Genomic DNA, 69,005 nt, shown 5'->3' with positions numbered 1-69,005 from the left:
TATATATATATATATATCACCAATCACCTCCCAGACTCTCCCCTGCCAGCGAGCTGTCCCTCATTTGTGTAATTAGTCTGTGTGTATATCTTGTCTTTGTTCCTTGTAGTCCTTGCGAGTTTGTTGTCTTTTGTTACCTGTTGTGTTTAGCTGTGTTACCTGTTTTACCCTGTGTTTCATGTGGAAATCTCCTGCCTTGTCGCCGGCCAGGTTTGGTTTTTGTTTTGCCTTTTGCCTGTCGGCCTGTTTTGTTTTTTTCCCTTTTTGTTCCTCTGCATTACTTCAGCTATTAAAGTTCTACTGTTATCAAGTTCTGTCTCTGCCGGTCTTGCATTTGGGTCCTATTCTCTGCTCCCTAGATCTAGATAGATGACACTTTATACCTTAAACGTGACTGACACATCATGCAACTGTACAAGAACACTGCATCCATCCCAGTCATTTGGCACGTGCCAGTGAGGAGGACGTCCCGCAGATGGCATGTGGACTCAGCATGATCAGGGACCCTGAGACAGGTAAGCTATTCTGGGTGAGCTGCCTCGTACAAACCCTGTGAAACAGAGCAGCTGGACACTCTGGCAGGAGGAGTGAGAAATAATCTTCAAAGGCAATACAACACTACCACAAACAACCTATTTTTATTAGACTTATAGCCTTCAAACGCAGTGGGCTGCAAGAAAGAATTTTTCTTTTTTTTTTTCACATGTATAACTTCTAAAGTATGTGATGGAACTAGAAGTTAACCAAACTACAAGACAACAACAGACATTAAAGTAACTGTGAAACAGGTGTGCAATTTCACGGAGTGTGTGTGTGTGTGGTTATTGTTTTGGTTATTAACCCCTGTTCATTCCTTTTATATTGAAATTCCCACTTTCCACACGTTTGGGAATGCCATAGTTCTCCTTGCATCAGACGTAGATTAACTCTTAACAAATAGCTTTAAGAGGGACTTTCCTCACATCATATTAGATAGATACTTTTATTTGTCCCCATGGGGAAATTGGTTTGCAGCAAAATCACAAGGCATTTCATCACAAAGTCACCAGTAGACATACTTGAACATACCCACAACATAACATAATAGTTAAAAATAGACAAACAAAGTCATCAATAGACATACTCATACATATACCCATACACATACCAGGAGGAGGGGGATGGGCCAGACCAGCTGGACATCTTTTGTGACCAGGAAGGAGTGGCCAAAATGCATGGGGGATAAGGTGCTGGTGCATTACCTGTTTAGAAATTTTAAGGCTAAAATTTCAGAAAATATTAAGGCTGGCCTTCTCCATTAGGTGTATTATACTTAATTTGTGCAGTGGTATTCACCGCTGTCCATTGCCATTGTCAACAACAGCTTATAAATCATTTGTTATAACACATCTAAGAGTGTTTTATCTTACACAAATTCTGGTGTCACGATGAAGTGATTGACATCTTGACTTAGGGGCTGGCTTAATGTGAGTGTTGCAATTGGATTGGCTAGGTGAAACCTCCTATAAAAGGGAGAGCATTATTACAACCAGTGCACCTTGTTTTTGCGCCGCTGAGTCATGATGAAGGTCATTCTTCTTCTTGCACTTTGTGTGACCCTGTTCTGCCAGGGATACAGCAGTAAGACATTTTGACTCTGGTTCTATTGCAGACAAATTGTGCCTTTTCTCTTTTTATATTTCTTAATTTTTTTTTCTTGTCTTTTGCTCTATTTCCCCTGCTCTATTTTCATATTGATTTCATATTGATTTCATGTTGATTTCATTACCTTTACAGACGAATATTCAGACCTGTAAAGACGGAATATCCGTCTTTACAGGTTTCTGTACAACCATGTAATACAGTTAGGAATAGGATATTCCATATATCCCTGTATGACTCTGTACCAATCTGTCCTGTTGGATCCCAGACACTCTGGACTCCTGTCAGGGTCGCTGTGGTTATGGCACAGACAGTAATTTCTCCTGTCAGTGTAATCCGTCCTGTGAGCGCTTCAAAGACTGCTGTTCAGACTACGCCGACTTATGCAAAGGTGAGTGACTACAGAAGGCTGTTTTTTATGAAAACTTAACAGAAGCACATTGTCCATTATGCACTATCACTTTGTAGATATGGGAAAGTTGTTAAATTTATGGGTGTGTAGTGTGCCTCAAATGACAAGTGTCTTTCTTTTCCTCCAGGAGGATCCACATCTTGTAAGGGCCGATGTGGTGAGAAATACAACTCTCAGAACAAATGCCACTGCAACTCCAAGTGCTCCCAGCACGACAACTGCTGCAGCGACTACGCAGACCTCTGTAAGACTAACCATGTGTCGCCCAGCTGACCCCCAGTCACACACCTCACCACCTGTTAATCAGCCAGCTTCTATCTGTTTGAGTTGCTCGTTCCCGTTCTGGATGGCTGCTCCACCTACGACACCTGGTGACATTCACATGGTGGATAGTGAATGTAAAAACAGCAGTCAAACAATGAGCAATGTGATGCTACACTGCAAAAGCTCAAATTCTCAATCCATAATTTATGAGAATAATAATAATAATCAGAAATTATTTATTATAACCTTTTGTCTAGCATTCAATTGTTTAACTGGCTGTATAATACACTGCCCGGTCCAGTGAATGCCTGTCTCTGCATGGTGTCCACAGCTGTGTGGGCTCGTGCCTTGTGGGTCAAATCTCCTTTCGGCATGTAGCCAGTGGGTGTCACTGTTGTGCTGCGTAATGTATTTTTAAAGCCTGCAGGCTAATACTATTATTGGTTTTCTGTAGCACCATAGCTATTGCGCTTAGCCACATTGCACCTGCCCCCTCAGTGTCTTACCAGCTCTGCTCTAGAGAGAAGCACAACAATAACTGCTATATCAAATTTTAACAAATGTGGTACTCTCTGTGTGCGTGTGTGTGTGTGTGTGTGATAATGTGTCTGTCTCTCTCTACAGGTGGTGGGGGTGGCGGCGGCGGCAGTGGTGGTGGTGGTAGTGTGATCAGTGATGCTGAGATCAAGGCCATCTCTGAGACTCTTTATGCTCTGGACTCAAACAAGGCTTCAGCCTCTGAGCTGGTCATCGACCCTCAGGCTCTCGTGCCCGACTCTCAGACGAGTTCCCAGACAGATCTCTCCTCTCGCCCGTGAGAACACAACCTTTATTGGCACAGCACCCTTTTATTAGTTCTTCTTCTTCTTGTTCTTTAATTCTGATTACAACTGTGCATGTTACATACCTCTCTGGCCTTTTGGTGTTTGTGTTTTCACAGCTTGTTCCGCTACCTGGACGAGGAGGCTCTGTTTTCCAAGCCCACCTACGCTGCTTTCCTGGCTGTACTGGACAACTACCAGAGGATGACTGGCCAGGCGGAGGACTTCAGCCCCCAGCAGCTGGCTGAGCAGGAGGCCTTCCTCAGGGAGACCATGTCCAACACTGAGCTGGGCAGAGAGCTCTTCTCCTTCCTCTACACTAAGGGTAACAAGGTCCACTTATAACAGTCCACTGCTTCAGCGCAACTCACAATAACATACGTTATCTGACATTAGTGTTTGTACTCGCTGGTATGATGGATTCTCAGGCCGCTATGCATCAGAGGAAGAGTTCATTCACGACCTGAAGATGATGTGGTTTGGTCTCTACTCCCGCAACAACAACAAGATGGACTCCAGTGGCTTTGAGCACATCTTTGCAGGTTTGAGAGACTAGATGTCTTTGAAACACAATATATATGTTGCAAATATTTTTTTTCTTCGTGTTTATGAAGATAACATATTCTATAATAGGAGAGGTGAAGGGTGGAAAGGTGTCTGGTTTCCATAACTGGATCCAGTTCTATCTTCTCGAGAAAAATGGCCTGCTGGAGTACTACAGCCACAGCTTTAATGGGCCGGTAAGCATCCACAATAAGAGCTCAACATGTTGGTTTATGTTGTGACATGTGCACTACTGCCTTCATTAACTTTCTCTTTCTTTCTTTCTTTCTTTCTTTCTTTCTTTCTTTCTTTCTTTCTTTCTTTCTTTCTTTCTTTCACTCACCTGCTCTCAGTGGACTACCTATCCTGATGTTCTGGGGATGCAGTTCAAGTGGGATGGCTACTTCAAGCAGGTCGGCTCTGCTATCATTGGCTGCAGTCCTGAATTTGATTTAGCCATGTACAGCCTCTGCTACATCACTCGCCCTGGAAAACAGTAAGTGTATATATAAAATGGACCTGGTGTACTCTTCCCTGTGCATCTTTTTTTGATTTTGATTTTTTGATGTCCTTGATTCTCAGGTGTCATCTCAGCCTGGGAGGAAAAGCGCTGGTAATCCAGACTTACACCTGGGATAAAACTTTCTATGGTGATGGGAAGAAGTTCATTGGCTCGGCTTTCCCCGCCACTCCCAGGAACTGAAGCAGCCATCTGCTAAACAATAAGCTACTAACAGAACAGAGCTTTCATTACACTGATGATATAAATGCATTTCAATAATGTTATCAATATAAGCACTTATTTTGGTGATAGGTAAAAAGAATTATGCTGAAATTTAAGCAAAATGTATAAGTTAAAAAGTTATAAGTATGGGATGATATAAATATAAGGCACCTGTTTATTTTCATTATTGTAATAAAGCAATCCAGTGTGTGATCTGACAAAATTATTTATCTTCTACTATTGTTTCCATTCAGAAACAGATTACAGAAGTTGTCCGTTCTATGTCAGAAAGCACATGCATACTAGTTGTATAAATAAAACTCAAAACCAGACTTGATTAAGCTGCAGTAAAATCGTACTGAGCAGAGCATGAGAATGCGGTGCGCTCCCAGGGGCTCGATCAAACTGTGCCTAATGGGGCAAAAAATGGGCGTTTACACACCCAGAGAGGGTACAAGACTGACACCCAACCATCAGCAGTAAGAGCATGTGTGCATTTGACACAATCGCTTATTGTCTTTTAAAACAACAAAACAAAAACAAAAAGCAGTCTTTTGCAGTATAAACTATAGAAACAAAAAGACATTAACAGATCCTGTTCTGCTTGACCTACTCCAAACAGTAGCCACTAGCTAAACCTGTTCCTATCAGCTGTCTGTAAAGCTGTGTGTGTACCTCCCCAGTTGGGGTTAAGTGTGTGTGTGCCCATGTGAGTGCGCATGAATGTGTGTGTGTGTGTGTGTGTGTGTGAGTGAGTGCGTGTGTGCATCCGTGTGTGTGTGTGTGTGTCCAGCTGGGATGGGGGTTGAGTTTACTCTTTCACTCATCTAGGGTGACTAACAGGATAAATTCTGGGTCTGCCGAGAGAACAGGGGGACACACTTGCACCCCTGTTTAAAGAAAGTATTACAGGAGATGGATCTGCCACTGATCCCATTGTCCACCAGTCTGTGTGCATTTATGCAAAACGAAAACATAAGACCAGTCACTTCATAGCGAAGCCGAGGCCTTTCAGTGATTCATCTGATTTGGGCCTCACGTACTGACTAAGTCTCCCAACAAAATGACAATAAAGTTAGCCCAGGGAAGAATTTCTCCATTGCAATTTTGTCAGACCATATTACATTTTCTGAGCTAGTGACTCTGGAAATTAGAAGAGTAAATCTTCTCTCCTTTCACACTCCCCTCTTTTTAAAACCCAAATGGAATCAAATTAAATCACAGTGGGGCAAATGAAAGAAAAAGATTCAATTGTTTCTTTTGTCACTCACACAACTTCATAATCGAATTATAGCTGGCCACCCGCCAGCGTGTCCTCGCATCTCCCCCAAATGGGCTTCTCCTGGCAGATCTTGCGAGCCACCTGACTTTTGTTTTGTAATTATATTATCCCGCTCTCCCTTTAGCGTGTTGTGGCTAATGGCTGTGCGGGCTAGCCCAGCTGCACATGCAGAAACAAAGCTGCTTATGGGGCCAGACAATGGACCCGTGGAAAAGGGACGCCTGAAGGCGGTCAGCCAATGAACACGCACAACAGGGGGCCAACAGAGGGTTTAGGGAAGGGTTAAGGGGGTTTAGGGGTTGAGGCAGAGGGGGGTGTCTACTTTACCCCATGGAGGGGTCCATCAATGAGATGGTTAGTAGGAGGACACATGGTCAACATCACCCCTGTCTCCCCAGGGTCGGGGCTGGGCTGGAGGGAGGTTCAAGTTTGGCTTAGATGCCGGCCATTTCTAAAGTTGATGGGGGACCATGAAACACAGAGCAACGTTCATTCTCTGTCGTTCAGTTTTGGTTTTTGTATGCTTTCTGCACAATCTGATGAATCTATTGTCATTGCTGTTAGGGACAGAATATATTTTGAAGAAGATACAGAGAATATGCAGAGTGATAGATACAGTACAGGTTTACTGAGGTGAGGTGACTGTTATATTATTGTTTCAGTGAAGGTAAAAGTATATCCAAGGCTGCTGATATTGTAGGAAGAAAAAACTAACACTGCACATGCAATCTATCCACTTCCCCCAAACATGAACACACATGCACACACACGCCCACGCACACGCACACACGCACACACACACACACACACACACACACACACACACACACACACTCCTCGTGCTGTGGTATTGGCATCTCTCCGAGGACTTCCAGTATGACAGATGGACAAAGCCCTGTTTCCCCCACTGTCACATACAGAAGCGCTGGGGATTGAGGAAAAGGTCATGTTTGTGTGTGGATTCATCTGTTCCTCGTTTTTCATTCTAATAACTAAACTCATCTAACAAACATCCAAACATACCTACATAAGGTGAGGGGGCATCTACTTAGGTGTCACTGTCTGAGCAATGTGAAGATGTTGAGTCAGGTGAGTAGCCAGGAGGGAATAGACGAGCATCTGAGCCACACACATTTGCAATGGGACATGCTTAACGGACGACCATCTGCAACAGGACATTATAGAGTGTGGGCAACACTAAGGGACCTGGGGACATTATGGCATAGATACTATACCCTTCAGCATCACTTGTGGAACATGAAGATTATACTGTCTAATTGGGTCAAACTGAAAAGGCTGAAATATGAGGAGCAAAAAAGAGACGTTTAAAATGCCATCATCCTTCCTGCTGTCATGATAAAAGTGGTATTTGGCAACTTGGGATGCATACCCCCAAAACAAAATATTATAAAAAATAATTTAGTCTGAGAATTGTTGTATCATATACTCCAGAGTATGCCAGAATATGCGATGAGGACACAAGGCCTCAGCTAGCATATTCCCCTGCTATTTCCACTCTGGGGATGCGAGGCCAGGCTCTGCTATTCCCATTTCGGGCTGCAGGTGTGGAATAGGAAAGGCAGAGACCCAGGGGGAGGAGCAGGGGATATGGCAGTCGGCTGGGGAGTGAGCGGGAACGAGAAGCGCATCCTTTGGGTGCGCAGGTTACCCTGCATCCTAACATACAATCCTACCTCAACCCTTTCAATGAGAGCACATAGTATTCTGTTCCTCATGGAGTGATGCATCTTCTTTGTCTCTCTTTCTGTTCCTCACTCAGTGGTGAAGATCGTCAAAGAACATGATATCCCCTATTTCTATGCCTACAAAGCTCCAAGTCACCCACCCATTTGTCATTGTACATCGGTGTGGTTCCAGAAGTAAGTAATCATCATTTTGTCAAAACTTTGAGGTTGTGCATCATAATCAACTTCAGGTTATTCACTGTTAAAGATATACAAAGTAATTGGAACTCAGATTTTGGTAACTCAGATTTTCTACATCGTAATGTTAAGACAAATGTAATGTAATGTTAGACTTTGCCTAATCACCAAGCTGAATGAAGTTTCTTATTTCATAAAATTTGGTTCCACTATGCACACTCAGTAAATAAAAGTTAAGCTGTCCTGTCACAGTCTCTAATACAATGCCATGTCTTTTGCCAGGTAAACTGATAAGGACAGAGGTTTAGTTTACTGAAGAGCATAATGTGTGCTTCATCAGACATGAATACGCTGCAGATACACTTGGTCACTTCACGGTTATAGTTTCCTTAAAGAAGACCAACACTATAATGAGTGAGCATTCCTACAGTGACACTTTCTTCAACAGCTTTGAAACTTTTAAGCTTCTGCAAAGTCTTTCAGATATTACCTTTTTGCCTTTGGTCACTTAGATTTTGAAATCCTTCTGTTCCATTGACACACAATTTGTGTCAACACTGAAGATAGATAGTGATCGCCACAAGATAATTGATAATTGTGTTATAAAATAGTTAAGTTCCCTGCTCCGGAGCTGAAACCAAGGTGTAAAGTTATGCTTTGTTTGAAGGGCTGCTGGAGCCATGTGTGGTATCTTCTCTGCAACAGATGCTTAATCCTAAAGAACTTCTAAGGAATGAATTTGAACAGAATTAAGTCAAGGGATGAATATACATTTATACCACCATGTATATTGTTAAGAGGTGTGTGTGTATATGTGTGTGTGTGTGTGTGTGTGTGTGTGTGCGTGTGTGTGTATGTATGTGGCTCCTTTAGAAGTACAACTTTCAGGACAGACTGGATTCTGAAAGGGAAGCAAAAACTGGCAAGAGACATCATTAGTGATTATAAAGACAGCCAACAAAGGGAATTACAGATGCTCCGGAACAAGCTGCTTATGCTCTAAAACTCTTATGACAACTACTGAAAAGTATGAATGTTATACCACAGTGAAAGATAGGGTCCCACTAGAACATTCAAGAATGTGTTATGGTGTTTTAAGTTTATGATTTATGTAGGCTTAAGTACCTATCCTGCAGAATGGAGGGGGGATGACGGTCCATTTTTTTAAATGAGCCCCCAAGACCTAGCAGGCTACTACTCGTCCTGAAACTGTATTTCCTCATGTGACCAGCCCTCCTGTACCTTCTGGTTAGGGTTGTCTCTTGGGTGATTTCAACTCGGTGAAATGAGCGCATGTCCAAAAGCCTATCTGCGCAGCGCGCAGGGATAGATGGCTGGAAGAGGGAATGGCGCAAACACCTGCTCACATGCAACTTCAAGCTGTCACATACAGTTAAGCTCACCCGACTGAGCGCGTCTCCCCACCGCTCAATGCAAAAGTGCGGATTTGGCGGCCGCCCTCGCAAAGCAACAAAGGCCGAGGCCTCTCCTGCTTGTCTGGCGTATTTCAGTCCGAAGTGAGCTTATGCACATCTCCCTGAGCCCGTGCACACCCAAACCCTTCCACCCCCCTCTCTCTCACTCACACACAGACACACACACACACACACACACACACACACACACACACACACACACACACACACACGCCGAGTGCAGCTCCAGGGCTCGGGCCACGGGCCGGCCACGCGCAAGCTCATCCACGTAATATGAATTGGATGCAAGTGGGAGGAGGAGCTATCTGTAGGTTAAAACCAAGAGCCCCTACCGAGTGACCCGCAGAGAGACTATCTGGGACACGCCGACAGTTCTGCACAGGCAGCACAGAGACAGCACGCAAGTTCCTAATTGGTTGATGGACAGAAAAAAATTGTAATCCGTTGAAAAAAAAAAGAAAAGAAAAATATCATCTGCCAAACTACCATCAACTCATAGGAGGTCTTGGGACATCAATACGGGTATGTATCCAGACGGGTTTGACAAATGCCTCCAGTAGTTTAAGTAATTTTAAGTCAGTAGCATAGATTATTGTTCGGACTCATTTTTGTCATTTTTTCTCTGGCCTTATCTGTAGAAAGGGCCAGACCCTCGAGTGCTAAAATAGTGCGGAATATTAATTATTATTCTTTCAAGTTGGCTCCGCGGGCTGCCAAACACAACTCTCACATTTTCTCTTCATAGTAGGTCATAATTTACCGAGTTGTATCGCCAATGAAAAAAACAATTTCTTACATCAATCAGGCTTACTACAGTTATTCAGTTCAATTCAATTCAATTTGCTTTATTGACATGACAGTGTAAAAACAAATAATATTGCCAAAGCATGTAACTATAAATTAATCATCAATTAACCAACATTCCATTTCATTTTTTTATTAGCCTATTCATTATTCGTTTTTTGATCATCAAAGCTGCAGTGGACCTGGATTTTGGAATAGCCCTCCGACAGCTTTATTTTGTTCTCAAAACACTTACATACAGGGAGTCGACATGCAATGAATATACCTAATGAGAAATGTGGAAAATAGGCTTATCTTAATATGCTTCAGTTGACATTTAGCAAATAGCTTCGCAGACACGCAATTGGTGGAGAGACATAATATTTCTGCATTTTGAAATGTCAGGCCTCTATTCCAATTCAATCTGAGTTCTCTGTCACTGATCTGGGGATGTCGATCCTTGAGTTAATCCCATGGTCGCCGCTTCATCCACGAAGCAAATCCTGCAATGCCCCAGATTGAAGTCGCATCCTGTCACTGTGACTTTATCTCGCCGGCATTACTAGTTCAGAAGTTCCCCGGGATTAGTCGTCTACTCACCCTGTGTGGCGGAGTGGGGCGCGAGGGACAAAAGAAACAATAATACAGGATGTATTTTTGAAAAATCCAAAACCCATCACTTATTACTGATGGACTGTGCAAGTTTTCTCCCTGCCTGGATGTTCCCCGTTGCTTCGACACCTGTGGCGCCAGCGCAGACCGCTGGGAGCTGTCCGGTGCTGAAAACGTTGGTCCGTTTTACAGACTTCTACAAACACTCACAGTTTACAACATAGCTAGGCGATTATTGTAATGAAAACTAAGATTCACAAGCTCCGGGCTACATCCTACATAATTTGCAATCAGTAGTATTTCTCTCAAGATCAAGATCAGGAAAGAGAAACCGATTCACTGATCTGAACTCAGCTACCTGAATAAAGCTCATACCAACACACTTGAACTTGGTATTACCTTGACAGGTGGGAGTTTAATACACAAGGTCGGTCCTCCATCTCAGGGAAGGGACAGGCAACCTTGTGCTATGGAGGGCAGAAAGTCCGCAGGTTTTCATTCCAACCAAACACTACACCAGGTGACCTCACTGATTAGTTCCTCCTCTCTGAATGAAGGTGTACTAATAAATAAATAGTCTTTGTTTAGAATGAAAACCTGCATACTCTTGACCTTCCATGATACACAGTTGCCAATCCCTGGATTAAGGAATAAGAATGCAGTGTATAGGTTCTCCTCACCAAGACTGGGTTTCTTGGCAATGGGGGATTCCACCATATTGTCAAACCAAGTTGGCCTATACATATGGTGTCAGTCACTATAAAAAAAAATCCATAAATTAAGACAGAAAGGGTAGAATTTCAATAAAATGCATTGTCTCTATTGATTTTTCCTGTGTCACACCATGTCCATGTCCTTCGTGAAATCAAATATTACATGCATTGTTGCTTATGCAGACATTTGAAAACCTACCAGGAACTGTACCACAGTGTAAATGTTTGACAGAGATAACCCCTTGTTTACAGAGTGCTATGATGGCCAAGCCATGCGTGAGACAAGGGGAGGGGGAAGAGGTCGTCAGCCCCCCGGAGTGGATGGATGGTGACATGAGCTCACCTGATGGGGACACACCGCTCTCGTCACACCGCTACAGAAGTGGAATGAGCCGTCAGGGCAGGGAGATGGGGAGCGAGGATATGGAGGAAGACGAGGAGGATGAAGAGGAAGGACAGGAGGATGAAAACGGGCCCAAGCGACGAGGGCCTAAGAGAAAGCGGATGACCAAGGCCCGGCAGGAGCGTTTCCGTGCGAGGCGTGTGAAGGCTAACGCCAGGGAGCGCTCACGCATGCACGGTCTAAATGATGCACTGGAAAACCTGCGCAGCATCATGCCCTGCCACTCCAAAACCCAGAAACTGTCCAAGATTGAGACGCTGCGGCTGGCCCGCAACTACATCTGTGCTCTGTCTGAGGCCCTGGAGGGGGGCCAGTCCACCGAGAGCAGGGCTTTCATGGAGACCCTGTGCAAGGGCCTTTCCCAGCCCACCAGCAACCTGGTGGCCGGCTGCCTGCAGCTGGGCCCGACCCCTGTAGTGGGAGTGCGGCCAGAGGACAGACACGGGGTTAGGGGGCCTCCTGCCGCACTGGGCATGGGGGTCGGCACCTTGAGCTACTCGTCCCCGGGCCTGCCGAGTCCCCCGTACGGAACTTTGGACTCGGCTCACCTGCTGCACTTGAGGGCAATGAAAGGCGGAGTGTATGAGAATCACTCCCCGAATGAGTACAACGGCGGTGGTGTGGGAACCCCTCCGTACGACGGCCCCCCCACTCCGCCTCTCAGCATCAGCAGTAACCTGGTACCGAAGCAGGAGCCGTCGCCCCACTACTTGCCCCCACACCACTACTCTCCCTCCACTATGGACCAGACAGCAACACAGGGCCAGGTCCTGTATCAGACGGCCGGCTATGACATTCACTTAGAGGTGCCGTACGACTCCTACCATCCGCCCCACATGCCCCCCCGACAGATAACCTCGGTCTATAGAGACTAGGGAGGATCAGGAGGGGAGACTCTGCTTTAGCCATCAATATAACCTGACTGGCCATCTCTGCTCTCTGGTCCTGCATTAACACTGACTGACTTTGATGTCCGATTCTTGGCCTGAAAGACTGAAGGATCAATCTATCTCAGTGGACAGCCTGCTAGTGGAAGCTGTAGAATAAAAATGGTTTGTTTACATGTGTGTGTGGTGCACAGGCACTGTTTACAGTAGACTAGCACTGAACATTGTTAAGATCAGAAAATACTTGACTTAGAACACTACTTTTTTTTTTTTTTTTTTTTTCGAAAACTGATTACCAAATAATTTTAAGCCCTTGCAGGTCCTAATGGGAAATCTTGGTTTGGCCATTATGACCACATAGGCAGTCTTGACAGATGCCATGTCCTATTACTATAAGCACTTCTAATTTAGCTTTGGTAACATTAAACAGATATTACACATAAATTCAAGTACTTTTATTTATTCTCTAATCTAATATATATGGACTTTTGTCTGTTATGATGTGCTGGTGCGTGTCTGGTTTTCCTTTTGTATAAATTTGTGGTCTAGGCCTTCTCTGTTTACGACTTAGATTTATAGTCTATCTCTTATCTTTCTTTTGTGTCTAGTTTTCTCTGTTGTCTGTTCTTTCATGTTTTGCACTTAAAAACATTCTGATGTAGATTTGCTAGCATGACGTAGCTGCTCTTTGGGTAGTGAGATCTGCAGAGAGGAAATGTTGAACTATAGACGAAGAAATGCAAAATCAGTGTGGAGTCTAAGTAAGGGAAGCGTCAAGGTAAAGAATCAGACATGACATTCTCAGGTGAAGCTTGTGAAAATGGATGTTCTATCCAACAGAAATTAAAATATTTTCAAAAAATATTGCATTGGATACCATATAATTTTGTATTTTCCCTTTTTTTGTTTAGGAAAATGGATGTCATTAAAAGTTTCAAAACCCAATCCAATGGATTCTGTGTTTTTTTTTGTGTCTTTCTACTATAAAATGAGGAAAACTCTGTCCGTCCGTCCGTCTGTCTGTCTGTCTGTCTGTCTGTCTGTCTGCATCCATTTTGCTCCTCAATGGGTTGGCCAATCAATCTGAAACTGCATATGGGCATTGAGGATTGGCATAGGCCGGGACTGACCAGGTTGATTTTTCCATTTTCCCAAATTTACGTTGTTTATGCATTTTTGGCAATTCTGCACGTAGTGGTGTGCGCATCCCCGCGTATGGACTAGTATGTACATATTAAAGGGGTTATGGATGGATGGATGGATAGATAGATAGATAGATAGATAGATAGATATCTCTTGACAAGGGTCAATAGACTAAAATGTGCCTTGATAAAATAGGTACAGAGACTTGGGATGTATGAGACTTTATTCTTTATCTTTCACCTCATAGACTCAGTGGCATAGAGAACAGCCTAGTGTCCTGTTCCCCATTTACTCACCACTTCATCTCTCATTTTTCTCTCTGGATCTCATGGTTTAGCTGCACTAATCCTTTGGCCGTCTCTTAATGAAAGGGTGGATGTGCAAGGCAGGATTGCAGGATAAAGATTTATGATTAACATGGCTGCATGGCCACAGGGTTCACAGACTTTCTTCACTGACACTGGGATGGCATAATCCTGTCCTGACAGTCACTCAGACTGCAACTTAACACTCACCCACATGTGTAAAAAACACATGTACACACCTTTACGCCCCTCACATATACACGCACACATGCAGGCACGTCCATAGGCACAGATGTATGCACAATACCTCCACCGGGATTTATGGTGGTTGGAGTGGGGGGTTAAAAAAGCGGAGAATGGGCTGTGGGAGTGGGGTGTGTTGGGTCTGACCTTTATGGCCCCTCTGTTCATTTGAAGAGAGGCTGAAATGGAGAAATGGAGAGTCAGGAAAGAGTGTGATAGATGGAGCAGCAAGAAACAGAGACACATCAACAGACAGAAGATGGAACAGGAAACACAAATGGGATAAAACGTAACAATTGAATGAGTAAAAAAAAGAATCAATTTGAAAATATATGCAGGGAAAAAAGAAACTATGGAGAAGACAATGAGGAAGGTAACAGAGCTCTGGTCAAACAGTAGAGCATTATTTGGGTTGGTCCGTGCTGGTCTGAGTGAAGGCCACCCACTGAGAGGTCAGTTAGCGGGGGTCACGAGGTCACTTAGGGTCACGGGTCATTGGTGGGAATGGTCTGAACGAATCTTGGTGGCTAGTTGCTTCATCACCTTAGTTGGGCAACTTGTCCTTCCCGTGTGTTTCTACACAATGTTTACGTCAACTTTCCGTCTATAATAGCGAACGTTAGATAAGTATTAGGCAATGTTAGAGGTTAAATTCTGGATGAAATGTTCATAATCCTGATAAACATGCTGATGGACATCCCACGCTTGACTTGCCTTAGCTGGGGAGAAATATATTGCTTTGTTTTCACAAGGATTAGTATAAGCCTGTGTGTGTGTGTTGTGTGTGGTGTGTGTGTGTGTGTGTGTGTGCGTGTGTGTGTGTGTGTGTGTCTGTGTGTGTGTGTGTGTGCATGGTATCTTTGCAGGGTGGTTTGTCGTTCATAACTCATTTATTTCCTTGATACACAATTCGACATTTGTCCTGCTAACATTAGATAGACCCTTGACCTCTCTGGCTGTGACGCTGATCTGGATGTGGGCAAATAATGGCGACAGTAAGTGAGGGCATGGTGGCAGCAGATGGGGCGCATATAAAATATTTAAGGGGTTTTTGTTTATAATTATGTGGGTGTGAAAGTTTGGCTGAGGGCAGCTGTCTACCACCTGAGGATTATCAGAATATCAACAATACATACAGTCCAAAATACATGAAAGGGTGTGTATGTGTGTGCACGCGTGCGTTTTGTGTTTGTGCATGTATGTGTGTCTGTGAATGTGCCCACATGCATGCATGGCTATGTTATTAGGGATAAAACAGTATTAAGCAGCTGATCAGAGCTCAGTGTCTGAATCGTTGCATTAACTCACTAATCCTGAGGGAAGAGAGGCAGTGGAGGCTGCAGCTCTTCATCTCCTCAGCTACACAACATCATGCAGTTATTGTGCTTACTCAGCGACACAAAGCATCACACACTGCTCAGCACATACACAGGCACCTGGAATATATTTGCAACACTTTGTTTCAAATTAGCTTGAGGAAATAAGCAATACACTGTATAAAAGGTTATGAGGAGTGGAACAATATCAGAAACAAAATGCATTTTTGTTAGAAAATCCAATAGAGAGGAGAGTAGAATTACACTGCCACCCAGTGGCGAGAGTTTTGCTAAAATAAAACCTTATATCTGGATGAGAAATTAGCATTTGGCCACTAGGTGGCAACATTAGTCAGTCTGCTGAAATTGTGCACTGTGACTGAAGCCATCTGCAGATACTGTGGTGGAGCTGTTCATAATATATGGATTTAGGTTCAGTCATCTAAATAAGTTATGCTGAAAAACCTTATAGCCCACTGCACTGTTGGTGCACAAATAACACATAATGACTGTCAATAATGTCACACAGATTACAATATGCTGGTACCTGATACTGAACCAAACAGAAGGTACTGGTTCTGAACTGGATAAAACAGATTACATGGAGTGAGATCTTGTCTGTTAAACACTGCATGCCAGCAGAGTGAGAGTAGAGTGGGAATAGAGTTAACCTATTTACATGTAAACTGGTTGATTTGGTTCAGAATAATCAGGCTAATGAAGGTACCTGGGGACTCGGCTCTATCAGAAATCTGCATGCAGTCCTATCTAGCTAGCTAGCTATCATCAAAATCTCTAATTATTTACCGTGGAAGGACTTAAAGGAAAAGATTAATCAAGGAAATCTGCCTGATTAAATCTTCAAAGGCAACACTGAAGTGCGATGGCTAATAGGAAAGAGGGAAGTGGCTGGTGCTTCTGCCCTTGAGGTGGAAAAATGAAGAGCAAACATGTACAGTGCCCGCCAGGATTATTGGTGAAGATAAGCCAGAAAGACTACAGTAAAAACAACACAGCTGGCACCCTTGGAAATTAAAGTCCTCCTTGGATTTAAATTTATTGTTTGATACATTTTACTTTGATTCATTATGACTGCTTCAGATATTTCTTATAATGAGTTAAGTGAATCTGATGTAGATGGGTCGTACTTCAAGCATTTATACTGAATCTGAAATCTACTCTCAGCAAACTTTAATTAGTTTCACAACCAAAGGCAAAAAGCTTATCACACATAGAACTTTTTTTTTTTGATGAATTACCTTTGAAAAATAAAACATAATTTTCCACATTTTAGCTCATGTCTTGTGTGGCTTTATTTGATGGTACAATATTTCAATTGATATTTATCAAGGACGCTGAAATTTTTGGAGAGGACAGCAGGGTGTCATACTGAGCCTGGAGACCATCCTTCAGCCAGAGAACCAGCAGCAAATGTCCGCCCGGCTGCAGTATCCATGAATCCCTACCAGCTATAAGAGCGTTATTCTGCAGCTGAGCCTGACCTCTGACCTCCCTATGAAGGGGGCGAGTGGAAAGAGAAGTTCCCTGTGTGGATCAATAATATATCACTTTATTTATGGACAGTTCATTTCCAGAAACCAATAACTGCCAATTTAGCAAAACATTATGTGAGCAGCCTCTATAAGTTATTAATTTGCAGGTCAGAAGAGTTGGTCCATCAAGCAAACTGTTTGCACACACACGACTCACTCACACACACACACACACACACACACACACACACACACACACACACACACACACACACACGACTCACTCACACACACACACACACACACACACACACACACACACACACACACACAAACAAACAAACACTTACGAATATTTATGCACTCATAATTTTTTTATAATCTTTTTTGGTTGATTATTGTTTTGTTTCATTCTGTTTAATTTTGAATTCAATACATTTTTTTGTAATTCTCTCTTTGTACAGCAGTATTACTTGTGTCTTTTGTGTTTTATCCCATTGTTTCTATTTGTATTTTTTATGTCGTTGTTTTATGTTTTTTATGTGAGGTTTTGCTTTAAGCCTGTCTGGGTTTTCTATCTCACCTGCACAATTTGCCTTTTCCTAGCTCTAAGTGCCCTTTTTCTATTTGATGTCTTTTTAATGTGCGAATAAACTAAACTAAACTTAAATGGGACATATATAGATCAGAGAGAGACGGGAATGAGATGTCCTCCATTACGTTGGCATACTTAATGGCAAGTGTTCTTGTAAAAATTTTATTACAGAGAGAGGGAGAGGGAGAGAAAGTGAGACGGAAGAGAGAGGGAGAATGAGATAGATAGAGAGAGAGAGACAGAGAGAGAGAGAGAGAGAGAGAGAATAGTTTAGGGAGAGAGGGATGGAGAGAGGGGGAGGGGGAGGAATGAGGGAGTGTGCAGCGCTGTAACTCTATCTCAATGGTGAAATGTGCTTACTGCTCCAGTTTGCTGCCCTTCCTCACTGTCCCTTAACCTAACCCCCATGTGGCATGTTGCCAAAAAGTGTTGGTGCATGCGTGTGTGTGTGTGTGTGTGTGTGTGTGTGTGTGTGTGTGTGTGTGTGTGTGTGAGTGCGCAAAGAAAATCAAAGCAAATGTGTCAGCCTTGAATTAAGCTGGGATATGAATGTACACAGGCATCTCTTCCCCAGAACTGACACCCTGGGACGCTGCCAAGCCTGACGGGACAGTGACATTACTGCTTTTACTGCTAGCATTAAACACTTAGATATTAAAACACCCTATCTGGTTTCTGCAGATATTACAAGAGCCCTGACACACTAATAACCTAATACCATTATACTGTTAATATACTTTTGATAGGCTGTACTTGACCACACATTTGTTCTGTATAAGTGTCTTGTAATGTACAACAAGGCAAAGGAGAGACGACTTCTTCAAAGACCTTTTAGCATATCAGAATTAGACTGACATTTACTCGACATTGCGCCATGCGTCAATCTCACCTCACTCCTCCCCTCCTCCTCGTCCACCCAGCGCTCTCCTATCTCTCTTAAATGACACTTGCAAGCACATTTATGATATCCGATCTAAATTTACACCTTAACTGGCAAGTAGTGAGGAATCGACATAGAAAACAGGAGTCCTGCAGTATCATGTTTGTATTTGTATCAGCATTCGTTAATGTGTCTTCATCTAAAAAACACCCACTGATCTCATTCAATTTCATCATCGCAGCTTTTCCAGCTATCAGTTCTGGCGCTTCACTAAATGACAAGTTAAACGGAATAATGAATGACCTATCTAACAGCTGATAAGACAGAGAGTGTTTGAGTCTAGCAATGGATCAGGTTTTTCAAGATGGCCACCTACTGTACCAGTATAATTTGACCTGATGTTTGATGCTTTTCCCTGTGGGATGGGTTTGAAAAAAGTAATGGCACCTGGTCCTTGCGCACCTGGTCAAGTGGATGAAAGGAGGTTGGAATACATGGGTGGGAAAATGATACAGTGATGGAGTATGGGAGTTTTTCCTCAGATATAGTATTTGAGCTGGCTGTGTGAATAAGGCACACTTTGTCTATGATTTATTAGAGCCATAGGCTGTTCATCGTATCCTGCACATCCAAGACAGAAGCCTATTGGGAAAAGCCGTTAGTGTGTGAACTTATTTCCAAATCAAACAAACCCACACACGACATATCTGCTTGTCAGACATCTGTTTCATCTGCAAACCATATTTCCCTTTGCCCCCCACATGTCAACTTTTTCTTCCTCTCCTCGATGTCTCTCAAGATTCAATGACTTGCTACACCCCCCCCCCCCCCTCCTCCCCTCAACACACACCCCATTCCTTGTTTCCTTTGATCGACCATCCGTCACTCAGTCCCCACTCTGTCCTTCCCCTCCCTTTCCTTACACACTCTCTCCCTGTCTCCCCCCTCCTTCCACAGTTGTCCTCACATATTAGGTTCCCTGTCTTAAGAAGCAGAATTAGCCTCTGGAATCTCGTGCACTTGTTACCTTCTCTCCCAGGAGGTGGAAAAGCGTGGAGGAGTGAGGGAAAACGGAGGGAAATTGAGAGAAACAGAGCGAAAGAGAGGAATTTTGAACAGAGCAAGGTGAAGAAGAGGCCGAGAACCAGATCCAGAGAGAGAGGCTGTGAGGAAGAAAGAGAGAAAGAGAAGAGAGAGAAGCTGAACATCAAGGCATCTGCTGTTTGATCTCAGCTACACTGTGGGCATGTGGCTGCCTGCACTTTCCCTCTCTCTCCGCTCTCCAGCTGACTGGTGCGGGATCTATGCTTAAGCAGCTGAGCGATAGGGAATCTCTCCGCAGTAACGTGAGCTACTTTTATTCACTGCTATCGCTCCGTCAAAGGGGACGGCACCTCTGTGTTTTTTTATGCCGGCTGACACACTGACCCCTGGAATCTCTACTGGACTGAGGCTCTGGATCAGTTCGAGCCTCTAGAAGAAGACGGGCCGCCAATGTGGGGCTCAGGTAAGAACATAATTAACTAATGAGAAATGTATTACCGCCCACAGCTCTGAGCACTCTTCTTTTGATCTAGTATAGAGTGAACAGAGAGGTGGATAAGCCATGATCTTCTCATTATCACAATGTTCAGTGCAGAAATAAAGCGAGCCAGAGACAGTTTTACATCAGGCTTTGAAGGTTTCACTCCTTGACGAATCTCTGGGCGGTCTCCAGTGGACACCAGCACTCAGTGTGAAACACGACTTTGCACTTAGACCCGGCCTGACCTCTGACCTTCCACATACATCACCACCATGATCCAGGGAGGGAAGAAGGGAGGGAGGGAGAGCGAGGGATGAGAGAGAAAGAGTGTGAGCTCTGTCTTAAACAGAGGGCTACGCTACCTAACATTCTCAACCAACCTCCAACAACACAACGTAATAGAGGGATTATGCAGATGCAAAAGGAGAGATGTGTAATAAAGTGAAGAGGAGAGAAGAATGAGGAAGTGTGGAGGACTGTAATAATGGCAAAAATGACACCTTTTTATTATTATTTATATTTATATTTATATTTATATTTATATTCATTAAATTGAGCTTCACACTTTGGATCAAAACATGCTAAACCTTCATCAGGGCATATGTTCAAATGTGTGTGCACTTATAAGTGATAGAATATAGTATAATATATATATATATATTATATTATATATATAATATAATATAAATAGACTAACAATGTAAGTACAGTTATCTCACTTCTGACATTTGTAAAGGAATCCATGAAAATCAGATGGCTTGTGAGGTCATTAGTACTTTTTATAAAATATATATATATTTGAATCCCTCTCTTTTCTCCCCTATAACCATGATTTATTTGGATTACTACTAATCCTGCTAACAATTTTCTGGTGGCTTTGAAATCGATTTTGTAATGAAATTCAGTTGTTTTGATGCAGATTGTTATTTAGCCCACACAGTACAAATAGACAACTGGTGGTTATTTGCAAATATGCAACAACTTTTTATCACCCAGACTGAGGGAAAATGGTTTTAACGACTGATGTCAGGGATGCAGACTGATCTAACAGCTTGTACCCACTGTGGACAGTAAGCCTACACATACAATATATATGTTTCTGCAGCTGCAATTAATAGGATGTCTCAAAGAGTTGTTGTTATGTACCAGACCGTGACCACGAGGCCCATCCTACACTATGTTGATACGGAGTCGGATGATTTTCTATTTCTCCGCTGTATGGAGACAGATATGTTTAGTCCGGTGTGTATTTATTTACAGTGCGAGCCGGTCATTCCAGGTCTCCATTTTAGAGACACCTATTTTAATCTCTTCTCTGACTATAACCCTAAGTACGAAGTAAACAGCCATCCACAGGCAAACGGGGCTCTGCTCTGGGCCGGGACTGCCTTCCCTCTGCCACCAGGGGGGAAACACACTCTGCTTGTCACTTTCCATCAGAGAGATTAACAACCCAGTACAGTTGGCTGCTTCTCCGTCAGCGGTGTTTGGAAGTCAACTTCAGCCAACTTCAGCTCTGGACAACAAGTGTCTGACCGCAAAGTACAGATCCAAAATAAAAAAAGAGTAGATTATATGTTGTAATCAGTAATTGGAGTTTCTAAAGAAGTGTTCTCTGCTGGAATTTTACAGCACGCTTTGATTGTATGAGGTTTGTTTTAAGTATGTTTTTATATGTATGACAGAGAGGTGGGTGAGAGGGGTTGAGGGTGAAGTTGAGCTGTGCTTTCATCAGTCTATCTGCCCACTTCAACCTGTAAGTGGCTGATTAAAGACATGCTTTAGGCTGTTTCATTGGTGTTACACATCAAATGAAGACTTCATTAAACGTTGGCAGGGCTCCTCAGGACTCACTGTTAACGATCACGGCTAAAATTAGAGTTTAACAAGCCTGTCGACACAGTTATGGCCTCCTGGGGCAATTGAAGAGAAGGATAGGGTGGTAGGGGTCACACAGACACACACACTGGTATTATTACACATGTTCCTTATATTACACATTGATTCCCTAACCCCTGATCCTAACCTTAAACACTAAATATATGAGTATTAGGAATAATCCTAACTGTAAAAGGTAACTGTAAAATGGTACAAATAGAGCCAATAGAGCCTAAAAGAGCTCTTTGATTAACTTAATGTTGTGTGACATGAGGAATGTAGGAACTTCACAAAAACAATTTTCTCTGAGAACCAGCAAAATATTCCCATCAGTCCAAATTTTGAAGTTCTATCACCCCCCCTCTCCCCCAAACACACACAAACACACCCACACACACACACACACACAGAATGGTGTGACACCTGAGTGCAGCGGTCCGGTTTCAATGTCCGATAGCGACATCCATTAAAGTCATGCTGCATCTGCCCCTCCGCCCACAGACAGCCCCATTAGCACCTGGCCCATTGGCCACAACAATATCCCACCTGCATTATTCAGCCTGACTCTACTAATGAGGAAACCTTATATTGCACACACAAACCCTATCCTAGACACACACAAACTCAGACACACGCATAGGCACACACACAGACACACACACACACTATTTATTTTGTGCAATGGTGACGGTCAATTACATGAAGTGGATCTGAGTCAGAAATGCATCTCTCCATATTGACTCTCAGTGGGAAAGTCAGAGGTCATGTTATAGTACTGCTGTTCTTGGGGGAAACAGACTTTGACAAATTCTCAAATATACATTCATACTGCGTTCCTCATGGAATACATTATTCTGTTAAATGTTGATAGAAAGGTGTGTGCAGTGAGTCTGGTTTTTGAGCTCATTCAGCACTCTCTGCCTCTGCCTGTCATACTGCTGTCAGCATCCTCCTTTATCCGGCTGTTTCACCTCATCTTCCGCATTTCCTCACCTCACACTTTCATCCCTAGTCAGTTTGCGTTTACCTCAGTCTCTCCTCCCCTCCCTCCAATGCTTCATCGAGTCTCTCAACCTGTCAGTCTCCATCCCGTCTCTGCGCCTGCTTTCTTTTTGTTCTGTTCTCACAGTTCTGTAGAGTGGCAGCTACACACTCGGTCTGCATTTTCAAAATATACTACTGCTCTGTGTGTAGAGACCAAACATCCCATAATAACATTGGTAGGGAAGGGAACCCAGAGCAAATACAGAGCCTCATATGGGCTGAAGATATTGTGATGACAGAGACTGAGGCAACCAAGATGTGTTTCAGACCCCCTAGGTGTGAAGCATAAGGCAAAGAATAGAGAGACACGAGAAGAAAGAGAGAAAGAACTGCCAAAAGTTAATAGCATAGAAGAGAGAAAAGACAGGAGGGGAAAGGGAGACAGAGAGAAGGGGAGAGCAGAATCGACAGCAGCATTATCACTCTCTAACGTCTGCCTCCTGATTCAAACACCCCAAGAAAACGCTCAGCACCGGCTGCTCTCATTGGCTGAGCCTCCCACCAATCAGGGCACAGGAATGTAAGGTGCCTTTAGGTTATACCCAACCCCAAAAAATGAGAGAGAGAGAGAGAGAGAGAGAGAGAGAGAGAGAGTGAGAGAGAGAGAGAGAGGGAGGGAGGGAGAGAGAGAGAGAGAGAGAGAGAGAGGCTGGCAGTGTCTGATAGGCATGCTGTGGTGCAGAGGTTTCTCCAGTGAGGAAAGGCTCCGTCTGAACAGTATTCTCTGGCGTTCCCTCTACTGGAGTGAATATATAACAGTGAATAAATTACGGGCTTCCTTGCAGTAGATAGAGCGCACGTTGTGTTGCAGTCAGGACTGCTCTGGTTCTCCTCTAGCAACAACTGGCTGCAGCCTCACAACACGAGCGGCGTATCAAGATCTGAAGAATCCTCATCTTGCGTGGACAACGGGAAAGAAGCAGGAGAGGAGATACAGGGATAGGGATTCAAAGTAGAGGTTGTAATGTTGGACATTTCTTCCACATTGTTGCCGAGTTTTGAGAGCCACAAGGTGGGCACTTAAGATTTTGAGACATTTTTATTGTTGAAGGAGAAAGAGAAGACTTGAGCGAGAAGGAATAGAGAAGTTGAGAGTGGAAGGCTACAGGATGATCCTGGGTAAGATAATATCAAATTGCTTTTCTCTCTCTTGGCTCTCGTGGATGTGACTGATTAATCTGTGACTATAATAATTACACTCCTGTCGAAGATGATCATTCGCTTCTGAGCACACACTTTTGGTTGCAGGTGCTGCTCTCTCCAATTTAGATATTATCTGTTTACTTTCTCATATGGTCATGATTACCTGCATGGTGGTCCAGTCACTGAAATTAAATATCAGTGAATGGTCCATGGGGTGCTCTCCTTGGAAAAGCTGTAGGATGATTCCCACAGTCTCACTGTTGTTGTTCCTGTGCGTTCATGTGATCTTTATGCTAGCTTTCCATCCTCATCTATTTGTGTGTTTGTCTATCCCACTATGATCACAATCATTGATAACAGGTTTACAATCAGTCCAACACAATACAAGAGACCCTGTACCACACACACACACACACACACGCACATGCACACACACACACACACACACACACACACACATACAACACAAGACACACACAACACACATGGAGCAAGAGAGTAAGACAGAAAATGTCGTGAATAGACCAACATTATCTTAACATACAGGCAGAAAAGGGCAGATTTCAGTTAAAGTGTCCTTGCCAACACATTACCTCTGTCTGTCTTCCTGACCCCCGCGGAATGCACTTATTGATTATAAAGTCTAACTTTAGTGCATTACATGACCTTTCATCTCAATTTCTCAGTGATTTACTCACTCCCAATAAGCCTTCCTGTATTCTCCACTTACAGGATGCAAGGCTCCGTGTCGTTCATTTGACAGCAAACAGCTTGTGGCAGATCGAGCCTCCTCCTATAGGGCTCACTGCCTTACCATCAGGAAATCAGACACTGTCTCAATATTTAACTTCAGGACTCAAGGTCCATTTATTCAGTGTAGTCCACAACCGTCCTTAGCTCCCACCTCACTGGCCATTTATTTCCCTTTGTCATTCACTCACTTCTCCTACACAGGACTTCCATGTCCGCTCACAGACAAGTGAGTTTTTGTGTCCAGTTTTTGTGTCCATCGTGGCAAACCGGTTCATTGAATATGAATAAATTTGACTTTGCTTGACTTGACTTGAGAATACTCTTTTTTTCAAAAGATTAAAGTGCAAATTATCTGGATCCGATCATAATTGCTCTATGTGAGCCAGTCTTATAGTCTTATAGTGTGTGTGTGTATGTGTGTGTGTGTGTGTGTGTGTGTGTGTGTGTGTGTGTGTGTGTGTGTGTTGATTGCATATCTAACAACTTTATTTTTGTTTGTTTGCTTGTCTTATCCATGCTTGAAACTTCCTACGATCTTTCCGTGAGCTTGAGCTCATGTAATCCTTCTGCCTAGTGCAGAAGCTCAAACTCTATCTATATCAGACACTAAACACACTGACACATGATCCCAATAACATGGAGTGATGGTGTTCTGTACACTGTATTAGTTTCCCTTCGCTAAGTCAGAGATGCAGAGCCAGAGACCAAAATAGTGTCGATGATAGGGTGATGACAGTGATTGTGTTGACAAAGCAAAGATGAAGGGAAATAGGGAAATAGGGAGACAGGGAGAGAGAGAGAAAGAGAAAGAAAGAGAGAGGTGAAGGAGATGCAAGTCCTCTCCTCTCCTCTCCTCTCCTCTCCTCTCCTCTCCTCTCAGTCTTCATCAGCACCATACTCTAACTGACTTCATTCTGTCCATCACCAAGAAAATCTCTTCTTCCTCTGCCACTCCATCCAGCGTCGCCTCCTTCCATCCCTTGAAAATATCATACTTTTCTCTTTCACTGAAAGGAAAAAACCAAACATGTCTACACGATCAGCAGTGGGGTATGAAATAAATGTGCTAAAGCTGGCTCATCTCCCTTGGTGCAGGGCAGTGTGGAATGCAGTTTAGTAACTGTTGTGTGATTTTCATGATGAATATTTCAGACCCAAAGGTTTGAGGTCTTTATTTATTTAGAAATGGGCCACAGCTTCTTCTAGTCTGACGCAAAGACCTCAGTCAGCACCATAAAAAAAAAACGTTCATGGCTTGCATCACCATTCACTGAACCAATAAAAGTAGTCCATAAATTGATGTGTGTATGTGTGTGTGTGTGTGTGTGTGTCTGCATACACACAGAATACACACAAAAATCTCCCCGCACGTCAATGTCCTCCAAAGGAATCACAGGTGCATGTGTCCCTGATAAACAACATGACCTTTAAATCGGGGCAATACAGTGAGGGATGAAAAGTATTGACATTTAAAATGGAGAAACCTGCCTGTCATTCTGTATGTTTGACAAACTGACGCACAGCACGTATGTCTGTGAGGCCTGACACTCTATTACACGTAACAAACCCAGTGGCCGGCACGGGAGGGCGGAGAAGAGAAGGTCAAATATCTTTGGAGGTCTTTGTTTAGCCTATATAAATTTTTGGATCTTAGAGCCTCAGAATAAGCACCATTACGCCTTTTATTTCCTGGTTTCAGGGTTACTGAAGGACTCAGGAGGAAAAATAGGCTGCACATGGCGTGTGTCTCATTGTTATGAATCCAAGTCAAAATGACTGTGATTTTTAAAGCCTTGCCCTTTCCTGTCCTGAAGATATGTGGACCTCAGCTGAGCCACCAGCCTGACTCGCATGTGGCTTCAATACAACCCCCCCAAAAAAAGACATAGGGTAAAACCACACATTGCCCCTTAGACTCAAATCAACTCTGTTCTCCAAAAATACACCCTGTAATCATCCATGATGTTTGTTTCTGCAGAAAAGTATATGCTATATGTAGTTCAGCTGCATACATCCTCTTGGCTTGTTCCATTTTGTTTTTTTCTTTTTATTGCAGATCAGGTCATGATTGCCTTTGTGTGTTTTCATTGTAAAAAGCCATAGGGCAGTGCACCTGTCAATTGTGTGTCAGGTGTCATTGTTTGTATGTGTGTGTGTGTATGTATTTACTTGAGAATGCGTGTATGCTTTCTTGCACATACTGTATGCATTTGTGTGTTTGTGTGCTTGCTTGTGTACTGTACACGCTCAGGTTTCTGTGGGTCAATATCTGTGGTGTTCTCCCAGCTCCCAGCAGGTGTGTAAATGCTTTGACAATAATAACGTAAGGCAGGGCCGGTGGTGGTGTTGATGTGGTGGATCCCTTAATGGCCCCCACTTCGCTTTGTGTGGTTTTGCATTGTATTCTCTGTTTGCCTCCACCTGTACTACATCATGACAACAGTATAATAGGAGAGAAAGTTGGCAGCCTGATTCACAATGATCCAAGACTTCCCTGAAGAGCCGAGGACTGAGAGGAGCGACAGAAAAGGCCTTTATATGAAAGGAAACCCTTCAGGACGTAGGTTAGCATTCACAGAACAGACAGAGTCAAAGGGGAGGAGACATTATCCTGTTAGAACTCAATATGTTTCATAAATCTACTGTTCATATCCAATCACTCCTGACTGTCTATCTATCCTTGTCTGCCTCTTAAGATCAATACAATGCGTCACTGCCTCCTTTCTCTATTGCATGCATAAATGCGTGCAAATACGCACAATATACACAACACCATATCACAGAGGGAGGCAAGTGATTCAAGCACAGAAAAATCATATATTATTTATGCACATATTGACAGTGCATGTGACACCATGTGACACCACCCAACACTCACGTAGGTAAAAGCAGCTGTACTGACTGGACTGCCTTCACAACTTTGACAGTGTAAACATGAGAAATTTCATGGGTGTGAGTTGTCAGCTGTGTGGGTTGTGACCGCCTTCCCCAGTTAACAGATGGTATTTCTTCTGTACATTAACCTGCAGGTTAACATGGCTCTTTACCCTCCTTTGGTCACCTTGGACTCACCTCAAAGCATGCCGCCTGCCTGCTCCCTCCCCCACTGTCGATGCTTTCCCTCTCATTCCACCTCATCTCCCCACCTCTTCCAGCCCATTTTTCCCCTCGCTCGAGTAGCTCCTCTCAGCCCCGTTGCCATTATCTCTCACCACCAACCCCATCTTTGCTCCTCATCTTCCATTCCTTTCAGACCTTCAATCGGGTGCTGCTTACCCTACCTATCGCATCTCTAAATCATAATCAGATACAACAGGCTGCTTAAAACCTGAATTGGGAAGTGCAGAACACACACGGCTTCAGACATTTACTGAGGGTGTGTGAGTGGACAGGTCTCAGTCAATTTTGTCATTCAAAATTGTCAGCAGAGAAAAGATGCAGGGAAAAGTCCAAATAACACAACCTAATACCATGACTGCATAATGATTTTTTGTTTGAATGACACTGGTGCAAAGTCTGCAGGGGCAGAAACAAAAGGCTTCATTAATTACAATTACTGTATAAAATCAGAGAGCAGAGATGCAGAAAGGGTAGCTGTCCTGATCTCAAGAGCAACGCATAAAAACACCACACACACACACACACACACACACACACACACTTTCAGTGAGAGGACTTGTGAGAGCTTGTTGGAAGGCAGCATTTAAACCTGGCCACTGGGGTGTAGAGCATCTATCATTAAAGCAGAGTGGAGACTGAAATCAACTGTGCGTTCTCCTTCAACAGCACTTGGCTCTCCTCTTCACTCTGCTTTCCTCTCCACTGTGCTCTCCTCTTCACTCTGCTTTCCTCTCCACTGTGCTCTCCTCTTCACTGTGATTTCCTCACTGTCCACAACTCACACAGGCTACTATAACATTAAGTAACATTGAGCTTTTGATGCTCTTTCACACAAGGCACTATTGACTGACTAACTATGTCAGAAGTCTGGCAAGTCTTTAAATTATCCCTTATAGAGCATTATTCAATCAGACTACAAAAGTTTGTGTGTGTGTGTGTGTGTGCGTGCGTGCGTGCGTGCGTGTGTGTGTTGTTTGCCCCCTGCTTAGGTTGAAATAGCTGCCTTTGACTTGAGGGTAAGCTAGGCTGCAGTAAATTGGATTTCATGCTCAGTCCTTCACAGTAGCAGTATGCGACACTAAGACAGAACCATCTTCCCCCTGCAACGATGACAAAGTTAGCACTGCGCATCTGTAAAGGGTAGAACCCCAAAACAATTAGATTGCTCTACATTTACACAACGTGCACCAAATTATATTACATTTGATTTAAAGCCTTAATTTTACAGAGAACTTGCCACAATGTCAAATCTGGCAACAAGCACAAACTAACAACTCAGCATTCCTGCCACAGAACTAAAAAGTAGAATAGTCATAAATCATTTTGACGGATGATTCACGCTTGTGATCATCGTCATAATAATGATGGCAGTCATCTGTCACCAAACGCTTGTCACTGTTGGATCAACTTGACACTTGTCTTCTTCACATCGCCCTACACACAGAAACCTGGGGCAAAGACAAACAAAAATCCAGCGAATCCAGCAGCTGGCTGGCTAACAGACCTGCTGCCGCCACAGCCTGCTCCTCTTTGCTGTGTGTCTCTGGAGCTGCAGTGACAGCGAGGGTTTTTTTGTCAGGGGAGGCTGGTTAATCCGACACAGTAGCTCATTTCAGAGTCGTCTGTGCACAGCAGCCCATTTAGATGCAGATGTGAGCAGGCTGGCATCATGTGCTGAGCCAATCCACTGAGTGTGGAGCTGAGGGGACTGGGACTAAAGCTGGTTGCATTTTTTTTTTTGTAAGTGGGACCCTGCAGTGCTGCTGCCTCTTATCAGACTTCATTTTGGGGGACAGCGTATCGCCACCCCACCACCCCACCCCCCGTCCTGTCCCCTTCCCTTTCCTCCTGGTCGCACGGAGCACGAAGATGGAGACAGGCAGGGAATACTGAGAGGCACCAGCGACGTCACTGACATTGACATTACCTCTGTGATCATTAAGTCTAAATTGGCTAAATGAATTGCCAATTTGAGAGGCCTTAGTCACAGCATACGGGTGTGTGCGTGCCTGCATGTGCACGTCGGGTTTGTGAAATCTAGTGTGAAGATAAGGTTCTGTCTCGTTTCGTCTTTTTTTTCCCCCTCTGCATCTCTTCATCTCTGTCCAACTACCTCTCTCTCTCACAATCTATGTAAAATTCAATAAGCTATTACACCAGCATTGATCTTTTTCTCACCCAAACATTTGCATTAGAAAAAAAAGGCAATAAGATGAGGGAGTGGGTGAGACTGAGCTGTCTGTTCATTTTAGTGGAGAGAAGGGGCAAGAGGTGGGGAGGTCTGGATTTATAGAGTTTGGCAGCGCTTTAACACTTTAACGCTCCTCAGAATGTGTCTAATCAATGCTCTCTCTCCTGCATGGTAGCTGTCGAGGAGTCTTGGTGTTCACTTATCTGATGTCATTGTAAATCACTCAAGGAGATGGTGGGTCAGGGGATGTTGCTGCTACACTCGCTGCAGCAGGCTGCTGTGGGATAGTGTAGGATACGGGATACTGAGTACACTGTGTGTCAACTTTAAGTACACCAGTCTGTTATGAGTGTCTGCACTGTAAATGCAGATTTATAAGTCGCAGCAGACAGGCTCTGACCTTTAAATTGTAATGTGGTGTAAAATGAGCGGCGGATTTACCAGAAGCGTGAGAGGAATATGCCTCACGCACCAAAGAGAAAACACCTTTGAGTCCTTACTTGCAGTATTGTGTCCTTTGTTGAAACAGTGTTGCCCCAGTACTTGCTCTGTTTACCAAGTGATTCACTGAATCAAAGACATTTTTCACTCTGATATTTATAGCTTTTGATACAAGAACCGACATTACATGACAGCTAAACTTGAGTTTTACATACAGTATATTTTGAGGCTTTAAAAAGAGTGTTAATATTTGTAATGTTTGTAAATACTGGAGTAAAACAGATTTGTATATCGCTTTGATGGCATACTTCAAAAGCCTTCAAAAATTCCCATCAACAAATCACAGAAGCCTTCAAAAATTCCCATCAACAAATCACAGAAGTCACAGAATATACAGAAAGAAAAATGAATTCCAGATCGCATCTTTAACCAAAACTTATTTTCATCATGCTGTTGCTTACATCCATTCCTCCATGATCTCTGGTGTTGAATGTTCACCCATTCCTACGTGTTCAGACGTTGGTGTGAACTAAGGTGTGTGGTTACCAATGGTTTTGCAGTCTGCACAAATCTTGCTGCGGTTGGTTTAGAGAGGTGATTATGACTACCATGTGAGCTGCAGGATTACCGGCATGTCTTAAGGACATTTAAACCATGACCTCTAGTGCCATCTCTCCCATCCCCATCACAGGACACCCCCTCTTATTTCCCTTCCTACCCTCCACACTCCTTCCCTCTCAGCGGCATATGCAAGAGCAGCCACACACACACACACACACACACACACACACGAGAATGGCTGCAGCTGAGCTTCAGCTGCCACAGCCTTCCGAGGCGAGAAAGGGTCTGACAAGGAAAGCCAGAAGGAAAGACTTTCCCCTCCATCTATTTCTGATACTGACAGCACATTCTTGATGTCTCCCCCGCTGTCACTGAAAGGAGCTTCCTCTCCTGTTACGAAAATAGCTTTCTCTCGCCCTGGTTTTGACAAATAACCAGTTTTTCTTTTCAAATGTAACACATTTGTTAAGTAGTCATCACACAGCAGTGGCAATAAGGGATGACAATAGCAGATAATCTCGGGAGAAAAGATTATACAAATTCTCTACATACTGAGATGGGGCCTCGAGCACCCTGCTGGTTTTACACTTAAAGAGAAGAATAACCATGGGAAGCAGGAGAGGAATGGAGAGAGCACAAGCAAAACAGAATGAGGAGAAGGAGGAACAAAACAGCCAGAAGGACTGTGCTGGAGAGAGGAAAAGTATGGATGAGGGATACAGAGGCAAGCAGACAGAAAAAGGGACCATGAAATAGGGATAGAAAGTGAGGCTTGGTGCGAGGGAGAGAGAGACGGGGGAATGGAGGAAAGGCTGATATCTGCAGCACCCCAGCTGTGAGGCTTAAGGAGCTTAGCCTTCCTGCCCATCACAGAAGACTCCTCAAGTGCAGGCATTCACCACCGCTTAGCTGCCAGTGAGAGAAAAAGTGAGCAGGAGAAACAGAGAGAGAGAGATGTGGGAGTTGGGGGGGCTCAATGTGGGAAACTAATGCAGAAGACGATGCCGGTGCTGGTTTGATGTCTGTGCTTGTTCTGTCACTCAGAGGAGCCCAGCGTAGAGGAAATGTTTTATTAAGAGAGGAGGCTGTCAGGTGTAATCTCCTGTCTCACTGAAACACCTTCTGAGATGATCTCAATTTGCGATTGAGGAAGAGGAGTTCTGACTCATTCAATCTGTGCAGAACCTCGGTAACAACAACACCAACTCTTGATCAGCTGTACAATGAATTAGGCTTTACAGAGCATACGACATCACCTCTGTAGCCAACTGGTGAGCTTTTTCATTTCAAGTGAAAACCTAAAACCTACACTGTACCCTACCATGCATTGTGCACTCTTTCATTCGGAATAATCTCTCTCTCTCTCTCTCTCTCTCTCTCTCTCTCTCTCTCTCTCTCTCTCTCTAATTTCCCTGTGTGTGCATGTACCCCAGGAAGTGTAAACCGACCAGGGCCGGTCCCTGCCTTCCTCAGGAGCCCGACTGTCATCCCACCCCCGCTGGACATGAAGCCCTTCCTCCAGTTCCCCCTGGAGACGCCTCATCCCGCCAGCGTTGGCCTCTTCCACAACTTCAATACAGTGAGTGCTTACATGAAAACATGTACACAAGCTTGAATGTACATGTGCGCACACACAGAATACAGCAGCCAGTGTCTGGGATTTATCATCGTCTTGTTTTGCTTAATAGAAGACAGCAACGGTATTCAGCTGCGGTTTGGACAGGTTTTCTTCTGAGCAGAGACGGGTGATAAAGTGCTGCGGATTTATATAATCCAAAATGATAAGCTGACAAGTGTTTGCTTTTCAAACAGCATAGTGAGTTTCAGCATAATTGAGAAAATGCCCAGGCGAGTGTTTTACTGCAATAAAATGAGTTACGGCTAATCAATTTTATAAGAGGCACAGGCTGTGTTCCCTACAGTCAGCATTTTCAGTGGCTCCTTCTCATTTCCAGATTGGGTTTCATGTGAAGGTCAATGTGGTGACAAACAGGGATGCACGTGCACCACACACACGCACACATACAAACCTACACACACATTCATCGACCTCATCTACATATACCCTGGCAGACTGACCCTCCCACTAGTTAATGATTCATCCTACTTCATTGAGGACGTTTAGTGAGGCCACCAATCTGCCAGAGTGCCTCAATCTCACTCTTTGTTGCACGGAAACATCCAAGCAAGTCCACTGCACTACTGTCATCCTGTAAGTGAAGGATGCAGCTAAGTGTGAGTTGTTATTTGAAGCAGACGGCCGCACTTAGCCTGCTCCTCTCTAGAGGTTGCTGGTACAGAGACTGAAAGGACACAGAGAAGGGCAGACTGATAAAAAACACTTGATTACTGTGATTATTGTTTCAAATCCACTTATGTTGCAGTTTCAGGGGAAACTTCTCTATGGAATGTCCACAGATTATTATTAGAGTTATTTAGAGACCTTATATCAGGCCTGCCCCACCAGGTTTACGTGTAATTGCCAGACACTTTCTCACACACATTCTCTAGAGTATAGCTCTGCATTAAGACATAAGCAGCACAGTGAAGCACTGTGTGGGCAGAAGAAGAGAGTGAACTTCTGTTCCTCTGTTCATTTGTAACACTAGATACTTAGAAAGGACGTTCCTTTTTATGGGAGTTTAAAATCAAATGTTTAAGCTGCCACAAATCATTGGTCTCTGTGTCATTCAGTCAGTCAATTTAGGAGTGAAAAATGACTTCAAACCAATGAAATGTTGTATTCTGTATTCTGATTAGAGATTGGGTCTGTGAATAAAGCATTTAGCCAGCATGTGCATATGAGACACAGTGTAAATTGCTTGTGCAATAAAAGTGGCACTGTTTGAGGGAGGAGAGAGTGAAAGAACAGACAAAAAGTGGACTAATAGGTTAATGAGGTTATAACTGCAGGGGGGTAGACGTGTAGAAAAGGGCTCAGAACCAGCCTGCTCAGAACAGGTGGTCAAACAGAGGCACAGAAAGATACAGACACTCAATGAAGGCAGGGCGCGAGATCGACATCGCTAACCACAGCCAACAATAGGAGATGAATAGGTGAGTAGATGGATCTTGTTTCTATGTACCTTGTCTGCACACACACACATACGTAGACGCACATCAACACTATGTTGGCATAGAGATAAATGTATAAATGTAAACAAACAAATCTGGAGGTTTTGAAGGTCTCCATATGAAAGACACAAAACAGGAGAGAGGGCAAGAGGAAACTGTCTGAGAGGAGGGTAAAAGAAAAGAGCAAAAATCAGGTTAAAGCGGTAGTCTATAAATATTTCTAACAATGCATTCAAATATAGTTTAGGTTTTCAGACCAATTATACCTTTCCCCTGGTGATTGGAGCTGGAGAGCGTAAACAGTCTCTCATTCGGCAGTATGCATTCACAGTGTAAGCGAGATGAGAGGCTGAGTTAAACCACATGGTACTTTTGGCTGTTTAATGAGGGCACCACCCAGCATTGTGGTTGCCAGTCGTGGCCGGCGGGTCAGAAAGCTCACACGAGTCCATTTGTGTCTGGTGAAACTATGCAGTAAACATGTCTCATATGAGTGACGTGGCATACATCTGTTCCCAAAGTATGAATGCATAACTTTGCACAATCCAACACTTTGTTGTTGCTTGATGCTAAATGATATTCAGTACAGCACGACTGATATGTTAATCACAAAATTACAGCGCTGTTGATTAAAAATGTGCTGGCCTACCTACTGCTTGTTGTACAGTATATTTATCCATATTTAAGTAAGCAATCAAGACTGTTAGTAACATCAGTAAGTGACAACTGTGAGTAAATTCATAAATGTTAGTAATCTACTTGCACAACTGCACAATTGTTTGTACTCTATTATATTGCTTTTATTCATTTTATTATTTGTACTGTTTTATTGCTTATTATATGTTCTATTTGTTTTTCCCTGATGAATTCTATTGTTTTTGCTGGTGCAACAACCAAATTTCCCCACAGCGATCAATAAAGTCTCATCTTATCTTGTATTAATTTTTACTTTTACCAAGCTATTATATATAAATATATCTCTATTGTTTTGTGTAATGCTGTGGTTTGATGTTTTGCACAGAGGAGGATTGTAGCAGAAAAACAAAGTACTAATTTTTGGAGATAGGGAGTCTGTAATTAGGCCCCTCTAACCCCACCGTGAATTAAAGTGTTTGAACAGCACCCAAGAACCCAGGCACAGACAGCAGCACCAGCTGCTACTGAGAAAACACACACCCTCCTGTCCACATCAATCAGGACTCTCTCTTCAATTCTCTCTTCTCCGCTCTTTAAAATTTCCCCATTCTAGCTTTTTCCCCTTTCCCTGTCACTCACCTTTTTTTTTTGTACCACCTCTCTCGCTTTCTCTCTCATTCACATTCACTCTCCCACTTCAAGTTCCCCTTTCAATAGATTACAGTTCAGAGAAACCTTGACTTCTGAGGTTTCCTTATCAGACTAGCCCTCTGTGGTGCTAATCTTCAATGTGACCTCTGGGTTCTCTCTCGTCAGATGGACCCTGTCCAGAAGGCAGTGATGACTCACACCTTTGGCCCACCCATGGTGAAGACTAAGCGGCCGATCATCTCCTGCAATGTCTGTCAAATACGTTTCAACTCAGAGGTACGAATGCATGAATAGTTAATACAAAGGGTTTAGGGCTACAGATGGTGCCGCAGCAGTATTTGATTTCTCAATTAATATCCTTATAATTGGATAGCAAATGCATGACCGGAATTCAAGTTCTGCACCATCACTGATTGAAAGGAAACACATTTCCTAGAGGATCAGAGCCTTGCACCTGTACTCTAATCATATCAAATCATGACCCAAATGAACTTAGTGTTGGTGATTGACTGCACTGCTGGAGCAGGTGAGAACTTGGTCTGCAGTTTCCCAGCTCCACTTTTAGCCCCCTGGAGAAAGGAAAGAGGGGGCGGGGGAGAGACAGACAGAGAGAAACCCCTTGCTTAATTTACATCACTGTCACTGTCCAGTTTCCTACACTATTTTGATTTGATTTCCCAGAAAGGAACCATGAAAGTGGACCTGTGTGCTGAGAGTTTGCCGGGCTGAGCTGTGTGGCTGGGTCGGGGAACATATTCCAGTTATTGGTAGTGAGCCTGTATATAGAAGGAAGGTTTTAGGACGCCTCTGAAGGAGTTTTAATGGAAGGGTGTGAGGTGTTTAAGGGTGTTTGTGAAGCAGGAGGATGAACCACAACTAATGCAAGCTTGTCCTCAAAGCCAACTTCAGGCTGATGAAGCACATTTTCAGCATTTCAGTCTTGACAGAGGGCACAACGCCAAAATCAGGGAGAGGGACTGAAATCGAAGAGGACACAAGAGGTGAAACTTAAGAAGAACGGTTTAAGTGTCACCATTAAAGAGGCAGCAGTGTTAACTGGAGTTTCATGGTTGAAAAACAAATACCTCATAACATGCACATCCAAGCCTAGCTACTGGATGTAATGATTGGCATGAGATACGCATGTGTGTGTGTCTGTATGTGTGTTAGCCAGCAGAAGTTGTTTAAAGATGCACTCAGTGCATTTAGCTATATATTTGCCAGACAACCACTCAGTGACTGGAAGGCATAAACAGTCTAGGCCTTTTATCTCTGATTATGTGTATGTGAGTGCATGTGTGTCTTGTGGGACAATTTGACACTGTTTTTTTTCATTGGCATAGAGAATAATTAGAATTTGGATGACACATTTCCTAGTGGGACTAAGGAAAACAAAGGTCTACAACATTTCTAATCATGCCGCCTCTGTACATCTACCTTCCAAAACATATGCATGGATACAAATCAATCATAACAGAAAAACAGCTCAGAATAATTTCTCCACAGTCAATTCTATTAGAAGTGAATAAAAATTACTTGTTCCCTGGGCAGAACATGTTTTACAATGCAACGGCTACAAAACATCCAGGTTGAATTTCCTCAGCAACAGTGCGAGCAGTGTGTGTACCTATCGATATAAAAAGTGCTTTTATATGGGGGGAAAAGCTCTGTGTTTATGGCCTGTGCTGTAATCTCTAAGCCAAAGATGAGTACAATCAAACAAAAGTTAAATTTACAAGCCTGCCTAAAAATATAAATACATTCTAGTGATGAAGTGCTGAATGCTTTTCCTGTAAATGCAGTAGGGTGTTAAGGACACAGGCAGGGGGTCATCTGAAACCTGTGTAACACTGCCCTGTTCTCTCTGTGGGGGGTCACTTAATAATATCCACCCGTTATAACTCTACTCCCCAGACCTCCATGTTCTCACATGGTCTACATGAGAATTGTACATGTACAATTGGGGGCCACCTATGTTTGTGTACTCTTTACTATGTACATTTTTGCATGAATATGCGTATCTCTACTGCATGAGTAATGTATGTAAAGTGCATGAAGATGTGTGTGTATGCGTGTGTGTATGCACACGTGTGTGAATACATGCGTGCATGAATGTCTATAGTAAATGGCTTTCCTGCGACATGCGATGTGATGTCTTCTGTGCCACCTGTTTGTCCTACCCCCCGTTTGCCTTGAGAGTCCTGGTCTGCATCTGCAGCTCTACAGCAGCTCTACAGCAGCTCTACAACACTTTCCACAGTAACCTGAGAGACTGGGAGCTTAAAGCACGGTGGACATTCTTTAATAATGAAAGAATACTCTGCTTACAGTACAGCGCTAGTCTTACCCGCTATGTTTGGGCAGCACTGCAGTTAAAGACTCACACTCTATCGCATTTATTTTTCATCAAGTCTCTTGCAGGTCATAATCAAATAAAGTCCATTAATTATACCAACTAACCTCTTAATGTCCGTAAGGTGTCCGTTTTAGACTCAAATTCTCAAGTGTTCAGCAAAAGACTTGAGCTGCACACAAAGTGAAAGGGAGCACATTGATTGATATCGGCCATGCAGAAGCAAGTGCTTTACACTGCTACTAGACTGTAGCCCCACATGTCGTAATTATAAGATTGCAATTCATTTCAGGCCACAGAGGACAGATTAGCCTGCCAGTGTTCGGCTCAGCTCTGCTGCAAGGCTGACGTCACACCATGCTGCATTAGCCATCGTCACCACTGCAGTACCAGAATACTGGACACCTCTCCCTCTCTCTCTCTCTCTCTCTCTTTCTCTCTCTCTCTCTCTCTCTCTCCCTCTCTCTCTCTCACTCTCTCTCTCTCTCCCTCACACACACACACACTCTTCAATCCCTCTCTTTCAGTCTTCTCGTTCTTCTCATGGTCAGGCCCACACCAGACCTTCATTAACCCTCTGCTTGGCAAGTTACTTTGCTCACCATTTTCCTCATCAATTTTCATGTTTCTGCTTCTCCCTCTGTGGGGTATATCATCTGTCCCTTGCTCCTCTCCTTCTCTCCTTCTCTCAACCTCATCCCACCCTGTCTTCCCTCACTGCTGCCTGTAGCCTGTACAGTAGATTTGGCTGCTAGACCAGCTCTCTCTGGTTTCTGTGCTTTTGTCGCTTTATAGATAAAACATCAAAGCACATCCTGCTTAGAGAGAAAAGGATTTCAGGGACATTCTCTTGCTCTCATTTTCTCCCTCTTAAATCTTTTCTCTGCTTCCTCATTCATCTTAATCCCCCTTTCCATAGGCTCTTTTTGCGGCTTCTCTCAGTCTGTTTCACCTGCTATTCCGAACATCATTTATACTTTATCATTATTCACTTTTCCTCTTAACTCCTATGACTTCAAAGATCTCTCACACCTTCGTTCATTTAATCTCTCTTCTCTCCTTTTGTCTCTGGTCCCAACCCCCTTCCCCCCTCCCCCCCTCCCCCCCAAACACACACACACACACACACTCTTCTCCCAGCCTGCCGTCAAGCCTTTTATGCTTGAATTGATAGTTGACCTTCATTGATTCCTAAAGACCTGATAGTGAAGGTCAGGAGGATAGTGGAAGTATCAAAGCTCAGAGAGACGAGAGTCACAGAAAGGGAGAGGAAAACAGCAGAGGAGAAGGGGAACAATGCAACGGAGAGGAGAGACTGCAAAGAGAGGAAGATACAGTAGAGTGTTGAGTATTTGCGTCCCTTTGGAGCTCTTTGGCGTCATTGGCTCATGTGTTCGTAGGGCTTCCTCTCCTTCACGTCTAATTGCAGGGCTTTGGGGAACAGCAGCCTGTGACCCTCAGAGGAGTTGGGTTACACAGGCAGAGCTATATCTGCCTCTGTCATCACCAATCAGGACGAGGGCTATATGGGTAACTCTGTCATCGGCAGTTAATGCCTGGGGCTTACACAGGCATCCCTGACACGTCCCAGTGGCCCCCTTGCCTCGCTGACACGCCCCGCCCCACCAAGCCCCCTACCTACAGTATCACGCACCTCATGCGGGTCCCGCAGCCTTGTTATTGACACACTGAACCTATCTAATCCCAGCAGGCCTATGCTTGTGCGTACACACACACACACAGTTACGCATGCGGTCTTGCATTACTGTATTAGTGAGGAGCTTTCATTCTACATTCATTCCCTAACCCCTCAATCTGTCTTTTGGGTTTGATTTAATTTGATAGTATACAAATATCCATACTCATCTATTCTCAGAGGATAACGCTCATTTCCAAATGCCGCCCTGTGTGAAAACCTTAACTCTCACCAACACATGCTTAATCTTAACACTTAAAGCAATATTCCATTTAGTGTTAACATGGGGGTTATTCGGCACTTGACCGCCATGAAAACCAGAATATAAACTACTCACCAAGATTTGATGCAGCTGGGACTAGTTTCATTAGATTGAGGCCAGGAAATTTCCTGAAAACTTACATTTAAAAAGTTTGTGAACAGATTCAACAACATATCCTGTCTTTGAGACAATAAAGCAGTCATTAGTCCATCGTCATTTTGCATTTCTATTCATGGTTTACACTAAAAGTAGTAGATCCAGTCTCCCAATAGGAATTCTCTCTCCTAAATAGTATCCCATCCATAAATAAAAATGCTATTTGGTGAAATTATGTTCTAAAACGTTGGACCATGTGATTTTCAACAGTCCATTGAAAATCACAGTAGTGGGATCTGTTGTTGAATCTGTTCACAAACGTGGTAAATGTACGTGTTAAGAACACAGGAGGGACCCAAACGCAGGACACGGACAGAGTGGTGTTGGTAAGAAAAAAGGCTTTATTGTAAAGGAGGTTCTGGATGAGGGGCTGATGGCAGGGAATGGGAATCTGGTGGCAGCAGGGGTAAGTGATGGTAAGGAGGAGTGGGGCTTGGTGTGAGCGTGGCATGAGGGGGAAGTGTGGCAGGCAGGGGGAGCTTGGAGGCTAGGAGGTTGCTAGCAGGCAGGCAGGGAGACAAGCAGGAAGACAGGCAGGCGGGTGATGGTCCTGGGACACAAGAGAGGTTGGTTAGTTACATGAAACATGAAGAGACAAAATCACTAGGAGTTCAAACTACATTGGCCTGGAAGCGTATCTACCACTGAGATTGAAACAACAATCTAGTGAAGAATGGTTGAAGAGCCGGGGTAGATATACTGCAGGCAGATGAGCTGATGAGAGGCAGGTGAGCAGACTGGGAGAGGTGATGAGCCGATTGCAGACAGGTGTGCAGGATGAGCAGAGCCGGGAGCCTGGAGAACGAGGAAGGGAGACCACGTCCACACCAATACACGCACAAACAAAACAGACAGAGAGAGAGACAGACAGGGGAGCACTGGGAACACAGGGAAGGGGAAACACAAGGAAACACTAGGGAATCTTCTGGGGGTACGGCCACGGCTGTAACAATACGTTTTCAGGCTATTTACATGGCCTCATTCAAATGAATGGGAAATAAAAATCCAAACACTACAAACTCCCAGCTGCATCCGATCTTGGTGATTAGTTTATATTCTGGTTTTCATGGCGGTCAAATACCGAATAAAGCCCATGTTAAAACTAAGTGGAATACTGCTCAATCCCTAATATCTCAATCCCTTACCCTAACCTTAAGCCAAGCCTGATTCTAACCGCAACCCTAACTCTAACCCTGACCCTAAAATGGCCTCTAAAACCTACTGAAATGTCCACAGCTCTTCACATGCACTTCACAAATTCTGAACTCAAACTGGTATAATAATGCAAGTGCACGCAGACACACACACTCACAAGCATGGACACAAACTCCTTTTGATTTACTGCATTTCCCTCTCGGTAGCTGTCAACTGTCACGGGTCCTCCACAGCCCTCCGGTCTATTTTAGATAATCCCACCACTCAATAATCATCATCAGCTCAGCGGGCCAGTTCACTGATTACGCCTCTAGTGAAGGAAGACAGGGACATTCTGGGGGCCTAATCTTCTCTGACAGCCTCATCAGGATCTCAGACCCCCAAACCAAAATTTAATGCGCCAAAAATGTAGTGATGGAAGAATACATTCCATAGTTTGTGACTCATTATTGGATTATCTAACAAGAAAAGTATGTTGGTTTTAAATTTTAGTTTAACCTTTATTTATGCAGGGAAGGTCAACTGCGCACTTTTTCAGAGACACCCTACTTCACATTCACACAGTATCACACATTTGCACCTGGGAGCTGCTCCACTGCAGCAGTTGAGGGTTGAATGCCTTGCTTAAGGGCCACAACAGTAGTTATTGAAGGAGGGGAGAGCGTTATTGACTTTCCCATTATTGACCTTCTGGTCACAGACCTGCTTCTCTAACCTCCAGGCTACCGGTTTAAATGCCATGCAGCAAAGGACATTTCAGTTTTGAAGAATAAATTTGACACATTTACTGCCAGAACATTTCCCAAATGACCTTCATTACCAAGGGGATCAAGTGAAGTTCTGTGCAGGATGTGGAATGTTTTTTAAGAGTTTTTAAGATATTTCTAATGCTTTGTTACAAAACAGAAAAGTGGACCCAAAATCCAGACATCATGACATGTTTTTGGTTCTCATTGAATATGAGCATCAGAGGTTTGACTAGTGTTATATTTGAGTGTGTTCAGCGTAATCTTTTTCTTTTTTTTTTTTTACATTGCACGTGTTTAGTAATGAACCTCTGCTCTCATTAACAGTGTTAACAACAGTAAGCACAACTTGTGTGAAATTAAAGAGCTTCTGAATGTATAATTGACCAGACAAACAGGCAAATATAAAACTGTCGGGCCTTAGGGGAATGAAGGCACGTAGTATGCAAGGGTAGCACTGGGCTCATTTGACACTCCAGTGGAATCTGCTTAGACAAATCCAACCCACATGGCAGGTTGGGTTCACTTCATCGGCCTCAGGCTCTCTTACTGACACTGATGTGGTAGGCAACAGGAGATGGGGACTTAGGACACAACATAGTGTAAAAAATGAGATATGGTGTAAAAACTGACAACAAGACTCTTGATCAACAAGCACATGACTATGTTTCTCATTAGTTTAGTTCTTATCACGGTTTTAGTAGACTGAACGCAAGCCTCCGTTTACTGTAGCGTCAGTATATCCATGTAGTAATAACTGTGAAAGATTCAATCTCATTCAAATTCGTAGAGTGTAGATTACGTGTAAACCTCTGCTACCTCTTGTCCTCCTGCCAGAGCCAGGCGGAGGCCCACTACAAGGGGAACCGCCATGCTCGGAGGGTGAAGGGGATCGAAACATCCAAGACAGCTCGTCCCCAAGATGGTGACAAGCAACACCCTCCCCCTACTGCCTCACCCTCACCACCAGGCCCCTCGCCATCCAGCCCTGAGTCTGACCCAAGCAAACAGGGTGAGCATCACCTGCGCCACATGATATGATACACACACACACACACACACACACTCACACACACACACACACACACACACACTCATACATGCACACACACAGGGACCTGTCACAAAATTGCACAGATGCTCCTTTCACTGAGGACAGGGGAAACATGTCCTCATGCTGAGGACAGCTGTTGTGTAAGAGGTTAGGACAGAAACTCAGCAGAGAGGAGTGTTGGTGTCCTGGTGTCCGCTAAGGAACATCACTGTCAGCACTTACAGGATCAGCTTCCTGCTGTAGGCCCCAGTCATCAGGATTGGCAACCACTGACTAGAAATGCCATAATACCTGTCAACAACTACAGCACCACCTGACAACACACAGTGGTTCACTGGAAATATAACAGGTTACTGCTAATACAATTTTATCAAAAGTTGCAGTTCAGCAGTATCCACCTTGAGAAACAGGAAAATTATTTAACATTCATTGTAATAATCTGCATAAATCACTCTGCTCATTATGGACTCTACAGACTCATACTGTTCAATATTGAATTAATCTACAACAGTAGGCCTATGAAAAGTACAGAACTGTGTGCCAGTGAACCACCTCTATCTATGTAAACTCTGGGCTGGCCAGCCTGCTGTCCTCCATCACCTGAGTCCAGATGGAGCAGCAGCAGCGGTGTGTCTCTTGGGGCTCGGCTCCGACCCGGAGAGACAGAGGTTCAAGCACGGCGCTGGTGCTGGAAGATCAGCACCACTATTTTCACACTGTATTATCAAGTTCTACAGTGTTCAAGGGGCTATTGTATGGTTGAGAACCTATTTCCCACAAATTATTTACTAACCTGGAACTTTGTGCTGTTTACAGATGACACCCAATCCTGTCCCAACTCTAATGAGTCACCTTTGACCCCTAGCCCCCTCACAACACCCACACTGAACTCAGCAGACGCAGAGTGTCCTCTCCTGCCCTCTCTCAGCACGCCTTTGCCATCCTCTCCCTCCCCTTCCCCGGCCCTCAGTGTCCCCCCCGGGGATCCGACAGTGGCCGGTCTTCCTGACACCCCCTCCCCGGCACCCAGCCCCTCTTCAGGAGAGTCTGAGGAAGAGAAAGCCAAGAAGCTTCTCTACTGCTCCTTGTGCAAAGTAGCTGTTAATTCCCTCTCTCAGCTGGAGGCACATAACAAAGGTAAGGCTCCCACTCCAATGGAGAATTACAATGGTTATGAATCCAACACAGCTACACAGTACATCAACAGTATGGAAAATCTTGAAAGAACTAAGCCTTTCCAAACAACAGCATATACACCATTAGAAGCAGTTTTAGAAACTTTGACCCGTGGCTCTCTAGTAGGAATGCAGCACTAGTTATGCATCTGAGGTTTGAAAGCCCATGTGTTACTGCCACTTAGTGGTGAGAACGGTGGGTTGAATCTACATAACATGTAGGTGGTGATATAGACCCTAAGGACAGGCACAGCCTACGTTAAGATTTTCTCAAGCAGTTGATGATTACAGGAATACACTCCCATCCTATCTTTATTTCTTTATGCTTTCACCACATCTGTCTGGGTAACGGTGTAACTACTGTTCTCTTATACTGTATTATTAGCACCCTATTAGCACCCATTAGCTGAGAAGTAGCTTTTAGCTTTTGCTCTCTTGATCTTTTTCAAAATGCACATGCATTATATTGTAACACGGCCTCAGTTAACAACCTGGATTACATCTTTCTTTTTATTGTTCCCAGGTACCAAACACAAAACAATTCTGGAGGCTCGGAGCGGATTGGGGCCTATTAAAGCGTACCCACGTCTGGGTCCCAAACCGAGCCCAGAGCAGGGAGGGGGGCTGACCTCTGACCCCAACACTCAGGAACGCACCTTCCACTGTGAGATCTGCAACGTTAGGGTCAACTCAGAGCTGCAGCTTAAACAGGTAAGAAGCCCACAGGAGGAACCGTAAAGGCAGAAGAGACAGCTGTTATTATTAATGAATTGAAGGCTTTGTATAAATTTCCCAGCAATCTCATTATTATCTTCCCATTATTTTTTCAGCATATATCTAGCCGGAGGCATCGGGATGGAGTTGCAGGGAAACCCAATCCTCTTCTCAGTCGGCACAAGAAGCGCACAGACTTTATGGTATGGACTCAGCTCTTCCCTCTCTAAGCTTCACATTCCATATTCCTCTATATTCCTTAAAGAATAATTTTGCAGTCAGTTTGAGCTTCTCACCACCTACTGTGTGATTTTGAAAAATGCAAGAATGTGGGCGTGAAGAGCAGGGGAGAGGATGGGGGGTTTGGGGTTGGGCCGGGTTGGTGAAAACAGGAATGGGGTGGAGTGTCCCAAATCTACCTTTATACTAGGGGTGGGAAACATTTTTTTTCCTAAATGATGTATCTTGGGACAATTATTCCATCTCCAACTGAACACCAGCTGCTCATTTTAACCACTGGAGGGCGAACTGAGCCAGGTTTAGTGAGATAAATAAATGTTGACAATATGACCAGCATTGTTGTATTTCATAACTATATAGTAGGTACTAAATAAAAATTTACAACAAAAAAAAGTGTTTTGGTATGGATTTACTCTTTAAGAGAATCATTATCATTTATGTTTCAGAGTCATTATTGGATACATCAACAGTTTAGGTGAATATTGTTTTTCTCCCTCTTCTCTCACCTTAATATCTCTGTCTCACATTTTCTTACAGTCTTCCCTGACTTTCTCAAAGGAACTTCCAAAAACTCTGGGGGCTGGACTCTTACCAAATCCTCTGGCTGTTGCTGCAGCAATGGCAGCTGCAGCCTCCTCAAATCATCTGGCACTACGTGCTCCTGGCCCCGCCTCCCACCCTCACCCCCATCACCACCTCCTGCAGGGCACACACCTCAGCCTGTTACGGCCCGCCCCGGGGCCCATTCGCACTACACATGGGCCAATCCTCTTCACCCCTTACTGATGGTGAAACAACGAGGACAAATCAGGAAGAAGCACACTGTGAAGCAGTGGCCTGCAACCATGTGCCATCAAGAGCAAGATCAGCTGGTGTAGCTGTGGCTGGTGTTTCATTATAATGAAAACCTGTGTACACATGGTTCTCGATGGGGCATGGCTGCAGACTGCTGCTGTGTTGTAAACAGGGAGAACCAGTGATAATCAACAAATCTCAGACATTTTACGGAGGAGAGACTGTATACCCTTCAACCTTTCCCGGATTCCCCTTCATCACTTAGCCATCTGCCAATCGTTGGATGAACTCTCTGCAGTTGGTTGGAAGAGGAACTAAAGGTGGACAACAGACATGGTCCTCCTGGCAAGCATGGACTTCCTCATGCACCCTCCAATCTACAACTGACTAAATATCTCAATCTAACACGTACTCCACTGTAACTGATTCAAAGCCCTACCTCTCTCATCTTTCTCCTGTGCCCAGCTCACCTCTGCGAGGGTTCATTGCATATCCAAAGCATCAATGTTAACATCATCAAGAACATGCCCACTGGGTTAGACATAGTAGCTGCCTCTGATGTTAACTGGTATCATACTGTAGCTGTCACAGTATAGTGGATCTTACAACTGCTTAGCTCTGTTTTTGTGGCCTGGATAGAACAAGGCACCAATAATTTCAGTATCTAAACCGTTAAGTTTGAGTTTCTAGACTTGCTGCTGTATTTTTGCAATTCCTGGCACAAGGTTCTCTGTACTGTATGTCTCAAGGTTCTCGGTAGGCCTATCTGGTCTAGAATTGTTGATGATAGTTACTGGTCTATATTTATCTGTGTGGCAGAGGAAGAGGAAGTCAGTGAAGAACCGCAACAGGGTAGAAAAATACATTAAAATAATTATTAACTGATGTATGCACCAAAACAAACCCATTTGTTGTTTGATTAACACGTAAGTGGGATTGCAATGAAGATATAATTGCCGCTGGAGCTCAATGCAGCTATCAGCATTTACTCTATTGTCTATGGAAGATACAGTAGGGCTGGAGAGAAGAAGTGAAGAAAAGAGAGCGAGAGAGACAAACCATGCTAAGTTAGTTTCTCCACTGATGTACAAGACGTAACGGGACGTCACCAGTCAATTGGTTCCCCTGAGCATTCCTCAAATTTCTCCCTTAATGGCCACTGGCAACAACTGCGTGTATTTGTGTATTCAAGATAAAATCTGACAAAGCACACAAGTAAAGATAATGCTTCCGTTGTGATGATTCTACATGTAAATGATTTCAAGACATTTAAAACGATAAGTCATCACAGCACAGTTGAACAAAAGGGATTTAGTGTCTTAATGGAATCGTTTCAACACTGTGAGCACACTATAGGACGACGGCTGATCTGTGACTATAGCAGCAGGTATTTGCAATGACGTAAATACACATTTGATTATACACATTTTGTTTTCACCACAGTTACCCCATAGCAGGAGTGTGGAAAACACTGGGATGAAAGACACCAGCATAAGTTACAGAAGGAAGAAAAAGGACCACGCACACAAACTTTTCACTTTCATAATTGCATCACAAGCAGTGATGAATAGTTGTATGCAAAAAAAAAAAAACAAAGACAACTTTTTTATAGCATTATAGGCCTGTAGTGGGACACATTATGACTTTCCGAACAGGGAAATTACCTGACTTTGTTGTGTTTATCTGCTCTGCCTCATGTACTCCAGCCCTACCTGACCCTAAACTAACCCAGTGAACACTGTTGTGACGGGTTGTGACGGCCTGATGTCATTTAACTCTTATAGTTTGTGAAACATTAGAGGGAGGCTATAGGAAGTGGAAATTGTAGCAATACTTACAGCACTCCTGCTAACTTCTCTTGGTAACTGCAATAAAAAAGAATATGTCTACAAATGTATTAACTGTTATTTAGGAGAAGTGTATTGAATCATTATTGTATATGTAGATTATTATTAAAAAAAAAAGTGAGAGAAAAGAGGTATATGTTGGAGCTTCCTTATTGTTGAAAAAAATAAACAAAATAAATTATATATAAAATCATTAAACTGAGTTTATGGTTGTAAGCAATGTTGATTGGTAAATTCTTTATTCTTTATTATCATTCTTTATTCAAATGTCAGGAGACATGGCATTATATAACAGTTAATAACCAATTTATTTAGTTGTATAAGTAATTTAGTATTGTGATACTGTATGTACACAACACACACATACAACTTGTTTTACATTGTAAAAATAATAATTATGAAAACACCTTATCTAATGTGGTCAAGTCCACCTGTTGTTCAGACATACAATCCCAAGTTCTGACATCATAACAACGTGTAAAGGTAAGAAGATATTTAAATATAATTGATATAGTACAAATATCCATACTGGGGCTTTAAAACAACTAACAATGCTTGTGAAATGCTGCTGATTCAGTGCCCCTGTTTAAAAAAAATATTATCTTAATTTAGGAAATGAGCAAATCTTTCTTCCTGATTTGAGAGACAGCTTATTCAAATTGGAAAACCCACTTCATAAAATGACACACAGTTTGACGAAGCAACTTGGGCAACATGAGGAAGTATATAAGATGAAATGCTAACAGGAAGCTACTTATACAGAGCATCACATCACTGCAGAGAATGACCTGCTCTACACCTACCATATATAGAGAAGAATTTCAGAATACTTCAACGTTAAGGTGAGAAGTGGACCAGCATTTAATTATTTTTATTTATTTATTTTTTTTAAACAGGGGCTTAATGGACTACAATGTGAATAAATGGAAATAACTTATAAGTAGTGTTAGTTATTTAAAAGCTTCAGTGAGGATATATACAGTATATTATTTTTTAACATATCAGTCATGCCTATGTTGAGATAAACTGCATGGCTTTGGGAATCTTTGTCCAACAATATTGTATTAAATATTTCACAGATTGAGTGCTATCAATCTAAATACAGAACTCAGCTCAGATTGACGCAAATATACTTTTAAAGAGTGACTGAAGTTAAACTAGACAGCAATCTGACACCCAAATTGAATTTTTAGTTTTACTCCAAGACTTATCCCAAAGGCATACATAGCTATTCTTCTGATATTATAATAAGACAGGGAATAGTGATTGGACCAAATTAAATTGAAATTCAATTCAACCACATTACTTACTTTTTATTTGTTTAACCAGTATAACCAGTGGTTCACTCAACTTTAACAGCGAGTTCAGGAGTTTGGGTGAAATGTTGTTTCAGTGCTACCTACATCACATAATTATGGTAGTTAATGTCTTGGAATAACTTATACTTGCTAGACTATGTAGAGAAAGAAAGAAACAAAGAAATTTCACTGCAGTTGACAGCATTTTTAGATGAGTAAAAACAGCATTAGATGATCCCAAATCTCCAGAAAACCCCCTGGAAAATGTTCTTATAATTAAAATGTGACCGTAAAAATATAATGTGGTAGTTTTATTGAGCAGATTATGAAACAATTAGTAAATTCTCACCATGTCCCCCAACTGGCCTACATAATATCAGTTTACATCATTCTGTCTGAGAAACCATAAAGACTTTAACTGGAATAGGGGAATACACAGATACGCCAGCAGTTAGTGCCAGAGAGACATGTGACCAAACATCACATCATGGAACATTCTGGAGGCTCACTGCTGAAGCCATAAAGACCACAGACAGCTCTCACAACACAAGAGGTGTCTGCTGAAAAGGAAGTGAGAAAGCATCGAGACCTGAGACGGCATCGCATCACCTGCAACTTCTCTCTCCACCTGAAGTACTGCAGAAACCCTGATGAGGGAGTTTCTGTTTAAAGTCACAATGAAACCGCATGTTGAGACCATCTTGCTTCATAATTTGATGTATTTCCAGTTGAAAAAGGATATTGGGGCGGGACATCACACAGAGAGGGATCATTCAAAGGTGTAAATCAATGGGATATCAGTTAGGGAGAGAAACAGTTTTATTTGATGGGAGGGGCGGAGAGGCGGAGTTGTTCAAAAGTCTGTGGTGGTTTTATTGGTTTATTGGTTTTATGTAGGCCTCCTGGTACACAATGAAGTCACCACTAAAGATTTGCTCTGTATATTTTGTAAAACGTTTGTCTTTTTTGTGACTTTAAATCTAAACCTTACTTTCTGTGAGTACAAGGTGAAGGTGTTATGTGCAACAGACGCTACATTACAAATGAGTTAATCCAACGTTATTTATGTCAGTTCACAGAATGCTGCTGAACGTCACACAAAACTCCTGGAACGACTCCTTCTCCTGCTACCATGCTTCGGTGGTCGGCTACCGGTACTTCGCCGTGCTGTGGGGGTGTGCCGTGACCGTCACTGGCACGGTGGGGAACCTGATGACCATTCTGGCCTTTGCCTTGGACCCACGTCTGAGGACTCGCTTCAACGTGCTGATCATCAACCTGGCAGCGGCTGATCTCCTGTACTGCACCATACTGCAACCCATCTCAGTTGATTCCTACCTACACCTGCGATGGCGCGGCGGCGAACTCTGGTGCAGCGCCTTCGGCCTGCTCCTCTTCCTCTCCAACTCTGTCTCCATTATCACCCTCTGTCTGATAGCGGTGAGCCGATATCTCCTGGTTGAGAAGAGGGCCGTGTTTGACCGTGTCTTCTCTGACCACGGCCTGACTTTCCTCCTGCCTTCCACCTGGGCGCTGGGCCTGGCCAGCTTCACCCCACTCTGGCCTGTCTATGTGTTTGTGCCAGAGGTGTGCACCTGCAGCTTCCACCGGACCAGGGGTCGCCCCTACACCACCATCCTGCTCTTCTTCTACTTCTTCATTGGCCTGGGCTGTGTTGGCTTATTCTACCTCCTCATTTACAGACGCGTCAAGGTTGCATCACAAGCTCTAATCCGCTACAGGCTCAGCCGCCGCTCATCAAGGAAGAAACCAGCTTCATCGGTACAAGGAACAGAAGACAGTGGTATGGGGAGCGGGGTGGCCAACACATGTAGTTGTGAGATGAGCAGCCAGGGGGAACTAGCCCAAAACAAGGGTGGAGTCACATGGGAGGAATCCCCTGGGGAAACCCAGCCCTCCCACTCTGCCCTGGGCTCTGCCCAAGCTTCACATGCATCAGGGATCGAGGAGCCCCCCCCTGCCCTCGACCCTGAGCCCCTCCCGGCCGCACCTGCTCCCGCCACTGCAGCCTCCTCCCACTCCTCAGCCTCGGGAGATGATGGGGAATTTAAACGTGTGACACGGATGTGTTTCACTGTTTTCTTGTGTTTTGTGTTCTGCTTTGTCCCGTTCCTCCTGCTCAACATAGCTGACAAGCATAACCGCGCCCCCCAGGCTCTGCACATGTTCTGTGCAAACCTCACCTGGTTGAACAGCTGCATCAACCCCCTGCTCTACGCTGTCATGAACCGCCAGTTTCGACAGGCCTACTGTGTGCTGCTCAGGAGGGCTGCGGCTCCCTTCACCTGCCTCTGGACACAGCGACCAGTTCGGGGCTCCTGAGGAGCCGGCACTCATCTTATGGAAAACATAAGTGATGATGCTCCCCGTAAAAGCTCTGTATGATATTCTCATGAAACAGAGGTCACATGTAGTGCTACATTCATCCATAAATTTCTCTTCAGTTATCTTGCTGTGCCAAAATGTGTACACAAGGAATTTGCTGTCACATAGTGAACATAGAAGTCATTTACCTTGATAAGGCTTCAAACATTAGTTGTCACTGCAAGAGCCACAAAATAAAGTGGCAACAAAATAAATCTGATAAATAAAAATAAATAAAACCTTCACAAATTTGATTTTAGGTTGCATTACCAACACTTCAGCCTGCTCCTCTTCTTCACTTCTGTCTCCATTATCACCATCATGTCATTATGAGGATTTGCTTGGGAGAATACTCATGCTGCTTTTACAGTAGTATTTATGTATTTTTGTAAATAAAATAATTTAATATTGCAGTACATCTTGTGCTGTTGAGTAATGTCTTTTGAGCAACAAATACGCACCATCACTATGTGTGTTTTTCTAGATTTGGAAAACCCCAATATTACAAAAACACTTAATGCAGGATATCCCTATCTAACAAAACATTTCAGCAATAGAGGAACTTGTGAAACTGCAGTTTCTTAAGCTCCATATTGACCCCTTAAGAGCTGGAAAAACTGACGTACAAGACTTGTGATTGGGGGGGGGGGGGTTCCCTGCCTCTATCAGCAGAGGCAGGGAAGAGTCATGTCGATGTATCCTTGCTATACCAACTACCTATTGTAACTAGATTAGCAAACAAAAATAAGACATATTTAGTCCATAAAATCAAAATCAGGCCTTCAGACGTGGGTCCAAGGCACGACTTCAGGAATGCAAGTCGTGTGAAAGTAATGTTTAATTTAGAGAGAATAACTGAGCCTCGAATGTTGAGCTCTGGTGAACATTAGACTCACATGGAATAAAAAGACTCATCACATCTGTTCATAAACCCCAATATTACAAAAACACTTCATGCAGGATGTTCCTGTCTAACAAAACATCTCATTTCAGCAATAGAGGACCTTGTGAAACTGCAGTTTCTTAAGCTCCATATTGAAAGCTTAATATATATACATATATATATATATATATATATATAATATTCTTTTGCTATTTTTGCCCTTATTTGTGACTTTTTTTTTTGGCTATATTTCTGGATATTTTTTGCTATATATTTTTTTTTTTGTGTGTTATTTTTGCCCTTATTTGTGACTCTTTTTAACATTTAATATTTGATATTTTTCTTTATTTTTCTTATGCCTACTACGTAGTTGTTGCTTGCCTTGTCCTAAGAATTTCATTGTTCAGAATGACCTTGTGTTATACTGTGCATTTGATAAATAAAACACTTTGACTTTGACTAAACATCATTCTGTAATCAGTGAACAGAACATGCAATCAACCACTCAGCATTTCCCTTTTATTCCCTGCAAGAATATCTCAGTTTTCTATAATTGAACAAAATGGATATAAAAGCATATAAAAGGGAGGAACTGCAGAAGGGAGAAAGTGCAAATGTTTAAAAGGAATTTAATACATCTAACTCTATTCTGTGTGAACAGTCCAAAATACATGGTAGCATTATAAACAAAAAAAACACAAAGGGATTCACAATTCGCAATGAAACTATAAATTATGTGCAGTCAGTGCAATGTACTCAAAAATACCTTATATAAACCTTTTCCCGCCACCTTGAAAGGTAGGTGTTAAAACATTCCAAGACACGCTATCTGGTAAAACCCAAGGTCCGAATGTAAGATGCAAATTTCATACCAAAAAGGGCATATGGGGCCCCTGGTGGTTGAGGGGTCGGGCACAGGTGCCTGGGAGGCAGCATGCGCCTCAATCGAATGAGTCCAGCTCACTTAATTATCTATTTTCTGTCTTCAATATACTGTCTGATGAAATTGGACCCACTCAGTTTTACCAATAAGAAAGCAGAAATATAGCCGCAAGCAGACATTAGTGGGATCCAAGTCTATGGGGCAAATGATCTGACAGTGAGAATATAAGCTTCAATCATCATTATGGAAAAGTCCTACATCTCAACGATAGAACATTTCTAAGCAACTGCAGGTGAAATGTTGCTGACATAGTTCTCATGACGGTGATGCCATTCAGCATAACCAAATGTCATCTGACACACTTTCGGGCCCCTTGCAAACAGATAGGCCTACGTGAAGTTTGTGTGGTCTGAGCATTTAGGAAATATACCTCCCTTCCTGTTTGTGCAGTTGTCAACTTCCTTTGTGTGTCATGACCGAACATTTATGAGTATCAAAATCCTGTGACACAAAGATGATGTAGGCAGGTGAAATATGCTGTGTGTACAATCTGGTGGTGCGGCAACTTTGTAGGAGATATTATTAAAAATAGTTGCTGTTGCAAGGTTGGCCTGATGGTGGTGATATGGAGCGTGACCAAATGTGGTCTGTCACACTTTGGGGTCCATCCCAAATATCTATCTGGAGCGTTTAGGAATTATGCCTCACTACCTGTTTATGCATCTTTGCTGTCAAATTCATTTCTGCACCACGGCCAAACGGTTTGGGTTTTCAAAACTCGTAATCTACGAGGTCAATATATGCTGTGTGTAAAATAGCAAAAAATAGGTTGTGCATAAAATTCAAAATGGGTGAAAAAATATTCATGGTGGAAATGAAAACGGGTATGTGCAATGGATTTGTCTTGAGCCAAGGAATCTGAGGGGGAAAAAAATGTATTGGTTCAGGAGTTATTGGACAAAACATAAAGTTATAGCACCACCATCTGGCCAAGTAGCGTAATTTTTGTTGCCGGCGCAGCAGGGGAAATTTGAAATTTTACTGCTGTAGGAGTTACGGTCCATGAGGTACAGATCGTTTTAGGGCAGAAAGGAGGATCCTAACAGAAACAAAAGGGTTTCAGGCCTACGAGCTTGAACCCCTAATGAATTGGGGCATTATAATTAGAATATTCTATGTTTTCAAAGATGATTTCAAAGAGCACACCATCCTGATTGCAAATGGCACTCTTAACTGTTGACTGTATCATGTCAGTTAACTATCAAGCATTTCACAAGAAGAGAAACAGATGCCCATGTATATTTACACCAAAAGCGTCAAATATTGCAAGTACTCAGAGAAAACTATTAGGGTTACCACTGGTTTAACTACGTAGGCTACAACTTTGTAATGTGCATGTTGCAATGTAAGTAGCTAAGAGTAAAGCTGATGATGAATTTGAATGATACAGTTTGATTAAACAGGTGTACAACTAGATGCTTATTGGTATGTGCTTCCACATGGTTGCGGGGCGGGGCAGGTAAATCCTAGGCGGAAATCGGGGAACCCCTGGTCATCGGACAAGAGATCAGGTGGACTGAAGATGTTGGGGTTATTGAGATACTGGAGTAACTCATCCTCTTGGTTTGCCAGAGTGCCAGACAGCATGGGATCAGGATAAGCTCTCAGGGGCGAATCCAGCAGATGAGGATCCCCACCTAGGCCTGAGGGCAGAAAGAGAGACGACAAGAGCGGGTTACCGTTTCTGTTTTCATGGGCAGGTTGTTGATTTCTGGTGCTAAACTGCTTTCACTGGGCAAATGACCAGTGGCTACTGAGAGTGGCAAGTTGTGATGTACTAGCTAGGCCAAAAATAACCGTTACAGACAGGACAGTACAGACCGCTACTATAGGAACTTGACAGCAAAGCAAAGAGTTTGATATTGTGCAACATACACATGGAAGAATAAAGTATTGTGTGCAGGGTTCCTAGATACTTTAGCTTACAAATGCTGTGACATTTCAATGACTATTCCATAATAAATGACAAAATTTCAATGACTAATCTGTTATCATCCATGTCCAATGTATGTATGTTTTTTTTCCCCATTTGTTGCACTTAATAGTACTTGTTGTAAGCTTCAACTATCACTTGGAGCTTTTGTAATCATGAACTCAAATGGTACCAGGATCTGCTAGGAGTCAAAAACACAATTTTCAAATTGCATCACTTTTCCTGGTTTTCCTTAATCCTTAACAATAGGAACCCTGCAATTGATACAAAGGAAGGAAGGGAGAGGGGAGTGGTGTGTGTAGACACACTATCAATGATAATATTATAATAAGCTGTAGTGATAAACAATAGCCAATTACCTGCAGAGAACTTGATTTTCAGGAATTGATCATAACCGTTTGTTTTTTTTTAATTCAAGGCCAAATGCCTTTTAATAGATTTGAATGGATATTTTATGGTAGTGTTCATATTAAGAATCTTGTAGCCATGCAGCATCACAAATCTATGAAATCAAATAAAAGGTTAGTAACAGTTCAGCCCAACCCTGTCACCGCCACACCTGCTAGACCTTTGGTTCTGTACACTGCACATGCATGCAGCAGAAGCAGCTCAGTAGCCCCGCAGGAAATCTGTTAGAAGTTAAACAAATTCATAGATGTCCCCCGAAATGAAGCGTTTTCCTTAGAGATTTTGTACACTGTTAGGCCAGAATACAGAGGGCAGGGCGAAGATTGGTGATGAGGAGAGAGGGATTTGTTTGATTGGGTTTTCAAATGGGTGGGACAGCGAGGAGAGCCATGACTCACCAGCTGCCTCTCCACACAGGCCATTCATTGGCTCCAGGCCTTCACCCTCTGCCATGTCAGAATACATGGGTGACTTAGCCTCCAGTGTGTTCCTACATGACCAATGACAAACAGTCATTACAACCAGTTGCTCATATATAAAGGGGTGTGGGTACACTACTTGTTAGATGAAGCCATGATGCATTTTCAGTTTTTTTTTATGCTTTTTGTATGAAAAAGCACATATTTAGAATATATGGGAAACAAAGACTGGTGGATGGTAGATGGATTTTATTTATGGGTGAATTCATCTTTTTTTCAAACAAGCAAGATACTGTGGAATGGGCAAAATAAATAATATACTTACTCCTTTGAAACAAACATCAGCTTGGTTTTGATGTACTTTATGTATGGACTGTCATCTGAAAGAGAATGGATTTGACCGTGATGCAATATGTCGTATTCATCACCAACAGTACTTTGTAGTGTAAATTCATCTACTAAAAAAAAGTTTTTAAGCCCGATGTGAACAAGTCTTCGCCAAGGCTAGAGCCAGAAGAGTCTAGACACTGATCTGAAATGCCATCAAGCAACCGTTTTTGAAGCCGATCTATTTATAATAACTTTGAGGAAAACTTAACAGACAGACAAGATCTTGCGACTTGGTCACAGGGTGCGATATGTCACGGACACCGCATACGAAAGAACGCTAGAAATAAGATGGGCCCGATGAAAATGCTATGGAGCACCATCATGTTAGTTGTATAAAGGCACCAATCTGTTACAGCAGAATTGGAAGCATAAATTTCCCTTTTCCTAACCAAGGTCCATATTCAACCCCCAAGGCTATGTATTTGTTTTTGCAGCTGTCCTCTACTTTGCTTGTGTATTAGCAAGTACAATACAAAAAAGTTAATATTATTAAAAGGAACAGCTGATGACAATGCAGATTCTCCTCACAAAGATAGCAATAATTGCTCACTGACATGTCTACACTACCTGCAAGGTAAGCAGGAGCTTTGAACTAGTCACTCCTGAACTCCTGAAAGTGTTCACTTGATGGCAACACAGGAAGTTTAAAAGTACAGATCATGTTCACAAGGACTGACTGATCAATCCACGAAAACAGAAGCAACATGCATTTATGAGCAAGTCCTCACCTCCGCTCTTTTCAGTGTAGTACTTTCCAAATGCCTCCTCTTTGGGGGTGTTAGGATAGAGGTAAAGCAGAGGGTTATCTGGGATGTTCTCTGCTTCAAGGATCTGGAAATTCCTAATGATTTCATGGAGGGGGATCTGGGAGAGGTCTACCTTGGTGAAGGGTTGGACCGTCTTCACATCAGGCTCACCTAGAACAGGCAGAGTAGGATCATATATAGAAGAAAAGGTGACTATAGCGAATATGACAGGCAGCTTGTCTGCATTTCTTCACTGTCTACATGGTAATGATTCAAAAAGACTGTGCAGCTGCTGTTATTTTGTAATGACAGCATCTCACCAGTTGGGGAGTAATCCACCCAGGAGAAGGTGACCCCTCCATCTCTGATGCTTTCACTGAAGCGCAACAAGAATGTGCCTCTCTGCTTCTTCTTCAGCAGCGTCTTCTCTTTGGCTTTACTCACAAAGCCCATGATGGAGCTACAGTACAGAGGAGAGTCCTTACTCCAACAAGACATTACATTTCTCAGGATTTAAGATAATATTGAGGTTAACACATTTTTTTAATTTCAATTTCTACTTTGTCCAGATGTGACTGGGCGCAGTGCACATACCCGTCTCTCCACAGGTTTTCAAGGTACGTCTTCACCAGCACCAAGATGCCATCAAACCACACCCAAAAAGTGAAGCTGGCGTTAGAATTCTCCTGTAGCACAGGGGGTGGAAAAGGTCATGAACACACACACACCAACAGTAAACAAACAAAAACAAAAGAAATTATGAAGACCCAAGATTCTCACCTTGCTAAATTTTGACCAAGCAACTTTGCAGGTGTCATAGTTCTGCTGCTTTCCTGATGGGATAAAAAGTAAAGCAATTACACGCCCAATGTTACTGACAAGCCTTGCTCGATCACACACAATCTAATATACCATCAATATACCATGTGAACTGTGCACAAGTCTTTAAATCCAATCTGACACTGCATAAAATCTGGCACCTGGAGTACCAATTTACCAACTCACCCAATGGTTAGAGTTGGGTGTGAAAAAGAAACAACAAGATACCTGGAAGCTATCAACTGCATGCTCATGGTCTATTGGATGAGTGCAAAAATAACAAATAGACATGTCGTCCCACATGAACGATGCAGGCATCCCTTAGGCCAATCAGTGACAAAATATATCATCCCTCCAAGTCTCGTCAAAGTCAGACCAGTGGTGTCTGAGATACTGAGTTATTGAGTTAAAACCTTTTGCCTGTAATCATAGCACCCCCATTAGGCCAATCAGTGTAATTTTTTAAATGCTGCAACACAGTGCAACGATGCATCATCCCTCCAAGTTTCATTAAAATCAGACTAGTGGTGTCTGAGATATTGCCTGAGATGCCACGTCTGATAGACAGATGGATGGACGCAGCCCGATCCATAGTCCCCACTGCAGGATAATCATGAAAATGAGTTGAATGAGAGGGTAGAGGCTGGTTTTTACCAAAGAGTTTATGTGCAATCATGTCCAGCTGAGCAGGGTCCAGACCCCGTTTGGTGGCAGAGAGGAACTGCCAGCTCAGCATCTCTCCAAGCTGCTCCCAAGTGGCCGCAGGACAGTTGGCAAAGAACATGACGTCCTAGAGGTACACATACACATTTTTAATATTTACTTCTGATGGGTTCTCACTGACAACAGTACGTAGGGATGGGACGATATATCGAAATTCAATATATCTAAATACAATAATGTGACAATACGCATTGTGGGGCAGAAAAATGAATCACGATATTAGCTCCATTTTATTCTGCTGTAGTAATCACAAATGAGACGGCTTGCACATCACAATTTCACAAGCTCTCCATCAAAATTATATTATTTGCACTTTGTAATGACATTTTTAAATTGTTGTTTACATTCTAGCAATGGCATTGGCTTGCTAGAATTTGGCTTGCAAAGATTTGTGGCTCAGAAATAAACATAATTCTACATAGTCACGTTGTAATTTAACTTTTATTTATTACACTGTATCGTTGTATCGAATCGTGAACCCCATATCGTGTATCAAATCGTATCATGAGATAAGCATATTGTTCCATCCCTAGTATAACTAAACTGCAAACTTAAGGGCTTAATGGCTTAATGTTAGTGATGGTGACCTCTCACCTTTGTGTCTGGACAGAGCATGTTGAACCAGAGGACGGAGGCCCAGGCACTCTGCTGCTGGCTGGAGTTGGAGATGATAACCACTGGGAGAGAGGAGGCCTAGGTTGGGTGTCAGACAACAACAACATACATTTAGGACACAGTTCCATTATCCAAACAATATACACAATGGCATGATGCTTCATTTCTCTAACATGCAGTTGTGGGTAAATTAGAAATTTGAAAGGCCAACCATAAAACATGAAAAGAAAGGAAACACACTCCACCTGCAGGTCGACTGACAAGCCTTTTAGCTCAAATACAGTGTTGAAGCAGATGGTGTGCAGCTCCTCTGTAACACTGAGAGAAATCTGTTGACAGCAACACCCACATCCCCACACACACACACACACACACACACACAGGTCATCATTCTCTTGTCTACACTGCTCTTAAATAATTGGGTTTGTATGCTGCGATGGCATCTTTAGTGTTGTCAATGTGAACTCACGTCACTGATTCCTTTGCCGCCTCCTCCAGACTTCTGCTCCTTCAGAGTCTATAAGCAAGTAGAGACAGAATTAGCCCAACTGTGTGAAGTACGTAGATTTCATCATGTACTTCACTGTAGAGCTTTACGGCCCTGTAGTTCACTCAGAGGGACCAGGAGCAACAGTTGAACCCATAGTTGATTAAACTATGTCCTTTCAGCACAATAGCACTCAAAGCAGTTATACATCTTTAAATCGCTGTGATTCAACAATTTTCACAATTGCTCATACACTTTCTTGTTTACTTTGCTAGCTGCCAGTCTTCTACCACCTCCAGGTCATATTAGAAGAAGAGGAAGAACATGATTTTGTTGCTTCAGTTCGGAAGCATTCTTTACATGTTTTACTTGCCCACATCCAAAATCCAAAATGTAATACCTTGGACTGCCAATATCGGTGGATTCACTGCTATGTTTCCTGCTTGTGTTGACACACTTCCACAACTCGTCGCCAGGTGGGAGATAAAGGAGCCCGCAAAAAAACATCACATATATCCTACCTGTAATTACCACTAAGAGGTTGACGCAGCATCAAAGCACTTGAACGATCTACTTGCCAACCAGCTCATGCCACTTTAAATAACATATCTACAATATGCTACTAGACTACTATACTATTAAATTACTTCTAAATATTGTGTTGGTCCTCTGAGTGTGTATTAGAGAGCACCTGTTACCTGCGACCTGGTGGTATGTAAAGCTCTACAATGAAGCAAGTGATTAAATTTTAAACACAATCAATCATGTTTGCGAAAATTCGGAAAATAAGGCCCATACTGAAAATACTGGAAATTATCCTTTAAATAACTCACAGAGCATTAGCTGTTGGCTCAATGTTACAGACTTGTAAGTCATAAAATACAGCAGTTATTCAGTGGTATCACGCAGAAAATCTGAAAATCAAGCGTTAGTTTTTTTTTTTCTTTTTGGCCATAATTCCTGAACTTTTCCCCTAATGCAATCTCACCAGATGTCTGAAGTCTGCCACCATGCCTCCATTCTGGCTCTCTGCCATGTTCAGGGCCTTGCTGTTGGTCCCCAGGACATTAAAGCGCCGATATCTACAAGAATAACAGGATTTAGTAAAAAATCCACCTCATCAAACAAGACAGCTGAATGAAATACCTCTGTAGCTACAACTTGTCATGGCAGCTGCCGATAAAAAAAAAAAACACAACTCACCCTTTGACCTGAGGAGCCTCCCTAATAAGAGGAAGGAAGAAACACAGAATAATGAAGCATCAAAACATCATTCTCTATTGGTCAAAGTCAGGAGCTACAGGTCTGTTCTGTACACAGTGACGGGAGGTAACTAATACAAATGGAGCTAATGGAGCTGGACTTTATCTCACCTGTCCATGGACACATTCACCTTCATGGCATGGTTCAGCTCAGGAAACTTAACAAGAAGTCTGAAAATATTAAATCAGGTGTAAGCCTTTGGAGGTTTGGAAATATTAAGAGAATAAATGTTAAAAATGTGGCTGTGGTTAGGCTGTGAACAAAATAACTGCTTTGGGGTTGGTGGGTAAAGTGAGTTTAGGTGAGTTTACCCTCCACTACATCCCTGATTATTGGTCTGTCTATGTAATTAAAGGTAGAAAGTACAACTCATTCAATTGTGTTGGCTCCTTCTTCTCTGAGTAAATGGTAGCGATCCTCCATGCACAAGTCCCATGATAATTACTTATTAATATTTAATTATGCAAATTGATAGTGGGTGGTACGCCTTAACAATCAATGCAATAGTCTGTGAATGTAGGGATGCCATGCAGCGGTGGCACTAACCTGGTCTTGACAGAGAATTGGACATTGGTGCGGAGAACCAGGGGGCCTTTCCCCTGAGGCATGGATGGCTGAGTCTCAACCACAAAGGCACTTCAAGACATAGTAAGACAATACAGTCATAAAATATTCATACGGAAAGCAGCAGAGAGCAAGAGAGGGAGAGAAATACAGTAATTGAATGAACGTTTATGAGCGAGACCTCTTGAGTAAGTCTGTCAGGAGGCCGTCCACTCTGTTCTGCAGAGCTGGTTTCTGGGCCTTTACAGGGTCTTGTTGGTAGGTCATCTTCCCCATCAGCTCCTCCAACTTACTGAGAAACTCATGCACCTGGAACAGACACACTGCTACACAGGTGAACCTACAAGACAAGGAGCAAAGCAAAGGGGATGAAGATGTAACAGGTGGCAAAAAAGGGGCTGCTACAAGTCAACACATGCAGGGAGCATGGCGGTGATGCTAATGGTGGTGGTGGGAAAGGCAAGTTGGTCATTGAGCCAGTAATTACATCCGCCAAGGAGGTTATGTTTTCGGTGCCGTTTGTTTGTCTGTTAGCAGGATTATGGAAAAACTACTGGCCCGATTTCATGAAACTTCGTGGAAGGGTGTAGCATGGGCCAAGGAAGAACCCATTCAATTTTGGAGCGGATCCGGATCTGACTCCGAACCTTGGCAGAAGTCTGCGCTCTCTGAGTGCCCTTCTAGTTTACCTAGATAACATCAAGAGCTCTGAGGTGAAAGTCAACCTTGATTTGCATTCATATTTTTACATTTTAGATTTGTATCCAGCCAAGAAGAGAATGACAAGTACATGTAAGCTATACCATCTGCTACAGTGTCCAGATACCATATCTATTTTTTTATTTTTACCTCTGCTTCCTCACTGTAATTTAATATTATTGGCCTATATCAATATGTACCTGCAAAAAACTCCCATCAAATTAAGTTTTCCTTTTACTTAAATAAAGCTGTCATACCTGTGTTTGCTTTAACCAGAACAACAAATTAAATAAAAAATGGTTTATATAACCAAACAAAGCTTATGAAAACATATTTCATTATTCACTCCTATAGCTCCCACATGGCACACTTGTAACTAGCACTCTGCTAGTTTTCACTTGTTTCAAGATAAGCTTACTGAATACTGCTACGCCACTTCAGCCTTTGGTGGCCCATTATCAGTGTTGGTCAGCTTGGGAAATTATTAGCAAAGCCAAATACTGCTATAATTATTTCATACAGAGTTTATCTACTCTACCAGACAGTTTGACAAATAAGCAACCACAGAGGCCATAATCTATTCCCACTGGTTTAGCTGGTAAAATAGTGAAGGTGGGTGGGAAACTTTGGAACATGATTCACTGTAGCCGCTGGACGAAAAACCAAGTTTTCCATCCTGGTATGTTAGTGTGTTGCTAGACAAAATAAAAAGTGCCATTTTCTGTTGTCCTGACTTAGTAACTTCATCCTATTGTAATAATGTCTGCAGTTTTTCGCTCCAGCCCAGTACAAACTAATCTATTTCACTTAGAAAAGGGCTTGTGGATCAACTGCTTAACTATGAGCTATCCAGGATCAAATTTGGTGTGAGGAGCGTCTGGAGATGAAAACGGAACACACCACTTCTCGAGCTGATCCAGGCAAATGTTGTCTGGCGCTCCAATGCAGGCCTTCTGCTGCCGCCTCTGCCACTCCACCAGCTCCTTCCTCACCAACACATCCAGCAGCTCCTCAGACCGATCCAGGAGCTTACCAAGGTCTGACAGCATGGTCTAACGAGGTGATCAAAAAGAATCGAAAGAATTAGCAAAAGAGCTGAGACGGGAGAGATGAAGGTGTTTTTAATATATTAATTAAATTATATTAATATCTCCGTACCTTTCTACACTCATTCAGCCTGTTGATAAGAGTCTGCAGAACTTTCATTTGTTCCTTCTTCGCGGTCTCCTCTACCACAACTGCAGCACAGTTTCCACAGCGGGATCACGGTTTCCACACAAGGTAGACCAAAATAAAAGAAAGCATGTCGCTGTGAATCAGCCCCCAACATTACTCACTCTCAGAGGAGCGTCATTCAGAGCGTGCAAGTAAAACCAGAAATCTCAATATGCTTACCTTCCATCTTGTGGGTTGTGTATTTAAAATCAAATTCGTCTTGCTGTTCCTCTAGACATATCAATGTGTGCTCCATACACTGTGTAAAAAAAACAATGTATGCACTTTAATGTCTTACATCCAAAAGCACAAAGATGTCTTCTTATCGTCTTAACACAATCTAAATCAGCTGTCAGAGAGAGACATACTGTACCTGCACTTCATTCCTTAGGCCGGCCATTTTACGCTCAAGGTCCTGCTGGCTGTTTGTCTCCATGGGGTCCTGCTCCACATGCAGCAACTGGACCTAAGACAGAGAGGAAGAGGAGTCTTTCAAATGTGATCTTGGGTAAAATTGTTGTACTGCAAACAATATGTCCGGGTGAAAGTTCCAGTTAAAACAACATTACTCTATGGGTAAACATTTTCTCTTTTTAACCCACATACTTTCCTATGAGTTCATGAATAGTCAAACCCCCCTAGTCTGTAGTCAGCACTAGTATTCAGGTTTTTTCATTTATAACTGCAAATCAATTCTTGTAAATTGTGAACATGGACACAGAAAAAAAACTATATAATGGAGGTTCACATTGCCATAGTTTGTACATCCTGTGTGTGTATCCTTTTTAATCTTTGTTTTCAATAATAACATTAAGGCAAGTGAATTAGGTAACCTAATTAAGTATTGGTGGTTGACCACAAAGTCACAAGTGACAATGCTCTACCCAAGGGAAGAATTTCACTTTCCACAGTAAAATCTTTCCCTGTGAAAAATGGTATGTGTCATTTGCCATTTTCTTACAAATGTTGAAAAAGTATCTACAGTTGTTCCGTTGGCAGTGTTTGCCAGATAGCTGCGCTTATTTATTAGTTATTAGTTTGTACTTATTTTAATGAATTGTATCATTAAGTTACTATAGTGTTGCTCTAACCTGCTCAGCCAGATCGGCACTCTCTAGGATTTCATTTTCTTTCTGTAGGAACCACAGGATGATGCTGGCCATGGTGCATGGATCCTCCTGGTATCTCTGAGAGTGGAGAGAGGTCGGATGGACATCACAGTCAATATGTATTGCTTATAATTACGGCTCAGGTAAAAATAATAAGAGTAAAAACACCCACTACAACTCCCATGCTCCAACATCAGCACACCATCTTACATTTAACACTGCTGAAAACCAAACACAACTTTGTGGGATGTTGATAAAGTGCTCTCCAAAGACATTAATGCCAAAGTTTGCTGGCTTGCTCATCTGACCATTCTTTGTACAGGACTAGACTCAAACTGTAAGCCAATGGGAATCTGTTGAGAATGTTAATTACTGTTAATTAAAGCTGAAATCTGGGATTTCCCCAATTTCCTTTATCTTCCTTTATCTCTGGCGGCGAAAAAGTAAATGGTGTTCGGACTAGAAACCAAACAACCGCATAAGTATTATATTTCAATTATAATATCAAAGAAGGTGTAGCAGCCAGTGTGGCTCGTGTGCCATCAGCTCACCAGCAAACAGTTCCCACTCTAGTAAAAATGGCATCCTGGACCAGGTAATTTGACTGTCAATGATTTTAATCAATGAACTAAGGCAATAACATTGCTTATGATGATGTAAATACTGCGACTTGACAACAGAAGCCTACAGTGTGTGCTGCTGGTATATTAGTCAGGTAGGGAGAGCATCTCCAACCATGGTAATACTGCCAATTGGTATTGTGTAACCTGACTCCATGGTCCAGATGGATAAAATAGCTATTGAATACTAGAAAAATGTCCCGGATTCCACGGACCCTTTTCCAATTAGAGAAAGAAAGAAGCTGATTGGGGTTTATTCACACTGAGCATTTACGATTTTATGTCAAATAAGAGGACAGGGCTTATGCGCCAATGCTGCTGTTGTTTCGCAGGGAGTGGCAGACAGCCTACCAGACAGACCTGAAAGTTCTGTTTGTAGCGTCTAATGTTGTGCTGCAATAAGAACGACTCCTCTTGTACAAAGCGGCTGTGCTGGATATCCAGATTCTCCAACAGCACCTGGAACAGCACCATGGCAAAGTCATGATCCCGCGCCGCACGTTCCCTAAAAAACAAAACAGACACAAACACTGGTTGACACTTTATTGACAGTAAAGCATGTGACTGTAATGGTAATGGGGCATAAGAGGAAGTGCCACCTTACCACTCCTGCTTCTCTATCCAGGCAGCCAGGTAGTGCCGAACATCCATAGGTAAGGCGTCCCGGTCATACAGCTCATGCAACTGCTGCCCGTACACAGACTGCAGCTGCCTCAGTCTCTCCCACTGAGACATTCTGAGTTGGGTGAGACACACACCAACATGAAGACGAAAACACATGCACACAAACACACAGACCTCGCATTAGACCGCAGGTAACAGTGTATGTGTGTGTGTGTGTATTAGTGCTTTGTCGGTTCTCCAAGGATATCTTGGATAGAGCCATTAAACAAAAAATGCTTATAAGGGGCCATGGGACAAATTAATCTAGTCATCTGGCTCACTTCAATTATGTCTTACTCTAGTTCACCACAAAAATTCAAAATTTCAAATTCAAGCATTATCTACTCAACCCCATGTCAGTCAAAATTGCACTGAATTGTGTAAGACCACCAAACACACAGCGATTAGCCTCCTCAGTTCCATCTCAGCATTCTCCCAATCTACTGAAGTTAATGGGGTCATTACATTTTTACAAAAGTGTGATGTCCAAATGTGATGTTTCTTCAAACAGCTCGTGCAGCATAATCAAAGTGTTGTAGGTACAAACGCTCAATATTTAGGCTACCTCATATTTCTCACTCACAATGCCCATTCTGCATTGGTGCATTCTGGAACAAAGTACCGTTTTTGGACCTACAATGTAGTCGTTTGGCTACAAAACACTTAAAGAGAAGGCCCTGTTAGCTTCAATAGTTTGGGAAAAGGCTGAGATGGAAGTAGGGGGTCTCGCTGTGTTTGGTGGTACCTTCAATAGAGTGTTGATTGACAAGGAGGCGCTGACAATGGCTGAATTTTCATTTTTGGGGTGAAATATTCCATTCTTAAGTTCTGTGCTTTTCCAATCGACTGCATACAGCACACATAGATTTCTTCTATACTCCCCAACTATTACTGCCAAGTAAGGACACTCACCTGCATGTGGAAATAAGGCAGTAAGTTTTGAAAGACACAGCAAAATTTAAATGTCGTGTTTTTGATTGAGTACCAACCACAAGTTTTTTTAAAAGGTGCTGAAAACTACAAGCAGAGCGTTTAGGTGCAAAGTGCAAACAAGAGGAAGAAGAGACAAGAGCGATCTGTGACTGTTATATAACGTGAAATGAATGTAGCCTAATATAAGTTATTCTATGTTGCTAATAGAATGTGAAAGGCCCATTGAATATACTGATCGGACTGCAGCTGTATTGTAAAATGTCCTACACATCTAGATCGATGGGTATCATTTCCTACTCGACCCAGCAGTAATAACATCGCTACTCACCTCACTTCCTATACTGCGGTCCAATCCCAGTCCACTTAAAATGCTCTATGTGATAATTTAAGACAGGTGCGTGGCGTCCGTTTCTCACGTTACTGTATTGTTATGTCGATTTACACTCACATAAACACAAGCAAACACAAACTTCAGCAGTATGCGCGCATGCAGACGTATTTCCTTGCTTCCTCTCTATCCTCTGTCTCATTGGATATATAGTTGTCCCTCCCAACTGCTTCTTCACCGACATATACTGTGCGTCATTTTGGCTCTTTGAATACTGATATCACGGCAGTTGAGGAGCCGGAATGGTTGACGTCAATCATACAGTTTTCTTCTCAACGCATTGTAAACAGCTGATTGGTGGCTCGCGACACAGAGACGCAGCCACAGTTGGTCGATCTATTTGCCAATCTTAAGTAAGGGGAGTGGCGAACTGAATAGAAACTTATGGCTCTCTCCGAAAATTTCCAAGAAATGACGTTGTGAAAGTCTGATGATATAAAAACGAAAGTAGCCTGATGGGCTCGTTGTCAGCACCATGTTGGAGCAAGGGTTAGTCTACCTCAAAACAATGAGTCACGTGTTCTTTGAGTTTAACACTTTAGAAGACATGTTACATGTTGTCTCAGCCCAGACGTGTCTTTTCATTGGGTTTCCACAAGCGAGGTTTCTTGCCAGAATAGATTCACAAGATATTCTTGATCTGGATCTGAACCACTCATTACTTTTGCTCCAAAAAGAGTTATCTTTTTAAAAATTCCATGTTTGCTGACATGAAATTAAACCTCCCTAGTAATTTATTATTGATGTCAGCAGCAATAGTTAAAACTTTGCTTGCAAAACTTTAACATTTTTAAGAATGCAGTCATCTGTGTTTTTGCAGTATATAGTAAGGAATATTAGGTGACTGTTTTTTTTTTTAAACACTGTGTTCTGTAGTGAATGTGTATTATATATATGCAGGTGTGTGCAGTGCTGCTGTTTGGATGGGGGGTGGGTGAGGGGTACAGGCAGGGTCGGCAGGGTTTGTCTTTGTTTTGATTCCCATTCATCGATGTGCCTGCAGGGGGTGCTATTTCACCTGTTATTTTATCTTACATTGTGTATCATGGCTCCTCTGGTTGAGGGACAGTCACAACTGTGGGCCAGTTTGCTGCCCCAAACATATTAGCCTCAACCTATTCACTGTAATAATCGATGTCAATTTTCATTCTGAGTTTAAGATAGCTGTAAACCCACTTGTACTAACAAGTAAAATCATCAATATAATTAAAATCAGTATTATAATATTAATAATATGAGTAACCTAAGTCCAGCTAAAAGAGTGGTACTGGTATGACATCGGTTTACCAATTAGCCAAGACTTACAGAATATTGTAACTACATGTAATTATTTTACTGTTTACAATGTGTCTTAACTATAGGTAATAATGCAGCAAACCATTTTATTGATTATGAAACAATGGGCCATAGGCCTACAGTAATACAGAAAATTTCCACAGACGGTTACTGTATACAGAGATTTAAAATACAATTTATTACCATTTAATGGATGCATATAAAACAACAACATTTAGTACTGATACAATAGTCCCTGCACTTTGAGAAAGGTGAGTCTGACCTGACAATAGTTTTGTGTGGGAGGGAAGGAAAGAGCAAGAGTGACAAAGAAAGACAATGAACAAGAGGGAAGATGTTGAATGGGAGACCTTGAGATCTTGGTTTCCTGAGACCAGTTTTTGTAATGTTGCTGCCAAATCTGTTAAAATTATCCAACTATTTTGTCTATTATACACAACACCAGATATTTTTCTAAGAGCAAAGGTTCAAATCTTACTCTCTACGGTGACTATTTGTTACAGATAACTGAGAGATTGCTTACAATGTGTCTGTAACATAATCCACTGGATTACTCTACCTCTCATATTTTCTTTTTACTTTTGGATTAGTTTGTCTCTATCAAATATAAAATAAA

At 42.8% G+C, this 69,005-nt stretch overlaps 5 protein-coding genes across 7 annotated transcripts; 4 read left to right on the top strand and 1 right to left on the bottom strand.

The window, feature by feature from the left end:
* Positions 1-1,562: 1,562 nt before the first annotated feature.
* endou (endonuclease, polyU-specific) lies at positions 1,563-4,384 on the top strand. The gene is made up of 9 exons (XM_071535290.1): positions 1,563-1,620; positions 1,910-2,032; positions 2,184-2,297; positions 2,942-3,131; positions 3,258-3,463; positions 3,567-3,680; positions 3,772-3,878; positions 4,035-4,177; positions 4,264-4,384. The coding sequence occupies exons 1-9, from the start codon at positions 1,563-1,565 to the stop codon at positions 4,382-4,384; spliced, it is 1,176 nt and encodes a 391-aa protein (XP_071391391.1).
* Positions 4,385-11,372: 6,988 nt separating this feature from the next.
* On the top strand, positions 11,373-12,392 carry LOC139657446 (neurogenic differentiation factor 4-like). The gene has a single exon (XM_071535288.1). The coding sequence runs from the start codon at positions 11,373-11,375 to the stop codon at positions 12,390-12,392; it is 1,020 nt and encodes a 339-aa protein (XP_071391389.1).
* An 11,534-nt stretch (positions 12,393-23,926) lies between these two features.
* Positions 23,927-45,734, top strand: LOC139657444 (zinc finger protein 385A-like). Of its 2 annotated transcripts, XM_071535284.1 has the most exons (8): positions 23,927-23,945; positions 32,469-32,614; positions 35,563-35,673; positions 42,603-42,777; positions 43,714-43,956; positions 44,518-44,705; positions 44,825-44,911; positions 45,486-45,734. In XM_071535284.1, exons 1-8 carry the CDS (start codon positions 23,936-23,938, stop codon positions 45,732-45,734), a joined length of 1,209 nt encoding a protein of 402 aa, XP_071391385.1. In that variant the 5' UTR covers positions 23,927-23,935. The 2 variants fall into 2 exon arrangements, with proteins under 2 accessions (XP_071391385.1, XP_071391386.1); XM_071535285.1 differs by lacking the exon at positions 43,714-43,956.
* A 2,637-nt stretch (positions 45,735-48,371) lies between these two features.
* gpr84 (G protein-coupled receptor 84) lies at positions 48,372-52,671 on the top strand. Its single transcript, XM_071535280.1, has 2 exons — positions 48,372-48,432; positions 49,961-52,671. Exon 2 carries the CDS (start codon positions 49,969-49,971, stop codon positions 51,229-51,231), a length of 1,263 nt encoding a protein of 420 aa, XP_071391381.1. The 5' UTR covers positions 48,372-48,432; positions 49,961-49,968; the 3' UTR covers positions 51,232-52,671.
* A 3-nt stretch (positions 52,672-52,674) lies between these two features.
* Positions 52,675-67,218, bottom strand: stat2 (signal transducer and activator of transcription 2). Of its 2 annotated transcripts, XM_071535278.1 has the most exons (24): positions 67,034-67,218; positions 65,714-65,845; positions 65,470-65,614; positions 64,472-64,567; positions 63,754-63,846; positions 63,561-63,639; positions 63,324-63,403; positions 63,066-63,217; positions 61,648-61,806; positions 61,449-61,538; positions 61,013-61,072; positions 60,843-60,863; positions 60,628-60,721; positions 59,622-59,669; positions 59,398-59,481; positions 59,132-59,230; positions 58,469-58,604; positions 57,776-57,828; positions 57,590-57,681; positions 57,316-57,455; positions 56,978-57,166; positions 56,185-56,239; positions 55,839-55,930; positions 52,675-54,742 (listed from the first exon to the last, which is right to left on the bottom strand). In XM_071535278.1, exons 2-24 carry the CDS (start codon positions 65,842-65,844, stop codon positions 54,519-54,521), a joined length of 2,412 nt encoding a protein of 803 aa, XP_071391379.1. In that variant the 5' UTR covers position 65,845; positions 67,034-67,218; the 3' UTR covers positions 52,675-54,518. The 2 variants fall into 2 exon arrangements, with proteins under 2 accessions (XP_071391379.1, XP_071391380.1); XM_071535279.1 differs by lacking the exon at positions 55,839-55,930 and having other exon boundaries at positions 54,547-54,742.
* Positions 67,219-69,005: the final 1,787 nt, after the last annotated feature.

The sequence above is a fragment of the Centroberyx affinis genome, unplaced genomic scaffold (assembly GCF_046629955.1).
Source record: "Centroberyx affinis isolate AG114_WGS23_722 - 3 ecotype Tasmania unplaced genomic scaffold, CSIRO-AGI_Caff_v1 ptg002685l_1, whole genome shotgun sequence".
Taxonomy (NCBI): Eukaryota; Metazoa; Chordata; class Actinopteri; order Beryciformes; family Berycidae; genus Centroberyx; species Centroberyx affinis.
This window is presented reverse-complemented; position numbering and strand designations above follow the sequence as displayed.

Excerpts from the sequence above, each read along its gene's own strand:
- endou (XM_071535290.1), top strand. The coding sequence starts at position 1,563 with ATGAAGGTCATTCTTCTTCTTGCACTTTGTGTGACCCTGTTCTGCCAG. Across the intron at positions 2,033-2,183 it reads CTACGCCGACTTATGCAAAG|GATCCACATCTTGTAAGGGC; the intron begins GTGAGTGACTAC and ends TTCCTCCAGGAG. Across the intron at positions 3,879-4,034 it reads GCCACAGCTTTAATGGGCCG|TGGACTACCTATCCTGATGT; the intron begins GTAAGCATCCAC and ends ACCTGCTCTCAG.
- LOC139657446 (XM_071535288.1), top strand. The coding sequence starts at position 11,373 with ATGATGGCCAAGCCATGCGTGAGACAAGGGGAGGGGGAAGAGGTCGTC.
- LOC139657444 (XM_071535284.1), top strand. Across the intron at positions 35,674-42,602 it reads AAATACGTTTCAACTCAGAG|AGCCAGGCGGAGGCCCACTA; the intron begins GTACGAATGCAT and ends TCCTCCTGCCAG. Across the intron at positions 43,957-44,517 it reads GCTGGAGGCACATAACAAAG|GTACCAAACACAAAACAATT; the intron begins GTAAGGCTCCCA and ends TATTGTTCCCAG.
- gpr84 (XM_071535280.1), top strand. The coding sequence starts at position 49,969 with ATGCTGCTGAACGTCACACAAAACTCCTGGAACGACTCCTTCTCCTGC.
- stat2 (XM_071535278.1), bottom strand. The coding sequence starts at position 65,844 with ATGTCTCAGTGGGAGAGACTGAGGCAGCTGCAGTCTGTGTACGGGCAG. Across the intron at positions 65,615-65,713 it reads TGGATAGAGAAGCAGGAGTG|GGAACGTGCGGCGCGGGATC; the intron begins GTAAGGTGGCAC and ends TTTGTTTTTTAG. Across the intron at positions 63,404-63,560 it reads CACAACCCACAAGATGGAAG|TTGTGGTAGAGGAGACCGCG; the intron begins GTAAGCATATTG and ends ACTGTGCTGCAG.